Source organism: Garra rufa, chromosome 12, assembly GCF_049309525.1.
Source record: "Garra rufa chromosome 12, GarRuf1.0, whole genome shotgun sequence".
Classification (NCBI taxonomy): Eukaryota; Metazoa; Chordata; class Actinopteri; order Cypriniformes; family Cyprinidae; genus Garra; species Garra rufa.
In genome coordinates, this window is record NC_133372.1 from 45,232,823 (window position 1) to 45,292,910 (window position 60,088).

General features: G+C 32.0%; 2 protein-coding genes across 2 annotated transcripts; one reads left to right on the top strand and one right to left on the bottom strand.

Annotated features, from left to right (window-relative positions):
• Window positions 1–893: 893 nt before the first annotated feature.
• On the top strand, window positions 894–40,081 carry LOC141346356 (alpha-1-syntrophin-like). Its single transcript, XM_073851207.1, has 8 exons — window positions 894–1,230; window positions 11,456–11,641; window positions 32,213–32,396; window positions 32,805–32,994; window positions 33,122–33,243; window positions 34,756–34,952; window positions 35,809–35,996; window positions 39,623–40,081. The coding sequence occupies exons 1-8, from the start codon at window positions 945–947 to the stop codon at window positions 39,713–39,715; spliced, it is 1,446 nt and encodes a 481-aa protein (XP_073707308.1). The 5' UTR covers window positions 894–944; the 3' UTR covers window positions 39,716–40,081.
• Window positions 7,188–10,058, bottom strand: LOC141346733 (uncharacterized). Its single transcript, XM_073851674.1, has one exon. The coding sequence runs from the start codon at window positions 10,056–10,058 to the stop codon at window positions 7,188–7,190; it is 2,871 nt and encodes a 956-aa protein (XP_073707775.1).
• Window positions 40,082–60,088: the final 20,007 nt, after the last annotated feature.

The window sequence follows — 60,088 nt, forward strand, 5'->3', positions numbered from 1 at the left end:
AAAAAAACAAACAAATTCCTAATTTCAGCTTTTCTTCAAAAAACAAACTGAGAATCATTCCTGGGCACAATTTGTATTTAAAAAAAATAAAACAATATATATATATATTGTATTGTTTTTTTTTTTTTAATAATTGATATTTGACTAAAACATTACTTTTTGAGTTTTTAGATCATGAAAAACATTGTCAAGTGTGTTCAAACTTTTGACTGGTAGTGTATATGAATAAATAAATATATATATTGTGGAGTTTAAAATTAAAAATAAAATAAAAAAATGTTTTAGTTCATTAAAAAAAAGACAGAAATGTTGGCATAAGGTGTGAAATAATTTTATTATTATTTCTTTGTAAAAACAGTCTGTGGCATACATGCATGGAGCCATTTTGTTGTCATGTGATGTCTTGCATACCCATGTGACCCCCCTAGACCCTCATAACCTTATCAAGCCTTTTTCATTATTAATAAAGTATTTTGATCTTTTTATATCCACAACTCAAAAGTTCATGACGATGAGTGATGTATTCAAGATGCAGGGAAAGTTTATATATATATATTTTTTTTACTTAATGTAACCATTAATGTTACATTTTAATGTATTATTGAAAGTTATTATTACTATTATTATTAAACTGGTATTCGATTAACATTTTTGTCAAGTTTATTTGAATATTTTTATTTTATTTTTTTTCTTTTGTTTCTTTTCTGCCCTTTTCTATGTGATGAAGCTGCAATATTGTAACAAGCATGACAATAAAACTACTTTGAATCTAAAAACTAAAGCTGAATTGAGAAAGAGAGATAGAGAGAGGCAAGGAGAGAGAGAGAGAGAGAGAGAGAGAGGTAGAGGGGTTTGGTTTTGGTTAGTAGGAGGGTGTAAGTTGAGTTCGGGACTGCAGCCCGTCCGCTCCGCTCCTCCGCTGGTATTCCAGGAATGTGTTGATCATGGCGGCCGCTGTGAAGCCCGTGAAGAGCGGACTGCTGGAGCTCCGCGTTACCGTTCACCACTGGATCCGCGTGCTCGCCACTCTCAGCGAGGACTCGTTTATTGTGAGCCCCGGAGAAACCGCCGATGAGTCCGCGAACAGCTGCTCGCCCGCGCCCGGAGGGGCTGTTAACGGGGATCCGGCGAACCTCAGCGCCTCCCCGGTACCGGACACCATCACGAACGTCAAACGAACCGTCCGAGTCACCAAACAAGAAGTTGGAGGACTCGGAATAAGTATTAAAGGTACGAAAACTCTTAAATATCGGTTATTAAAGTGTTCTTTGTTTACTAAAACTTATTCTTCGTGAAACAGTTACTTTGAGGAATCTATCTATCTATCTATCTATCTATCTATCTATCTATCTATCTATCTATCTATCTATCTATCTATCTATCTATCTATCTATCTATCTATCTATCTATCTATCTATTTGTGCTTCTTGTACTATGGTCATAGCATAGTATTCTTTTAAATTCTCATGGTGAAGTTGTGATATCAGATACTGAAAATAATACCATGGTTTTAAATGGGTTTTCCAAGAAAACTATGGTGCAATGTCCAAAATGTCTAAAACCCATGCAACTATGGTACTTTTTTTTTTGCCCATTCATACCATCAGATACTGAAAATAATACTATGGTTTTAAATGGGTTTTCAAAGAAAACTATGATGCAATGTCCAAAATGTCTAAAACCCATTGAACTATGGTACTTTTTAGTATTTTTTGCCCATTCATACCGTCAAATACTGAAAATAATACTATGGTTTTAAATGAGTTTTCCAAGCAAACTATGGTAAAATGTCCAAAATGTCTAAAACCCATTGAACTATGGTGCTTTTTGGTATTTTTTGCAATCGCATACCATCCGATATTGAAAATAATACCATGCTTTTAAATTGGTTTTCCAGGAAAACTATGGTGCAATGTCCAAAATGTCTAAAACCCATGCAACTATGGTACTTTTTGGTATTTTTGCCCATTCATAGATCAGATACTGAAAATAATACCATGGTTTTAAATAAGTTTTCCAAGAAAACTATGGTAAAATGTCCAAAATGTCTAAAACCCATTGAACTATGGTGCTTTTTGCTATTTTTTGCAATCTCATACCATCCGATAATGAAAATAATACCATGCTTTTAAATTGGTTTTCCAGGAAAACTATGGTGTAATGTCCAAAATGTCTAAAACCCATGGAACTATGGTACTTTTTGGTATTTTTTGCCCATTCACACCATCAGATACTGAAAATAATTCCATGGTTTTAAGTTGGTTTTCCAAGAAAATTATTGTGCAATGTCCAAAATGTCTAAAACCCATGGAACTGGTACTTTTTGCAATCTCATACCATCAGCGTACCATGAAAATACTATAGTAGCCTACATTTATTTCAGTACCATGGTATTATCATCTGACACTTTACTTTACTATGGCATCTTTGGGGTTTCTAATTTTATTTAGTATCTCAAAACTTTGACAGCTGTCAAAATAAGTGACATATCAGTGTAGACCTTGGAGAAACATCTCAGCATTTGACCAGATCAGTTATGATGTTTTATTAATAATGACTTGCATGGATGTGGCTCGTCATTGGGTTGCTATTAAGATTTACAGTTCGTGAATCGTGCAGTATGTGTGTGTTCTTGGGGGGGAGGAGGGCGTTTGCACCCTAATGTCGACAGCTGACCAGGGAATTACCCATCATGCTCTGCCTGTCACTGGCTTCAGATGAAAGCTGTGGAACGAGAGCAGAGGAGAGTATGGTGCTGTTTATTTTAGGGAGCCAGAGAGGGACGACCTTGCCTTGAGTACGAAGTGCAGTTGTATGTCTATATTTACTGTGGTACAGGTCTTTGGGCCTGAACACTTTTGGAAACACCTCAAAAACACACATGCAAACTTAGCAGCAACTCTTTTTTAAAATAAGAACTTTTTGCTTGGGTTTGTATGGTATTAATATGTCACAAGCCAGAAATTATATGACTAGAATTTGGTTACCATTTTGGATGTTGGATATGTCCAGGTTAATTTATGTATTGGTCTCAAACTGTAACTGATTTTATTGGAGACATTGCATTCTCAGCATTGCCACAAGGGGCACTTTGGCCTAAATGATCAGGTTTTCAATTTTAAAATTTGAGGACATCCACAACAAAGGAAAATCTCCAAATTAAGTAAGACATAATTCAACATCCAATAGCGTAAGCAAAATTCTATTTTAATATTTAATTTCTGGCTAGTAACTTTTACTGGCTTCCTGTATAAAAGCTTGACAGTTTAAAACAGGGTTATTATAGTTAATAAAAAAAAGCTGAAATAAAATTAACATTAACTTAAAGTAAACAAAAATTAAATTAAAACACAATTTTTTCAGCTAACAAAAAACACAACAAAATAACTTTAAAAGTGGAAAATGTAAAAATAAAAATTTATTCAAAATACTAATAAAAAATATAAAACTTCCTGCATAAAAGCTTGACAGTTTAACACAGGGTTATTTTAGTTAATAATAATAATAATACAAAAGCTGAAATAAAATTAACGTCAACTTAAATAAAGTAAAAAAAAAAAAAATAATTCAATTTTAAATTATTCAATTATTTTATTTAGTTAACAAAAATACAACAAAATAACTTCTAAAAGTGGAAAATGTAAAAATAAAAATTAATTCAAAATATAAAACTTCCTGCATAAAAGCTTGACAGTTTAACACAGGGTTATTATAGTTAATAATAAAAAAGCTCAAATAAAATTAACGTTAACTTATATAAAGTATAAAAAAATACTTTTTCAGCTAACAAAAAACACAACAAAATAACTTTAAAAGTGAAAAATGTAAAAATAAATTAAAAATACTAATCAAAAATATAAAACTATTGTTTCATTCATACTAAAATAACATTGGTTTAATTAACAATTGAAAAAAAAATACATATATATATATTGATAAACTTTTATTTTTAATTTAATTTAATTATGTTTGCATAGTGTGTACTGTGTGTATTAATTTATTATTTATATTATTATTTTATATTATTTATAAATACACACACATACATGTATATATTAAGGGAAATATGTTAATTTATATGTTAAATATTTATATATAATATAAATTGTATACAAGTGTTTACATACTAATGTTTTAATATATTATTAATATATAATTGTTTTGCAGCTCTATTATGTATAGAATAGGACAATATTTGGCTGAGACACAACTATTTGAAATCTTGAATCAGAGGGTGCAAAAAAATCTAAATATTGAGAAAATCACCACCTTTTCTAAATGTAGTCCATAGCAATGCATATTACGTGCAAATTCAGTTTTGATATATTTACAGTAAGAAATATATATAAAATTCTTAATGGAACATGATTTTAACTTAATATCCTAATGATTTTTGGCATAAAAGAAAAATAGTTCATTTTGACCCATGCAATGTATTTTTGTCTATAGCTACAAATATACCCGTGCTACTTAAGGTTTTGTGGTCCAGGGTAACTTGTATAACCTGAATCTTTTTTTTTTTTTCATATTGCATTTTAAATCACAACTTTTATTATGAACAATCATGTTTTTCCTCTGAATCATGCCGCCCTTCTTTTAACAAAATGCTGAGAGATGTACACAGAGATCCAAAAGTCTAAGACACACATTTTGGTTCAACATTACACTGCAATTCTTATGCTGCTAAAATAATTTGTAAATAAAACAGAAGCATTTCCTCTAGTGGACTCAGACCTTTGAACGCTGTATTTGCAGAAGAATGATGCAATCAGCGGAAGGTCGTTGCATTTTAGCATTAGTGTGTTTGTGCAGGACGTCCTGGCAGGGACTGCAGAGGGAAATGATTGATAACTTGCTGGAGCTCAAGTGGAGAGCCCACAGATTGCCAACAGTATCTGGCAGGAGCCAAGAGCCCAGCCGCATGCACGTTGCATCTGTCTTCAAAGGTCAAAAGGTCACCACAGTTGGGTTATTTACATAAGAACTCATCCTGATGATGATGGTGAGGAAGAAGCTGCTGGTGAACATGACCACACAGTCTGCGAGCGTCTTTAGAGCGATATAAAACCTGGAACCACCCATAAATGTTTTATGGTTTATGCTCAGGGTGGTCATTTCTCATGCCCTTGAATTTCTAGATATGTGTTTAAAGCCTAAGATCCTTTGAGACCAGGGATAGCAGCTGCCTGATTCTCCTTGGAAATTTCATTCAGATGCTCGTCTCCTCCAAGAGAACGCCACTGACCGAACCATCATTCACCAAGGAAGATATATGTGTGTCGGTCTGTAATATTTGGAGCACACCCCAGCTCAAGGATGAAGGCGATGAAATTTGGATTGGTTTTACAGCGTTGCCCGTAAATCACATCAAAGAGCACATCAGTAGGCAAGATTTAGAGCTGGTTTTTGATGCAGATGGTGTGCATTTAGCAATGCACACTCATTATTTTTCAAGTTTAGTTTTAAGAGTTTTTGTATGTGATGATTTGTGTGAATGAAATTGTTTTAACCACACAATATTGAAAAATTACTGAAAATGCAGTATTTTGTTTTTCTGGAACATAAAAAAATACAGAAATTGTCACCAGATGTCTTGAAGAGCTATATTTGGGAATAATTAATCAATCTAGAACAATTGGGTTTGGTTTTGTTGCAGAGAGTATATGCACAGAAGATGAAAATAAGTTGAAAAAGTTGACAAATTACTTTCTACTCTAATGACTTTTTGCTGTGAACCGTCCTTTTAGAACAACTTGGGAAAATGTAATATAGAAATAAAATGTCTGTTTTCTGTTTTGTTTAATATTTTTATTTTATAGCAGAAAAATAAACTGACAATAAATAATAAATTATAATAAATCATGTATTGATATAAATTAAATTGTGCAGCAAACCTTCTTTAATTTGCTTTTTTTTATTTCTTTTTTTTGCAATGATTTAGTTGTGGAGTGCATCTACATAGAAAATTAAAATAATATGGGACATTTGGGGGAAAAAAACTTGTTGAAAAGTTGAAAAATGACTTTCTGCTGTAATTACTTTTTGCTGTGAACTGTCCTTTTAGAACAATTTGGGAAGATCTGATTTTTTTTTTCATTTTGTTTAATATTTTTATTTTATAGCAGAAAATTAAATTGACAAAAAAAATTAATTATAATAAATAATATATTGATATCAATAAAATTGTGTACCTCTATAAAAAAAGCACAGCAAACCTTGAGAATTTACGTTTTTATTTCTTAAAATGGCATTTAATTTTTTTTTTTTATTGCAATGATTTAGTTGTGGAGTGCATCTGCATAGAAAATAAAAATAATATGGGAAATTTGGGAGAAAAACTATGAATATAATTTTAAATAAAATAATTTTAAAAAGCTGAAAACTTGCTTTTTACTCTGACAACTTTTTTGTGTGAACCATCCTTTTTAGAACAATTGGGTAAAATATAATATTTTATTTCTGTTTTCTGTTTTGTTATATTTAAATGTATGTATGTTTTTTTTTTATAGCAGAAAAAAGTAAATTTATAATAATATAGTTATATAAATAAAATTGTGCAGCTCTATTAAAAAAGCACAGCAAATCTGGAGCTTTTTAAATTGCATTTTAAATTTCTTTTTTTTATAATTATTGCAGTGATTTTGCTGTGGAGTGCATCTGCATAGAACATAAAAATAATATGGGAAATTTGGTTAAAAAAAAAATTAAATATACATCCATAAACAGTAACCAAGAACTTTTAGCTTCTTTCTGCTTCCTAGATTTCATAGGCCACATTTCAACTCTTTTCACTATAAAATAATATTATTAAAAACCAAGTGCATATGTTTATTTAAATAAATCACAGTCTTCACAATTTTCGCTATTTTTGCATTTTAAATTTTTTTTTTTTTTTTATTGCAATGATTTTGCTGTGGAGTGAAACTGCATGGGTAATAAAAATAAAATGGGAAATGTGGGGGAAAAAAACTTAGAAAACAATGTCACATACAACCATTGACAGTAACTAAAAACTCCTTACTTAAACCAGAAGTGCATCTATTTATTTAAATAAATCACAGTCTTTGTAGTTTAATTATTGCATTAAGCCATATCACAATATGGGTTTCGATATACTGTACAACCACAAATTTGACACTTAATTTGGCAATTTGAATCCTAATAATACAATCAGGCTAAGTTGATGTTTAGAAATGATCATCTTTGTCTTTTCCAGAAAGAATCGGTCTGTCCTCCATGTTCTCTTTAGTCTCGATGGCCATTTTAAGTTTCTGCCAGAATGCTCGAGTATCTTCTCCAGGTTTGGGGCGCTGTAAAAACGTCCGTTTCTTCACCAGCTTCCGCATTCGGTAATACGGCGAAAGTTGGTGCACAGGAATATCCTCGAGAAAAACTAAAACCAAAACGTCTTTCTGTTCATCAAAAAGTCTAAAGCTGGCCACCTGGATCTCATGCGAACACCAGACGCTCTTCAGGTAGTTGTGTGTGATTAGACAGACGGTTTTGCGGCTGTTGTATATTGCGTCCACAATGTTGTCAATAATGGTCTTTCCTGGCTGGAAGTCTCGATGATGAAGGCACAATCTCAAACCATGTTGATCCTCGAGTTTGGGCACAAGTTCCTCTAGTACCCATGGCTCCTCTTGAACATTGTAGGAAATGAAAGCATCGTATTGGAAATCCGGATGTTTTGCGGTTTGCTTCCTCTTTTTGTCATTGAGGAAAGCTAGAAAGAGGTAGTATGCATAGACCAACTGCCATTTTAGAAAGTGGTAGATAAATGAAATGACTAGAGTGAGAATGACAATGGAGGAGCTGTAGATAAAGCAGATGAAGTCGTAATTCACGTTGCAGGATTCAGTGTTGAAGGCCGCCAGGCTCTTTCCGCTTAAAGAGAGGGGATAGCGACATTCGTACCTGTTCAGGTAAAGCACCTGCGTCTCATTGTTTTTGACAGCCCAGTCGATGAACCAAGCATTACTGCAGTCGCAAGTGAAGCTGTTGTTTTGCAAGTCAAGCACTTTGAGTTGAGGAAGTGATTGGATGACGGTTTTGTTTATAAATTGAAGGTCATTGGTACTGGCTCGTAGGATCGTCAAACTGGAGAGATTTGCGTCCACTAAGAAGTCCAAGGACTTAAGGTGAGTCCGACCCAATGTAATCTTATTAAGGCCTGATATTGGCTGGAAAAGCCTGGGTGTCAAAGCATTCCTGATCGCAAGATTATTACTTGTCAAATCCATGTAAGTAAGATTGGGAGTGTGACTAAATGTGTCCACATGTAAATTCTCTATATTAAGATTCCCAGCATAAAAAACTCGCAAGTTTTTGAGACCTTTCAAGAAGTTTGAAGGTATGTAGTTTAGGCCTCGCCGTTGACTATTAATCTTCAAAACTCTTAGTTCAGTTAGCAGGATGAATGGTTGGCGTTGTAGCTCATGTTCACTCTCGTACGAGATGTAATTGCAACTCAGATCTAAACTCTGTAGCTTAGGCGTACCCGCGAACACAGCATGGTTTCCTAGAGTTCTTTCTGTGATTTTGTTCGATGCAAGATGCAAATCTGCTAAATGCATCAGTCCTGCAAAAGCATATGGATAGATATTTAATATTTGGTTATCTGAGAGATGCAAGGTCCGAAGGCAATCCAAAGCTTTAAAAGAGTCATTTTGGATGGCACTCAACTTATTGTTACTCAAATCCAGGTGTTGTAAGTTTTGAGGGCCGTGTGTAAAGGTACCACTGACTGTTAACATATGATTGCTACTCAAAATCAGCTCTTCGAGATTTCCTAAATCCTTAAATACACACGCCTTGACTGTCACAATTTGGTTCTTGTGCAAATAGAGATGTCGTAACTGCGTCAGGTTGGCAAAATCAGAGCAGTCAATCTTTTCAATGCTGTTGAGATGAAGGTCGAGGACTTGTAAGTTGGGGAGAACCTGAAGAGTGTCATTCAGTTGGGTCAGACGGTTCTTTTGTATTCGTAACTCCGTCAAGTTGGCTAGATGTTTAAATGACGAGTTATACATTCTCAATACTCCGTTGTTTCTTAGGTGCAACTGATTCAAATGTGCGCATGGTCTAAACATGCGATCAGTGAGTACAGAAAGTTGGTTATCTTCCAAGTGGAGACCCGTCAGACTAGGAAAACATGCCTTCTGCAAAAGCATCTCCGCCTTGAACTCTTTCAGACCATCCAGTGCCATCCAGGTCACAGATGGGAAACTCTGCATTATATAACCCAGTTGTTTCTCTTCAATGACATTCCTACTGAAGTTGAGAATTTTAACTGTGTTCAGGAACGCCTTGTCTAGAATAAACCAGTCGGAAGAATCACTCTGGAAACTGGATGACAAATCCAAGTCCTCAAGAGCAGGAAAGATGTTTTCCGTCATCCGAAACACCATCAAGGGATTCATCGACAGATCCAACTTTTTCAAACCAAATAATGGGGATGGGATGTCGCTTGAGTTGAAAACTTTGAATCCGTTCTTTCCCAAGTAAAGTTCCTCCAGATGTGGCACTTGAAGAAGAGCATGGAGTTTGGAAATGTGCTTTAACTTGTTATTGGTAAGGTTTACAAGCCTCAAATTCGAAAGTGCCGCAAACGTCTGGTTTTCAATCGTCTCTAGGTAATTGGAGTCGAGTCTTAACTGAGAGAGACTTACAAGACCGTCAAGCAGTTTTGTGCTCACAGTTTTGATTTTATTGTGGGATAGGTTGAACTCTTCCAGGTTTGGTAGGTCACTCAATGCGTTGGGGTGTATTTCAGTTATATTGTTGTGAGATATGTTTAAAATGATCAGATTTGAAAGTCTATTGAAATCCCCTTCAACGATCCGATGGATGTAATTGTAGGAAATATCTAGATTGACGGTGTTGTGTGGTAACGGCGAAGGTATTTTTCTGTAGCTCATCCTGTTGCACAGTACCTTCAGAAGGCCAGTGTATTCGAAAGGGAAATAAATCGTGCAGTTACTGAAAGAAAACCCATCGGTCAGGGTTATGAGGACACAACAGTTCAAAACGTAAAAAAACGCAGAACTTTGCCTCATCTTGATGATTCCACCCTTTATTTGCAGTGTGAAATCTGTAAATAACAGAATCTGCACTGATTTCAAAAGGAGGTAATGAGGCGTGCACAAGAACTTAAAATAGCAATAGACGAAAACTTCCTTTTTTTCTCAGTCTTGATTGGTTTTCACAAACAGCACCTTGATCTTCCCCTGAAAGACACATTTTTTTGGTTTGAAAAGTTATTGTTTAACATTTTGGTATGTCCACTTGTGCAGTGACCTCTAATTTGCAAAAGTACTGAAGGATTGTGAAATTACTGATTATATATATATTATAAAGGGTTTCTGCTGGTCTTAAACTCTTAATTCATTTGTCTATAAACTAAGGTCATAAAAAGGTCCTAGTCAGAGTCTTAAATTCATAAAGTCATGGTATTACATGTTGCATGCATTGCTAAAAATGAACATCATCTTCTGTATATTTATTCTGTTTTCTAATACTAATGCAAAATATTAGTCTCTTGTTTTCTAAAAAATCAAAATGCATTTACTTGAGATTCAAAATGAAGATGTCTTGTTTTCTGAGAAATGATGCAACACAATATGTTCCCTAAATTTTCTTTACGTTGTCTTAAAAAGGTTTTAAAGTCCTAACTTCCATAATCCTTTTCTAGTATCTCTACAGTAACTGATATATTTCTTTTTGTGCAATTACACTCTTAAAAATAAAGGTGCTTTAAAAGGTTCGTCACAGCGATGCCACAGAAGAACCATTCAGTCAAAGGTTCTTTATAGAACCATCTCTTTCTTACCTTTTAATAATCTGAATGATCTGAAGAACCTTCTTTCGCCACAAAGAACATTTTGTGAAACAGAAAGGTTCTTTAGATGTTAAAGGTTCTTTATGGAACCATTTAGACAAAAAAGATTCTTCTATAGCAACGTGAAGCACCTTTATTTTTATGATTGTAGATTGGCATACCAGCACTTAAGAGTGTTTTGCCACTAGTTACCAGTATTACAAATATAAGAAAGATATCCGTACCTTCTTTGTCTGTATTTCTCAGTAGCAACATGCAAACCCAGTATTTCAGAGATCTGTCACAGGACTAAAAGAAGAAGCTATTTGAGTACTTCCCTGCGTTTTTACGCTGAACATTGAAGGATGTGACATCACTGCGGTACTATCTGTTTATTTAATCTTATGTCAGCACATGATTGGAAAAGACTGGTTAGCCAGCAGAGGCGTTCTGACTGTGTTAAGAGTAAAAACATGGAAGCCAAGTGTATTAACAATAAAAAAAGTATTACCAAGTATATCTTTTGAATTGCACATCACATATTTTTCATTATATGATGGTTAGTTTTAACATTTCCCCTTGTGTTTTCAGTTAGTTTAGCATGCATTCAACAGTTTTTTACCATATGTGTTACAGGGGGTAAGGAGAATAAGATGCCCATCCTGATCTCAAAGATCTTCAAGGGACTGGCAGCGGACCAGACGGAGGCTCTTTACGTGGGCGATGCGATTTTGTCCGTGAACGGGTACGACCTCAGAGAGGCCACTCATGACGAGGCTGTTCAAGCCCTGAAGAAAACCGGCAAAGAGGTCATTCTGGAAGGTAAGATGGAGCGGATCATTTGGCTTCAAGGAATAGTTCAGCCAAAATGTATGTATTTTTTATGTTTTTGGTCCTTGGAACACAAAAGGTGTTTTTTTTATGTTAATATCCTGATTATTCTTTTACGAGTGAATGAAAACTTGGGCTGTCAAGCTCCGAAATGACAAACATCATGCATATTTCTCTTCTGAAGTCATACAGTACATCAGTGTGAGGAACAAACCCAAGTTTAACTCATTATGTACTGGAAATCATGAAGGATCAAACCTTCTGTAACTCACTTGAACGTCTGAATCATGAACAAATGGAGTCTAATTGTTAACTTAACTCATTTAAAAATAACATTCCGTTACTTGATACAAAATAACATTCACTGACATAAAATAAAATGTATAAAAAGATCTGATTTCAGCTACAGTAGTTGACAAGGTGACATTTTGTCATTTCTTGAACTACTAAAATAACTAAAAATAAACTAAAAATTATTAATACAATTAAGAATATTAAATAATATTTAAACTTTTTGTTAATTGATGTGTAAACTGAAATAAAAAAATATATAAAAATAAACTGATCTAATTACAGCTACAGTATTTCTTATTTTTTGTTTAGTTCAACTTGAAGTACTGAACTAATAATAATAAGTAAAAACTACTGTACATAGACCTGTTTAGTCGTAACTCTTTTTATTGATATTTTTCATTCAGAGAGTAAATCAAATGAGATTAAACAAAATATTCCTTTCTCTCTGGATTAATTACAAATAAAGTAAAAATAATAGTAACAAAACTAAACAAATAGATCAGAAGAAAAAGAAGATAAGTCATAAATATCTGCTCCAAAACTCACAAATAATATTTAGAACAATAATATTTAACCATAGTACATATGTACATACAGTATAATACCAATATAGACATTACAGCAACTTGAAACATTGGTAAAATGAAGAATAAATAAATAATAAATACATTTTAAACAGACATTGTCACTTGGAAAATAAATAAAATACAATTTCTTTACAATTTTACTGTGAAAGCAGTCAAGATCAGATACAGAGGGAGGGTTACTAATTAATGAATTATACATTAAGAAAAGTAGTTATTTTTTAAAGTACAAAAGCAAAGGTTGCCAAATTGTGTTAAATTGTTCTGTTCTGTTCTGCCAAGCATTGTAAATCTCTTATAAAGACCTGTTAAATAATTTTTTTTTTAAATAATTCTAGCACACACTAGAATTTGAGATTTTTTGCCCAAAATCTCAAACAGAACTATCATGACCTCTAATAACTTGGAATATGGAGTCATATTAACCACTTATATGATACCTTATGGTCTTTTTTGTTATTTTGTAGTTTGTGAGGCCCCATTCATTTACTTTCATTGTATTGAAAAATGCAATCATGACATTTTTCCTTTTTTTTTTTAAGTTACATAGTTTTGGAACTTGAGAATGACTAAATTAATTTTCTGTTTGCCAACGCTGTATAGATTAAAGCATTCAAACGGCAAACCGTCAAACCTTTTACAGCATTAAAGCTGGCATTGACCAACCTTTCTTTTTTTAGTTTGCACGCTGTTTCCAATCTCTCTTCCTCTTAGTACAGGGGTCAGCAACACTTTTGACATGAAGTGTTCAAATGGGAAACCATGAGACCTTAATAACTGCGTGCACAAGTGTTTGGAACTAAAATTGAGCATGAGTATATCAGCGAATGATAATTACATTAATGCACATCTTTAAAAGGCTTGATGGAGTCCATAATGGAAGGCGGGCTGTATAGTTTTTACGAGCCTGCACGTGTGTGTGAGATACCCATAATGCCATATCAGCATTTTAGCCCCTTTAAGAAGGCTCTTAAGCGCCAAAGATGCAGGAGTGAACGGTGTTTGCATGTAATGCTGCTCTCAGGTCCTCTGGGATGGTCTTATGAGTTCAGAATTGGTAATTGCGATGAAATGGACGTCTGGATGTTTTGGCAATTTCATATTTATTTCTTTTTTTATGCTACAAACACAGAAAGCTTTTTCTTAGCACTACAGCAAGAACATGAAGAGCAAATGATGCACATTAGGGTGTGTACTGCAAAAATAATTTTCTTAATATTTTTGTCTTGTTTTTCAGAAAAAAATATGTACACATTTTATATTGTTTTTGTTTAAACCTCAGATAATTTGGTTAGATTTATAAAAGAAGTAAAACAAGAAATCAATTAAGCAATAAGGTTAGAAAAATATTTATAATTGATAATTATGTTTACGTGAACAATCGTGACCCTGGACCACAAAACTAAACAAACGAAAATACATTGTATGAGTCAAAATGATTGATTTGTCTTTTATGCCAAAAATCATTAGGATATTAAGTAAAAATCATGTTCCGTGAAGATACTGGAAATATATCAAAACTTAATTTTTGATTAGCAATATGCATTGCTAAGGACTTCATTTAGACAACTTTAAAGGTGATCTTCTCAATATTTAGATTTTTTTTTGCACACAGATTTTCAAATAGTTACATCTCGGCCAAATATTGTCCTAACAAACTATGCATCAATGAAAAGCATATTTATTCAGCTTTCAGATTCTGTATAAATCTCAATTTCAAGAAAATGAACCTTATGACTGGTTTTGTGGTCTGGGGGTCACAATTTACAAGTGTGCATTTATTTATTTTTTTATCCAAAATAGGATACTAATGCATTATTAAAATCAGAAGCTAAGTTTCCAAGGCAGCATTTCTCATTTTTTAATTTTTTAAATAACTAAATAAATTAAATTAATATATAACATTATATATATATATATTTTTTTTTTTATTACTTAAACATGAACTCAAATTAAAGTGCAAAAATAAATAAATGTTACATCTAGATGAGCTAAATAAGTAGAGTTTTTGTAGTTTTTTAGCTGTTTTTTATTGTACAGTCACCATTCACAAATACATCTTATTTTGTTCAATGAAAATTAGCTTTCACGATTATACTTTGAACAAAGATATGAATTCTGACGTGACTTATAGGTGGTATACTAGGTGAATATTAAAGAGGATATTAAAAAATGATATCACACATCTACAACACTTCTCTGATAGAATTTTCCTCTGTAATTCTTACTCTGCATGCATGAGAGACTCACAACGGGAATGATTGGAAGCATGAAAACTCCTGTCATCCGCTGCAGCTTTTCCCACCATGCTTGAGCGCGAAAGGCTTGATTTTTCAGAGGCTCATCCCACACACACGAGCAGCTCAGAATCTTGCAGTCGTTTCTATCTCAGGGATTTACTCTCTTCCACTTAGTGAGTTTCTCTGATCCAGTAATTGAGTGTGTTTGTGTTCTCCCTCGACTTCTGCCTCCCTCTACCAAAAAGAAGTATACCTCTAGTTTATTTTTTTAAGTATACTGTAAGGTTCGGGTATTTATTTTAAGTAAACTTTACGTAGTAAGCAGTGATGCACGGGTTGATCCAAAATGAGCGGGTGCCTGCGGTTACCCGCGGTTACGAGTCATCCAAAAATATTTTTAATGATATTCGGGTCGCGGTCGGTCGGGTCGTTTGAAATAAAGATGCCAATTAAACCTTTGTAATTTATATAGTGCTAGACACAATTTTCTATGAAATACATAGACCAACACTTTATTGTCTGAATAATATTTACCTTTTCTGAATGTTGAGCGTTATTAACTGTTTAATAAATGCTGACGAGGGGCAAAATGCCACGTTGAACTGAGCAATGCCCTTGTACCATTTTAATAGGCTACTTTTAAACGCATATAGCTCAGTAATGTCAGCTTTATGTATTTTCTGAGAGGGGGTGGGATTTTTGTTGAGTCTTTCTTTTTGGAATTATTAGACACATTTCACTATGTCTTTTCAAATGCCTAGGTTTGTTTAATTATTTATTAATTAATTATAAAACGGTTAGTTCCATTCCTCAATTCTGATTGGTCAGCAGCTGTGTGGTATTCATGATACGGCACTGCTATGACCGCTTCACTCAACGGTTTTGTGTATCATTGAACCTCCTTAGCAACCACCCTTAGCAGCGTAAACACAGCTGCAGCACTTAGGGACTACTTTTTACAGCGGAAGGCAGTTAATGATTTTACTTTATGAAAACGTACAACTTAATATATATAAATTTAATATATATTTTTGATTTTAATATTTTTATTGTGTGGTAACCGTTTTATAAAAGCAATAAGGTACTTGAGGCCGTGCTGTATCATGAATAAATCACGGCCTCTCGTACCTTATTGCTTAATTATAATATATTTTTAAACGTTTATTCAAGCAGTAATATATAAATTATCTCATGTATATGCTTGTTTAAAACGGGGGATTAAAAACGAATTTCCAAGTAAAACCGGTATTTTTTCTTTACATTTCCAGAGAGCGAAATGAACGAAATTAAACATTACTTAATAAATTCAAGGCACTATAATTTCCTTATTCATTTGATACAACTATTATAGCTATACAAAGCTATTACAATTATATATATATATATATATATATATATATAATATTATTTTGTCATATTCGTGATTCCTGAATTTATATATGAAAACTGCATTCGTTATGTTTGTATAAGAAAATTCGTTAACCTAGCCTATTAAGTTGATTTAATATTCTTGATAATTTTTAGAAGAAGTTAAAAGTTAAGAACAAAGGAATTAGCTTGTAGTCTATATATATTTAGGGCTAGAGGGCTAATCTTTTTTCTTAACTTTCATTACACTGTAGATCGAAATAAAATAATTCTTGATCATATTTAACATCGGAGAATCACTGACATAATTTAGAGTACTTCGAAAACGAAACTATTTAAATCTGTATAAAGGAAAGACAAAATAAATCACAACAAGAACAATCTGTATTTTCCTTGTAATCAAGAACATTTCTTTTGACAAAATACCTAATTAATGCCGAATGATGTTTCAGTCACAAATATTAAACATGCGGGTCAGGAAGCGGGTCGGGTACAATTTATTTATTTATTTATTTATTTATTTTTTTAAGTATACTACTATGTCCCTATTTAGGTACTATTTTTGTTGTATGAATATCTGAACATACAAAACATCAAAAGAAAGAACAGGTATCTCCTTGTAAACCAAAAAACACTTGAATTTTTATAAACACTTGAATGTGGGTAAGTTTCATAAATAAAAAATAAACAGATAAATAAACAACATTTTGAACAAAAAGCTAAAGTCAGTCATTATTACCTCTTTATGGGTCGACATTTTATTCCACAATGTTACACAGTTTTCCGTATCTATGGTTTTGGTGCTGTTTAATGTCTGACGATTGTGTTCGATTTCATGTGGAAGCATCTGTTGTTTCGGTTTCTTCTTCACTTGTGTTTTGGAAATTCTCTACAGAACAGGTCTAATAGCTCCCCTAGCATATAACAATGAGCAGAGCACAAATATATTTAGACGTTTTCTAAAAAGTATAAGTCAAGTATACGTAAATGTCATTTTAAGTATATTTCTGAGAAGTATTTAATGCACATTTTTGAGAAGTACGTAAAAAGTAGACTGAAAGTATGCTTTCCTATTAGAAGAAATATACTAATAGCACACTTGAATAAACTTCTTTTTCAAAAGAATCCTTCTGTTTTCCTCTTATTACATCTGTTTCACCACTGACGCATTCAGTCCTGTTTGATTCATTTTGTACTGGATCACATTATGGATGTGGTTTACTGGTACTGTTGTGTTTATTTCTCTGCCACCTTTTGTCTCACACATATCTGTCTTTCTGCCTTTCGTGGGTGGATTTTTTTCCCTGTGACATTTGAATCAAATCATGCATGTAGGTTTGTGACCTTCAGCTGCTCTAGATTTATTGACTATAAAATTCATCATTCATGGGAGAATATGTGCGGTTGAGTTCTAGTCTAGCTGAGGAGGATCTTTTCTGTGCAGAATCAGTGTGAAACTCTCACATAAACGCGTCATTCAGCCTGATTTAAAGACGAAAGTAAACAGAATCCTTCTGATTCCACATGTTAACAGCATGTCCAAACCAGACGTGACACGACATGTTTCCAGTGTCAAGCCATGTTTCTGTTCTTCACTAAAGGAGTAAATGCAGCATGGCATGACAATTGACACAACAGACAATTGTTTTATCATGTCAAACATGTTTTTGTTTTAAGATTAAGAAATTAATGCATCAAATAGATCAAGTAAAGACATTTATAAAATAAAATGCATCACAGTTACCACAAAAATGTTGGGCAGCACAACTGTTTTTAACATGGAAAATAATCTGAAATCTTTCTTAAGCAGCAAATCAGCATATTAGAATGATATACATAATATTCCTTTCTAATATGCTGCTGCTCAAAAGTTTGGGATCAGTAAGTTTTTTTTTAAAGTAAAAAAAAAAAGTCTCATATGGTCATCAAAGTTCCATTTATTTGATTAAAAATACAGAAAAAAGGGTAATTTTATTCAATATTATTGCAATTCAAAATAACAGCTTTTTAAATGTAATATACTTTAAAATATAATTTATTTCTGTGATGCAAAGCTGAATTTTCATCAGCCATTACTCCAGTCTTCAGTGTCACATGATCCTTTAGAAATCATTCTAATATACTGATTTCTTTCTTTTATCATCAATGTTGAAAACAACTGTGGTGCTTAATTTTTTTGGAACCTGTGATGCCTTTTTCACGATTCTTTGATGACTAAAAAGGTAAAAAGAAAAATCAAGAAAATCAAAATTAAAAATCCTTTTTTATCAATTTAGCACAACCTTGCTGAATAAAAGTATTGATTTCTTTCAAAGAGAGAACGAAAGAAAAAAATGACTCAGCCCAAACTTTGAACGAGGTGTTTATTGTTACAAAAGTTTTCTGTTTTAAATAAATGCTGTTTTTTAACGTTTTATTTCTTAAAGAATCCTGAAAAATGATCACAGCCAGGCTTAAAAAAATATAACTACTACTAATATAACTACTAATATAACAACTGTTTCCAACACTGATAATAAATCAGCATATTAGAATGATTTCTATAGGATCATGAATACTGGAGTAATGATGCTGAAAAAAACTCAACTTTGCATCACAGGAATAAATTATATTTTAAAGTATATTAAAATAGAAAACCACTATTTTAGATTGCATTAACATTTCACAATATTATAGTGTTTTTCTGTATTTTTAATCAAATAAACACTGCCTTGATGAGCAGAAAAGCCTCCTTTAAAAAGCATTTAAAATCTTACTGATCCCAAACTTTTGAGCAGCAGTGTTAGTATGAGATACAAAACACATCATGCAATAATAAACTCTTTTACACTAGTATGTTCAGTCCAATTGAAGTCCATTATTTTACATTTTAATGCTATTTAAAGTGTGAAGTCAAGTACATTGCATTGTGAGAAACAGTACGCTGTGATCATGCACTAAACATTTTGGCGAATGCACATCATCCAAGTATTCCATGCACGCCTAATATTCACAAACTGTATACAGTATACTGCAAAAATAGTATGAGTAGCATGCTATTCTGAACATATCGCTTGTCAAATGCTGCTCTCCAGAGACGCAAACTGAATGCATGACTTCATTCCAGGTCAGATCTTCATATTGAATATTTGCACTTAACTAAATTAAAATCATAAGCGCCTCCAGCTGTTTTTCACGGCTTCCAGTCAGGAGGAGAAGTTGTGCCGTATTTCTAGGACGATCAAAGTGTTTCTCTCCAGATTATTCAGTGAGATTAATGAAAAGAAAAGCATGCATTAGCTACTAATATGGAAACACACACAAGTGCACACACTGTTAAGTCATGCTCTTAATTTTGAAATGCAATGACAAAGAGATGTTTTTAAGTGTGCAAACCTTTTTGAAACTGCTGTGCGCCATGCACCAGTTAGGTCCGGTGGTTTCAAGAACATTTTTGTGTAGGCGATGAGCGACATTCTGGGCACAGCGTGCTTCGGGAGTCACGGCGTAGCCAATCGGACAGATTCCGGACGCTCCCACGGCAACCGGAGGGCAGGGGCTCGACTGTAGGGGTCTGTTGTGTTTGACGTGGCTCCGGGTTCTTGTGTTTGCCCAGTCAGGCAGCAAGAACAACCGCATGCCTCCGTGTCGCTCGACCCGGGCCTCAGCACCTGGAAACCACCGACCGAAGTCAAAAATCTCTATCTAGTCTCTTAAAGGATGCCCGCTTTGTGTCCCAAAGGGCAGGAATGTTCACGTTTAGATAGAGCAGCGACAGCGCAGACAGATTTATATCTTGTTTTTCTTTTTCCCAGAAACACTTTAAGCGAGTATGTGAATGCAGACGCGAATGTTTGGATAATGCATCGCAAGAATGCGACGGGGGCGATAGGGTTTCCTTCAAATGTCTGTGTCATTATACTAGATGTTTTCATTCAGGTAACTGAATTAACTAACTCAGAAACAAGTGGAACACATTGCTTTCTCATTCAGATATCAGGTATTGAAGCTTGTTTCCACCACGGGATAAAAAAGTTAAAAAGATAATCACAATTCTGACTCACAATTCCAACATTTTTTTCACGTAATTGTGAGTTTATATCTGGCAATTCTAAGTTTATATTGAGTTTCGCAATTGTTAGTTTAAATCTTGTGTATGAGTTATGTCTTCCAATTCTGACATTTTTAAGAGTTTACATCTTGCAATTTAGTTTTTTTTTTTTTTTTTTAATTTTTATTTAGATTATATCTGTCAGTTCTGAGTTTGTTTCACAATTTTTTGTTTTAATGTTATTTATGAGTTTACGTCTTGCAATTCTGACATTTTTCCCGGAATACTGAGTTTACATCTTGCAATTTTGACGTTTTCCTCAAAAGTGAGAGTTTATATATTTAAATTCTGAGTTTATATTATGCAATTCTAAGTTTTAATCTTGTACAATTCTACATTTTTCTCAGAATTCTGAGTTTACATCTTGCAATTTAGTTTTTTTTTTTTTTTTTTTTTACATTTTTATTTAGATTATATCTGTCAGTTCTGAGTTTGTTTCACAATTTTTTGTTTTAATGTTATTTATGAGTTTACGTCTTGCAGTTCTGACATTTTTCTCGGAATTCTGAGTTTACATCTTGCAATTTTGACGTTTTCCTCAGAAGTGAGAGTTTATATATTTAAATTCTGAGTTTATATTATGCAATTCTACGTTTTAATCGTGTACAATTCTACATTTTTCTCAGAATTCTGAGTTTACATCTTGCAATTTAGTTTTTTTTCCCTCAGCAATACATTTTTTTTTAATTTAGTTTATATCTGGCATTTCTGATAATTTATCTCATACTTGCAAGTTTATATTTGTCAGTTCTGAGTTTGTTTCGCAATTGTTAGTTTAAATCTTGTTTATGAGTTATGTCTTGCAATTCTGACATTTTTCTTGGAATTCTGAGTGTACATCTTGCAATTTATTATTTTTTCCTCAGGAATCTGAGCTTATATCTTTTAAGTCCAAGTTTATATTGCAATTCTGAGTTTATATCTGGCGATTCAAAATTTTGTTCTAATACTTGCAAGTTTATATCTGTCAGTCTTACATAATGCAGCGAGTTTGTGTGGCTAGAAGTGTTTGCATTCACAAAGTAAAGCAGAGACCTCTTTATTTCACAGTGGAGTTGAATCTAGTATTGGACTGGATTCTAGCATTTGGTTTGGGTTAAACCAAATCATTCAAAGATGAGCTGTATTTTTCCGCCTGTTACTCGTCAGAACAATCATGACCTCCTCCCTGTTTCCTTCCTTGGCTTTTCTTTTTCCTACCGTTTCCACACTGAAAACCAATAACAGACTGCTCCTATTTCAATCAACTGAGCTAAATATGGCCATCATTGCTCTTAAATCTTTTTAACATTTTCTCCTAGATAGCAGTGAGACTAAATGGATAACAAATGAAGACTTTCATTTAAAACCTATCAGATTTTTTTTTTTTTAGAGTTTCAGAAGAGATCTCAACAGTGTCTCAAACTGTGCTTCAAATTTGCCAAGATTACAACATCTGCAAGTTTCATCAAACGATCCGAACTGTATGGCAAGCCGTTTTAGCCTAAAATATAATATGCGTTACTTGTCGTAATTGCATTTTTACTAGTAACAATGCCAATTAGAGAGCTCTATAATTCAATTCCTACTAGTAACAAAAAAATTAATTTTTACTAGTCATATGTCTCCAATAACTTCCATTCATTTTTAATTACAGAGCTCTACAATTGAATTCTTACTAGTAACAACTACAATTAGAGAGCTCTCTAATTAAATTTTTACTAGTAACAATTTCAATTAAAGAGCTCTCTAATTTATTATAGTAAAAATGCAATTACAGAGCTCTATAATTAAAGATATGTTTAATTGCAGTGCTCTGTAATTGAATTAAAGAGCTCTTTAATTCAGTTCTTACTAGTAACAATTAAATTAAAGAGCTCTCTAATCGGAATTCTCACTAGTAAAAACTGAATGAGAGAGCTCTTTAATTGGAATTATTATTAGTAAAAATTGATTTAGAAAGCTCTCTAATTGTAATTCTTACTAGTAATGATTCAATTGTAGAGCTCTGTAATTAAAAAATGAATGGAAGTCAATGGAGACATATGACTAAAATAAATTTGTAGAGCTCTCTAATTGGAATTGTTACTAGTACGAATTGAATTAGAGAGCTCTGTAATTGAATTGTTTTTAGTAATAGTTGAATTAGAGAGCTCTCCAACTGGCATTGTTACTAGTAGGAATTGAATTATAGAGCTCTCTAATTGAATTGTTACTAATAAAAATGCAATTACAGTGAGTAACGCTTAGTATATTTTAGGCTAATACAGCTTGCCATACATATCTTTAATGTGTTTTTTTTTTTTACTAAAAATTGAATTATAGAGCTCTGTAATTGGAATTGTTACTAGTAATAATTGAATTAGAGAGCTCTCTAGCTGTAATTGTAACTAGTTAAAACTGATTTAGAGAGCTCTCTAATTGGCATTGTTACTAGTAAAAATGCAATTATGACGAGTAACGCATAGTATATTTAAGGCTAAAACGGCTTGCCATATAACTGCTCTCTGTGTTCATTGTATAGCTTTATACTCTTACTGGATGACAAGTTTGTGTTTCATTAAGATAATTTAAGAGAAACATCTCTGACAAAGTTGAAATCCAATGAAAAATCCACAAAGATCTCCATTAAGTCTCCTGAGCTGTGAAAGAGCAACCTCTGCTCTTTACCGTTTCCTCACAAAAATGCACATCGCATGGCAATTTTAATTCCACAAAGGCCATTTAGCATCAGTCCCCAAGGGCTTTTGTGCGACAAAATCCTTCCGTCTATAAATAGCCTCAGAATCCTCTAATCTAAACCTCTGACGAGAGTCTTTTGTTGATGTGATTAATGTTTGGTAGGAGATGCGAGACCACTGAAGACTTGAATTATGAGAAAGCAACAGCAGAAGGACAGTGCTGTGAAGCACAACCGTGATTGGAAATGACAAGGAGAAGAAGATGAGACAGTTTCATAGTGTGTGATGATGAGTGTGTGTTTGTGACACATGCTGAAGGTTGTGGGGTTAAAGGTGACAGCCATTACCAAGTATACTTCAAGTTTATTTTATTAAGTATACTTAAATAAAGTTCAAGTATATTTTTAAGTATACTTTATGTAGCAAGTATACAAATATCAGTGTACTAGTAGTATACATTTAAGTGTACTATTTCAATAAATTAAGTATAACAGTAGTAAACTTTGAGTACACAACTAGTTTACATCTGTGTTTTCAGTTTGTACTGCAATACTGAAAGTGAACTTATAGGTATACTCATAGTTTACTAATTAAATACTTTTTTAGTACACTTTGAACTATAGTCTCAGTAAACTACTATTTTAGTAGATTTATACTGCAGGTATACTCTAAGTTTTCTTTAAGTGAACTTTACATCATACTTTAAGTATACTACTATGTCCCTATTTAGGTATTATCTTTGTTATATGAATATACTGTAGAAAAAATCAAAAGAAAGAACAGGGTATCTGTTTGTAAACAAAAACATTTTATTCTAGCTTCATGCATTCTTTTATTATAAACACTTGAATGTGGGTAAGTTTCATGAATGCAAAATAAATAAACAAACAACATTTTGAATGAAAAGCTAAAAAAAAAAAAAAAAAAGACAATTCCATCTTCATGGGTCAACATTTTATTCCATAACGTTACAGAGTTTTCCGTATCTATGGTTTTGATGCTGTTTTATGTCTGGCGATTGTGTTCGATTACTTGTGAAACAGTCTGTTGTTTCAGTTTCTTCTTCAGTTGTGTTTGGGAAATTCTCTACAGAAGAGGTGTAATAGCACCCCTAGTGTATAACAATGAAAACACGGATTCTCAGAGCACAAGTATAGCTCAAATATATTTAGACTTTTTCTAAGTATAAGTCAAGTATACTTAAATGTCATTTTCAGTATATTTCTGAGTCAGTATATAATGCACATTTCTGAGAAGTACATAGGAAAGTATACTTTCAGTCTGCCTTTTATTTTAGTTTAAAAGAAGTATACTAATAGCACACTTGAATAGACTTCTTTTTCGTAAGTGAGGTGTCGCTTCACATCAGTGTTTTGGAATTGTTGAATATGCATGAAAAACAAAGACATTGTATTGTTTGCATATGATTAAATAGATGCAAGAGCGAAGGCCAATTACAATTGTGACCCTGGACCACAAAACCAGTCATAAGGTTAAATTTTACAAAACTGAGATGTATACATCACATGAAAGCTCAATAAATAAGCTTTCTATTGATATATGGTTTGCTAGGATAGGACAATATTTGGCCGAGATACAACTATTTGAAAATCTGGAATCTGAGGATGCAAAAAAATCAAAATACTGAGAAAATCACCTTTAAAGTTGTCCAAATTAAGTTCTTAACAATGCATATTACTAATCAAAAATTACATTTTAATATATTTATAGTAGGAATTTTACAAAAAATCTTCATGGAACATGATCTTTACTTAATTTCCTAATGATTTTTGGCATAAAAGAAAAATCAATAATTTTGACCCATACAATGTATTTTTGGCTATTGCTACAAATATACCCCAGCGACTTAAGACTGGTTTTGTGGTCCAGGGTCACAATTCAGCATGCATATACTGGGATGTCATCAATGCTGTTGTTATCTTGCAATTATGGCTTTTTTCCCCAGATGTAAGAGTTTATATCTGTCAATTCTGAGTTTATATCTCACAATTCTGAGTTTAAATCTTGCAATTTTGGCTTTTTTCTTCAGAAATAAGAATTTATATCTGCCAATTCTGAGTTCAAATCTTGCAATTATGACTTCAGAAAACAAAAATCGAAAATTGAGGATAAATGCTGCAAATTGAGAGGATAAAAGTCAAAATTTTGCGATAAAAAGTCACATTTGCCTTTTTTTGGACTTATATTTTAGTGAAGTATCAATGTTCTTTTTCGCTATATTTTAATGATTGGAGACGTTCAAACTTTAATCTTGAATTTCTTAGAACATAAAAAGTTTATATAACCAAAGGTAGCCTAACTGAGACTGAACTTATTTCAAGTTTCAATGGACTTGGCACATTAAGCAGAAAATCAACCTGCAAATTACATTTTGTTAATGTAGTTTTTGTTAAGATGAGATTGGAGGATGCATTTCGAAGGAAAGTCGACATTATATGCTCTTGGCAACTCATTTTACTGCTGGCATTCAGTGTTTTTCCAAGTAAAATGACATTTAAAAGAGAAGAAAATTAAAGAAGTAGCTGTTGGACTTGATTTGATCCATTAGGAACAGAATGGACCATGCAAAGTGAGCGTCACATATTACAGTTTGGGCTTTTTTCCACAGATGTGAGAGTTTATATCTGAGTATTCCGTGTTTAAATATTGGACAATTCTACGTTTTTCTCAGACTTCTCAGTTTACATCTTGCAATTTTGTCTTTTTTTCTTCAGAAATAAGAATTTATATCTGCCAATTCTGTGTTAAAATCTTGCAATTATGACTAAGAAGAAAACAAAAATAAGAATTGTGATAAAAACAAAAAATTATGAGGTCAAAATTGTGAGATAAAAAGTCACAATTACCTTTTTTATACTCAGGAGGCTTATGATTTAGCGAAGTAGCAATGTTCTTTTTTTCCTGTATTTTAATGATTGGAGATTTTTATACTTTAATCTTAAATTTCTTAGACGTTTCAAAAAGGTAGACTAACTGAGACTGAACTTACTTAAAGAAATTTAACCTGCAAATTGCATTTTGTTAATGTAGTTTTTGTTAAGAAGAGATTGGAGGATGCATTTTGAAGGAAAGTCGACATTATATGCTGTTTAAAACCCATTTTATTGCTGAAATTCAATGTTTTTCCAAGTGAAATGACATTTAAAAGAGAAGACATTTAATCGTGCAATTATGAATTCAGAAGAAAACAAAAATCAAAATTGTGATAAAAGCTGAAAATTGTGAGGATAAAAGTCAAAATTGTGAGATAAAAAGTCACAATTACCCTTTTTCATACTCAGGAGGCTTATGTTTTAGTGATGTATCAATGTAATTTTTTTTTAATGTATTTTAATGATTGGAGATTTTCTAGCCTAACTGAAACTGAACTTATTTAAAGTCTGAATGGACTTGGTACATTAAGCAGGAAATTAACCTGCAAATTGCATTTTGTTAATGTAGTTTTTGTTAAGATGAGATTGGAGGATGCATTTTGAAGGAAAGTCGACATTATATGCTGTTGCAACCCATTTTACTCCTGAAATGCAATGTTTTTTTCAAGTGAAATGACATTTTAAAAGAGAAGAAAATTAAAGAAGTAGCTTTTGGACTTTATTTGATCCATTAGGAACAGAATGGACCATGCAAAGTGAGCATTACATAATTAAATAAATGTTTATACTAGCATTTAAAAGTGGCCAGTAAGATTTGGCTTTTAAAGAAATTAATATTTTAATTTAGCAAGGAGGACGCATTAAATTGATCAAAAGTGACAGTAAAGACATGTATAGTTCTTTAGAATATTTTTAATCTTCAAAGGATCCTGAACAAAATCAAATGTAACATTTTCCATAATCAGCAATATTTCTTGAGCAGCAAATGCGCATGTTAGAACGATTTCTGAAGGATCTTGTGACACATCTTGTGAAAATTCAGGTTTGCCCAAAGAAATAAATTGCATTTTAACAAATATTCACACGAGAAGTTATTTTAAACTGTAATGATAATTCACAATTTACTTTTTCACAAAAGTATTTTTATCGAACAAAAGCAGCTTTAGTGAGCAGAAGAGACTTCTTTAACAATAAAAGTTACAAGTTACAGTCACAATAAATACAGGAACATGTATTAAGAAAGTAAGTAGAGTCAGCTTCATTTCTCGTGGAGTTTACGTCATCTTTAAAAAGCGCTTGAGGCTGATTCTGCTGAGTGTGTGTGTGTTTGTGTGGTCAGCAGGTGAAGGACTGAGGAATTCAGACACAACATGTGTGAAAACAGACTGTGTGTGAGATGCTGCATTCGCTACTGTAAATGTATTTATAGAGTGAGAGAAAGACGGCTGTGTTTGTCCACTGCTGCTGTATGTGCTGACTAGATGAAGTGTGTTAGTGAACGGCTGACCGCTGAGACAAGATCTATTCTGAGCCAAGGAAGCCCCTCTTTGCCTGTATCACTCGCCCAGACAGAGACAGACAGAGAAAGAGAGATAGAGAGAGAGAGACAGAGACAGACAGAAAAAGAGAGAGAGAGAGAGGGGTGTGTTTCACACCAGCCTCTACAGTGAAACTCGATCTTCCCTCCATAGTGGCGTCTTCTATTTATAACCATCATGAATGTGTGTGTGTGTGTGTGTGTGTGTGTGTGTGTGTATTAGAGACAGAGACTACTATGTGTGTTCATGCCGAAGGGTTTGTCGTGTTTGGTGTCTGGTGTTTGTGTGTGTATGGTTTATTAGCAGTGTTAAAGAACTACATTTTTCAGTAGCCTGATAATTTGTGCAGCTTTACATTTGAGTTGATGGAATGGAATAATCAAACACACTTTTTTTAAATTCAATCTTGTGAATTATTTCTTTCGGAATGTATCATTGAATTTTTTTTTTTTTTTTTTTTTTCAGTTTAATGCATGCATTTATTATTTATTCTTTTTTTTTTAATTATTTATTTCGGAATGTATCACTGCATTTCAGTTTAATGTATGAATTTATTTATTTTGAATTTATGTTCAGGTTTCATACTTTCTAAGTGAGATTTTTGTTGTTGAATGGTTCTGTTTTTGTTTTTTTTATACTATATTTTGTACTTGGTTTAATTAAAGAATTCAGTTGTTAATTTAATTATTCATTCAATCATATATACAATTATTTATTTAGTTAGTTTAACTAAAGTACTTTTTTATTCATATAAAATAAATATTTAGCAAAACATTTTTGAATCCAAAACTGATATAAAATTAAAGCCTTATGTCTAAATAAGTTATTTTTGATTTCATGATTTCTGAAGAATCATGTGACACTGAAGAGTAATGATGCTGAAAATGTAGGTTTAAATTGCATTTTAACATATATATTCACATGGGAGACAGTTATTTTAAACTGTAATAATATTTCACAATTTTACATTTTTTCAGTATTGTTCATCAATTAAAAGCAGCTTTGGTGAGCAGAAGAGACTTCTTTCAAAAACATTTAAAATCTAGTCTAAGATAGAACTGTTACATTTTGATCAAGGATTGATTTGGTGTTTTTTTCTTTGTAAATTTATCTTTCTTTTTCTTTTAAACCCCTTAAGTGTCACCTCCCATTTTTGAACAAAGTAGTGAAAGTGCACTATCCAAACTTAAATTATTATTAAATTCATGAACGCTTTGGAATACAGAAATAAGGTTGGACTCTTTTTTTTTTTAAGACGACAAACTGCAGATTACTGCAGAAGTACAAAAATTTCAAAATTTTAAAGTATTAAAAAGTTATAGAACTATAAATTTACTTTAACAAAAATGCACTGTACAATTTTTGTTTATTTTATATAAAATATATATTTAGCTAAATATTTCTGAATCCAAAACTGATATAAAATAAATCATTATGTCTAAATAAGTTATGTTGAACAGTATAGAATATCCGTGAAATAATGCATATGACATTTTTTATTTTTGCATTTACAATATTTAAAATATTTAAACATTTAAAAATAATAATTTGGCTAATTTGTATTTTTTAATACATTTTATTTTATATTTTTTTGCATTTGTATTTGAAATCAAAAATTGTTTAAAACAATTTTTTATTATTTTTATTTTATATTGTTTGTATTCTTTATGAATATTTTTGATGCATTTTTCTGTCACAAATGTCTAAATTTCTCCGTCAATATTACTTCTATAGAAAGTCAAGATTATAAAAAATATTGAGCCTTCATATGATATATAATTTATGATTATTACAGAAAAACTGAAGAGGTGCTTCCTTCAACAGCTTCACAGTAGTTAAACATGATGTAGTTGTACAGCTGTTATTTTGACCTCTAAATTTTATAAACTAAAGTGTTTTGAACTTTGACTTGTATTAAACATTACATTTCATCTCCAAATTTATTAAATGACTAACCTTAGCTTCTTATTTTCAACTTGTTTTCAATTTTCACGTCAGAAGGCTGTAGTTGAAAAAAATGAGGGAAAATTGGACATTTATGTATTTATTTACTTATTTTTTGCTTTAACAATGTGAATATGTAGCCATTTTAAAATCCATCCTCAAACCTCATGTGTATGTGAGCATTCATTTATGACGGTTTCCTACTTATTTCTGGAAGCGTGCACGCACGCATATATCATGCATTGTCCTTTTAGTACATGTAAAGTCAGTAGAAATAAAGCATCAGAATCTGCCAGCGGTTTGTGCAAACAGACTTTACTCCAGCACTGAATGCGCTGAGCAATACTTTCCTAATGGAAACGTTTTTATTTTTGGTTGCATACAACATCTTCCTCTTTCATCCAAAGCTGCTTTTTTGGTAATTTGTACTCTCCTTTTATAGCCGTTCAACTTAAATCAGCAGGATTTTTCAGAGTTTAGTGGGTTATGCCCACAAATTGAGTCTAAGGCTCAGGGTTCTTACACCTTTTCCAAAGTAAAATTCAAGCACTTTCAAGGTGCATTTTCAAGATTTTCCAGCACTGTGGTAAATTACATATTCACATACATGAGTTCTTAATTTTAAATCAGATGTTATTTTGCTATTAAAAAACAACTGTCTGGATTGCATATAACATTGTCCCATATAAATAGTCAACATTCAGTACACAAATTATATAATTTAAAATATATAATTAATATAATTTACTGAGTATCTGTAGTATTTTAAAAAATAAAATTTAAAGGCTTTTTAAGACCTGCACAAATAAAAGTAATACTGTGTGAGTGGAGTAGGTGTAACAGTTGAGGTCTGGAGACTGACGTGTGGATCCAAGTGATTGTGACAGTAGGGCAATGTCTACGGTAACATTAATGACTGGTATAAAATGACTGTAAAAAAATTTGATAAACTAAAATTCTAAAACTTGAAAACTTTCTAAAACTTGAAGGATTTTCACAAATACATTTCACATTTCAGCCTAAAAGTACTGAAAGGTAGTCAAAAAGACACTATAAAATTAATAATAAAATTTAACTGGCCCAAATGAAAAAAAGACCATTTTTTTAAACATTGAAAATATTTTTGATTGACATTTAGAATCCTATCTGATTTTCTATTCACAAATATCAAGGTATTTTTTTTCCCACTATTTACAGTATATCTGCTAATTTTTTTAATATCAATTTAAGGTAATTTATGACCCTTTTTAAGAGCACAAGTAAAATGAACACCGTAGTGGGGTTGAACAATGTACAGTAACATATTAAGCCATAAAATGACAAGATTTATAATTTAGATTTTCACAAAAACAAAACATATTATACAATGGCATTTCAGCCTTTATATTTTTAAAATGGTATAATTTATTATATTTATTTAAAACATAAATATTGCTGTCTTAATTGTTTAGATTTTTAGAAAGCACATAACTTCTTTTACATTTACAACTCTAATGTGTTTGCTGCATAAAAACATGGGTCAATATTTGTAATAATCTTACTAAACAGCTGAATATTCGCAAATTCATTCCCTGTCACGAGGGGGCGCTGTAGGAGCGCTGAAATATTACGGTTTCCTCAGTAACGGCTGTATACAAAGCACTGAAAGCAGCATTAACGCTGTTTTATCAGGCATGAAATGAAAATGCCAATGACACGTTTCTGTGGACAGTCGAGTTTGTAAGGACCCGCACGAGCCCTCTACTTTAAGATAGTCCGGTGAAACATTTTGGTAGCCCGACTGGAAAACACAATAGCCCCGGGACATCGGGCTGGCAATTTTGCGATCCCAAAATTCTCGTTTTAAACATAATTCTTATTTGTCGTTTCCAACCATCGAGGACTGATGCAACACCCACCTGATAACTGGCATGTTTTATCTACCGCTCTGTTCCATCAGAGGGCGCGCATCAAGAAAGACCGGCACAGCCTCACGTGCACACTCGAGCGGAGCTGTTTTTTTTTTTCTTTTCTTTCTTTTACATATTATAAGCATGACAAAAAATAACTATTTAGTATAAAAGCAAATTAATATGAAACCGATGCAACTGCATATTCAAGCACTTTCAAGCACTTCATCCAAAATCCAAGCATTTTTCAAACCTTGAAAACACTACATTAAAATTCAAGCATTTTCAAGGAATTCAAGCACCCGTACGAACCCTGAAGGCTGTGTTCAAAATAGCTTACTACTCATACTATTTTTCCATATGCATGCTGTGAACAGAATAATGCATATTATGACATTTTTATTTTTGCATTCACAATATTGTATTTTATTTATATATTTGTATTAAAAATATATTAAAAAACTATTTTGCTTCTTTATTTATAATGTTTGATATATTTTTAGTGTTTTTATTTGAAATAAAAAATGTTACAAATATAAAATCAAATATATGCATTTACAATATTTTATTTTATTTATATATTTGTATTAAAAATATCCAAAAACTATTTTTCTTATGTATAATTTTTTTATATACTGTTTGTATTTTCATTAGAAATAAAAAATGTGACAAATATTTAAAAAAATTATATTTTTATTATTTGTATTTTTTATAAATTGTTTTTATATTGTTTATTTTTTTAATAAACAATATAATTAAACAAGTTTAAAAATACAAAAATCTATATTTTTATTATTTGTATTTTTTACAAATTGTTTTTTTTATATTCCGAAATGTTTGTTGTTGCGTGATGCATGAAACTTTTTTTACATACTATTTTTACAAAATATCATGCAGTCATCAGTTTTTGTGTGTAGTATGTAGTAAACAAAATGCAAGTGTTCCATTCTTTATCAGGACAGTAGTAAAGAGACCTGTGCTTAGCTATATTTCAACATGACAGGAACACTTTAAACTAGCAGTAAGAATAATGCCAATCTCTGTCTTTTTTCTCTCTGTAGTGAAATATATTAAAGAGATGTCAGCGTTTTTTAAGGGCGGATCGACGGCGGGACCCCCGGTGTTCGATTCCCCTCCAGCCACCCCACAAAAACAGACAGACCCCGCGCTTAAAGAGACCCAGACCATCCCTCTCCGAATGTGCCAAGTGACACGCAAACAGTGTGCGCCAGACACAGAGGACAGGTACAGACACACACCTGTAGAGTTTACACAGTGTTTTATAATATAATATAATATAATATAATATTGGCCATTATTATTTATATTAGCCATAACAACTTTGTGTGTGTGTGTGTGTGTGTTTATACATATATATAAGATTTCTCTTTTTGGCCATTTTTAAGTTTAGCCATAACAAAAATGATTGTAAATGACATGTCTCTGACTCAATATTCTGATTAGATGAAGCATCTATCAACACATTCTACACTAATGCATCATAAAACAGCCTACAGTTTGACTAATGAACTTCATTATCTGGCAGAAGAGTTATTCATAATGATTATTATCTTAATATGCTCAAAAAGGCATTATGCCACGAGAGGTCATGTTGAGACTTGATTTGTAAAGTCTGCTCTTCTGTCTCTGTAGGTATTTTGAGGTGGTGTCATCAGACAGGAAGAAGTCTGTGTTTCTGCGGGCTAAAGATCACGCCATGGCTCAGGCCTGGTATAACAGCATCCAGACCGGAAGTGCAGCATTACTGAGCAGCGCCAAAGCTGAGCTGAAAGCCCTGCAGCCGAGTCTGGACATCACACACATCGGCTGGATCATCGAGCAGGTGAGAAACACACACCATGAGATGACATGAGATGAGATGAGATGAGATGAGATGAGATGAGATGAGATGAGATGAGATGAGATGAGATGTTGCAGCAGAGCCTGATGATTGTGTTTGTGTGTGGCAGGGCTCAGAGCGGCCGATCCTAGCGGTGTTGACGGACAGAGATTTGCTGCTGTATGGATCCCTGCCCGACAGTAAAGAGACACTCAACAGCCCAGACAAGAGCTATCCTTTAATTACCACCAGGTACAAACACACACACACACATATATATCAGACACTCAAACAGTGCATACTAGAGCATTAAGATGAGAGGACATGCATTACATGCATTTACCACATTAAAACAGTGAGGCTGGCACAATGCACAACAGTTAACTATAGTAATTTGTTGATAAGATATGATAAAAAATTAATTTTATTTTATTGCAATAGCCCACATTTTTTTTGTATTTTTTTGCAATAGCCCATATTTTATTTTATTTTATTTCATTTCATTTCAATAGCCCAAAATAATTTATTTTAATTTATTTTTTATTTTTTTATTTCAATAGCCAAAAATACACTGTGTGGCTCACAATGATCGATTTTTCTTTTATGCCGAAAATCATTAGGATGTTAAGTAAAAATCATGTTCCATGAAGAATATATCTTATGACTGGTTATATTATATTATATTATATTATATTATATTATATTATATTATATTATATTATATTATATGGGAAAGTCATGGAAACAAAACAAAAATATCTATAAATATTTAACTTTTTCTTGGTATGCTCAATTTTGTATTGATTTTGGTGCTTGGTGAAATAATAAAAAATTGAAAACAAGTAAACATTTATTCATTCATTCATTTTTGGAAGAAACAATATTATATGTGACCCTGGACCACAAAACCAGTCATAAGGTTAAATTTTACAAAACTGAGATGTATACAGCATATGAAAGCTCAATAAATAAGCTTTCTACTGATGTATGGTTTGTTAGGATAGGACAATATTTGGCTGAGATACATCTATTTGAAAATCTGGAATCTGAGGATGCAAAAAAATCAAAATACTGAGAAAATCAGCTTTAAAGTTCTCCAAATTAAGTTCTTAACAATGCATATTACTAATCAAAAATTACATTTTAATATATTTATAGTAGGAATTTTACAAAAAATTTTCATGGAACATGATCTTTACTTAATTTCCTAATGATTTTTGGCATAAAAGAAAAATCTGTAATTTTGACCCATACCATGTATTTTTGGCTATTGCTACAAATATACCCCAGCGACTTAAGACTGGTTTTGTGGTCCAGGGTCACATATGCTAAATTGTCCAAGAATAAGTATGTATACATTTTATAGTTTTATTTATACTTTTATTTTTATACTTTATTTTTTATACACATATACACATATTCTGAGACTATTGATAATTTATCTCTATTTATTCATTCATGCATTCTTTTTAGAATAAAAACTGTTGTATTCTTATTAAAAATATTCCAATAAGGTGTGTATATATGTATATATTTACATATACATGCATTTTTAAACTATTTAGCAGACTACAATACAATGATTTGGTATGTCATTGTTACTGTGGGTTTGTTGTTGTTTTGCTTTGTCATTGACAATAATAATCCGAATGCACAATTCTGACTCATGCTGTAATTCATTAAAGTAAACTGTTCAATTTGTAAAGCAGATTTGTAAGTAGTTGAGTTGTGTGTATACTAATATCTGCTGTTTGTCTGGGTCAGGCTGGTACACTCTGGACCGGGTAAGAGTTCATCAGTCCATGACTCGGAGCTGACGTTCGGCCTGCGTTTGGGCACTAAACAGGGCGTGGAGACGCATCTGTTCAGAGTAGACACGGCTAAAGACCTGTCCACCTGGACGCACCTGCTGGTGGAGGGCTGCCACAGCGCCGCTGAGCTCGTGCAGGAGGTCACAACAGGTGAACAAACTTCACAAACCTTCACGATCTCTCAAAGCATAAAATAAATGAGTATATGTTAGTAGATGAACCAGTGGGCAGAGATTGCATGTGCTTGTATTGCCCTCTGTTGGGTCAATAATGTGCTGCACTCCAGTATTGGAGCATAGTATGTGCACTGTGCTTCATTTATTTGTTTATTTGTTTTTGCATGGATGTTTTCTTAGCCTGCTAAAAGTACAAAGGGGTAGTGATTTTAGTAATATTGCTATGTGTTTTTGTCATTTTTATTATATTATTTACATAAGTATAAATCTATGATAAAAAGAATATGTGACCCTGGACCACAAAACCAGTCTTAAGTCGCTGGGGTATATTTGTAGCAATAGCCAAAAATACATTGCATGGGTCAAAATTATTGATTTCTCTTTTATGCCAAAAATCATTAGGCAATTAAGTAAAGATCATGTTCCATGAAGATTTTTTTGTAAAATTCCTACTATAAATATATCAAAATGTAATTTTTGATTAGTGATATGCATTGTTAAGAACTTAATTTGGACAACTTTAAAGGTGATTTTCTCAGTATTTAGATTTTTTTGCACCCTCAGATTCCAGATATTCAAATAGATGTATCTCGGGCCAAATATTGTCCTATCCTAACAAACCATATATCAATAGAAAGCTTGTTTATTGAGCTTCCATATTATATATACATCTCAGTTTTGTAAAATTTAACCTTATGACTGGTTTTGTGGTCCAGGGTCACATATGATAAAAGCAATGCCCTAATGTCATGGAAAACCTTTTAAAAAGGGAATTACATGTACAGAAAAGAAAATAAGTTTAGTTAACGATGATTTTGTATTTTCTGCAGCATGCAGCTGGAACGGGAAGTCGTGTATGTTGAGCGTTCACATAGACAAAGGCTTCTCGTTGTTCACGGAGGAGGCCGGCGTCAGGAAGAACGTCCTTCTCCAGCAGCCCTTCGAGCGTCTGCGCATGTCCTCAGACGACGGCATCCGCATGATTTTCCTGGACTTCGGAGGCCCAGAAGCTGAGATCGTGAGAGACATTTTTATGCTTTCATTTCTTTCACTTTAACTCCGATTTGTGCTGAATTTAAGAAGCTGTTAGCTCTTTGCTAGAAGAAGTTATTGCTTAGTTTTTTCTGTTCACTATGCTTGAATTTGTAATGAGCACTCTGACTTAACCAGCTGGAAACATGCTTGAGATTTCCTCTGAAATTCTAGAGAAGACACATGTGAGATTACTGGAGTCTTTTTTTCTCGGGAGAAACAGAGAAGTTGCGATCTACAGCAAACAGTCTCAGTTTTTTTTTAAATCTGCTTTTAATTTCAGCACCACCTGAGAGAAACAGAGAAACAACTGAGATATTAAAGATCTCATGTATTTTTTTCTCTCAATGCTGTCCCAATTCTGTTCTTTCTCCTGGTTTTTATTTGTTTTCTCAAAATGTGCAATAGAACACACTTTAAAACAATGTAACATTATTGTGCAAACATTTGTAATTTTCTTAGTCTGTCAAGAATAAAAATAAGTTTTTGTTTTATATTTGAGAAATCGACCTGACTTTACCGAAATTAATGTAAACATTCAATATTTTTGTTTAATAATTTGAACTGTTATACATTTTATTATATTTTTCAGTTGATCGTTTAATTGTAGTTTAATTTTTATTAATTTTGTTATGTGCTTTAGTCATTATTATTATTATTTAAATAACAAGTAAGTTTTTTAATGTAATATTTATTTTTTATTGAAAAATTAAACATTTGAGATTTTTGATGCATAGTTTATACTGTTACAAATTTTATTTTTTGTTTAAATTTTTTAAAGTAAATTTAATGTTTTATATATGTTTTCTTTTTTTTTTTTTTAGATTTGTTTCATGTAATATTTCTTTATTAATTGAACAATTAAACATTTGAGATTTTTGATGCATAGTTTATACTGTTACAAATTTTGTTTTTTGTTTAAAATTTTTTAAGTAAATTTAATGTTTTATATATTTTTTTCTTTTCTTTTTTTAGATTTGTTTCATGTAATATTTCTTTATTAATTGAACAATTAAACATTTGAGATTTTTGATGCATAGTTTATACTGTTACAAATTTTATTTTTTGTTTAAATTTTTTAAAGTAAATTTAATGTTTTATATATTTTTTTTCTTTTTTTTAGATTTGTTTCATGTAATATTTCTTTATTAATTGAACAATTAAACATTTGAGATTTTGGATGCATAGTTTATACTGTTACAAATTTTATTTTTTGTTTAAATTTTTAAAAGTAAATTTAATGTTTTATATATTTTTTTTCTTTTTTTTTAGATTTGTTTCATGTAATATTTCTTTATTAATTGAACAATTAAACATTTGAGATTTTGGATGCATAGTTTATACTGTTACAAATTTTATTTTTTGTTTAAATTTTTAAAAGTAAATTTAATGTTTTATATATTTTTTTTCTTTTTTTTTAGATTTGTTTCATGTAATATTTCTTTATTAATTGAACAATTAAACATTTGAGATTTTGGATGCATAGTTTATACTGTTACAAATTTTATTTTTTGTTTAAATTTTTTTAAGTAAATTTAATGTTTTATATATTTTTTTCTTTTTTTTTTTTAGATTTGTTTCATGTAATATTTCTTTATTAATTGAACAATTAAACATTTGAGATTTTGGATGCATAGTTTATACTGTTACAAATTTTATTTTTTGTTTAAATTTTCTAAAGTAAATTTAATGTTTTATATATTTTTTTTTCTTTTTTTTTTTAGATTTGTTTCATGTAATATTTCTTTATTAATTGAACAATTAAACATTTGAGATTTTGGATGCATAGTTTATACTGTTACAAATTTTGTTTTTTGTTTAAAATTTTTAAAGTAAATTTAATGTTTTATATATATATATATTTTTTTTAGATTTGTTTCATGTAATATTTCTTTATTAATTGAACAATTAAACATTTGAGATTTTTGATGCATAGTTTATACTGTTACAAATTTTATTTTTTGTTTAAATTTTTTAAAGTAAATTTAATGTTTTATATATTTTTTTTCTTTTTTTTTTAGATTTGTTTCATGTAATATTTCTTTATTAATTGAACAATTAAACATTTGAGATTTTGGATGCATAGTTTATACTGTTACAAATTTTATTTTTTGTTTAAATTTTTTAAAGTAAATTTAATGTTTTATATATTTTTTTTCTTTTTTTTTTTAGATTTGTTTCATGTAATATTTCTTTATTAATTGAACAATTAAACATTTGAGATTTTTGATGCATAGTTTATACTGTTACAAATTTTATTTTTTGTTTAAATTTTTTAAAGTAAATTTAATGTTTTATATATTTTTTTTCTTTTTTTTTTAGATTTGTTTCATGTAATATTTCTTTATTAATTGAACAATTAAACATTTGAGATTTTGGATGCATAGTTTATACTGTTACAAATTTTATTTTTTGTTTAAATTTTTTAAAGTAAATTTAATGTTTTATATATTTTTTTTCTTTTTTTTTTTAGATTTGTTTCATGTAATATTTCTTTATTAATTGAACAATTAAACATTTGAGATTTTTGATGCATAGTTTATACTGTTACAAATTTTATTTTTTGTTTAAATTTTTTAAAGTAAATTTAATGTTTTATATATTTTTTTTCTTTTTTTTTTTAGATTTGTTTCATGTAATATTTCTTTATTAATTGAACAATTAAACATTTGAGATTTTGGATGCATAGTTTATACTGTTACAAATTTTATTTTTTGTTTAAATTTTTTAAAGTAAATTTAATGTTTTATATATTTTTTTTCTTTTTTTTTTTAGATTTGTTTCATGTAATATTTCTTTATTAATTGAACAATTAAACATTTGAGATTTTGGATGCATAGTTTATACTGTTACAAATTTTATTTTTTGTTTAAATTTTTTAAAGTAAATTTAATGTTTTATATATTTTTTTTCTTTTTTTTTTTTAGATTTGTTTCATGTAATATTTCTTTATTAATTGAACAATTAAACATTTGAGATTTTGGATGCATAGTTTATACTGTTACCAGTTTTAATTTTTTATTCATTTTGTTATGTGTATTTTTTTTGTTAAATAATTATTTATTTTTGAATTTTTAGTTTGTTTTTATTAATTTTTAGTTAGTTATTTTAGTCCTTCAAACTCAAATTTATTTATCATTATTTCCTTTTTTCAGGAAAAACATATTTAATTTAATTTATTTATTTATTTTAATTTACCCAAATAAAATAATTTTTCACTGATGCTGATTTTAGAAGAAACAATATTATACGCTAAATTGTCCAATAATGGGTATATATACATTTTATATTTTAATTTATACTTTATTTTTAATACACATACACACATTCTGAGACTATTTCTCATTTATCTCTAATTATTCATTCATGCATTCTTTTTACAAGTAAATGTTGTTTGCTACTGTAAATATTTCAATAATGTGTGTGTATATATTTTATTTTATTTTTATTTTAGCTTTAAATTAACCAAAATAAAATCATTTTAATATTCTTAGGGTTAGTCTGAGAAGTTAAAGACTTCAACAAATAGCCTATTTGGTTTTCAGTGCCGTTAAAGTGAAACATTTGAAATATTGATGAGAACTCATGTGTTTTTTTTTGTTTTTTTTTCAGCAACTGGACCTTCACTCCTGCCCTAAAACCATCGTCTTCATCATTCACTCTTTCCTGTCGGCCAAGGTCAAGCGACTAGGGCTATTGGCATGACGACAAACGCCATGGCGACAGAATTGACCGGTGGACCACTGGACATCAAGCCAAATCTTCCATCACAGACTGTCACGGGTCAGTGTTCAGATGCGGACGGCCAAACCTACAGCCATTCAGTGACGATTTTAAGCTGTTTTCCTCATAGCGCTGACCTTTTATTCTTCATTATTTTATTGGTTTGTATCTCAGCTAAACTTTACGAATGTTTGAAAAATAATCACATAATCATATGTTATGAGGGCAGCGACACAAACGAAAGATATTAAACTCTGTTCCAGAACCTACGTAGGCAGTTGTCTATTAAGGGAGCATCTGATTTGAGACGCTCATGTTTGCAATAATAAGCCTAAAAATATACATAAAATAAAAAGAAGATAAATATATTTAAAGAAAATAAAGAAATAAATTTACTTTTAATTATTATAGTCAAATCGTGAGACTTTTCAGTGTGGAAATAATTATTTATAATCTTTTATCTTCATCTTAAATACTTTTTTCACCCCCCAAAGCTTTAACGCAAAGCATACATGTTATTCTGTATTAAAATTTTCCCGACAGCCTTCCTATGATGCCTTAAAAGTGCTGTCTAAGAAGGCAGCTCGCTAGGTTTTGGAACAGAGACTGTGAAAAACAGCTGCTCTAATCACGAAAAGGGCTTTAACGTTTGGCAGCTGAGAGAGTTTGAGAAATAACATCTCAAATCTCACCTTTCTATGGTGAGAAATAATGGTTCTTTCTAATTTGACTATCTTCTGACTATCTTATAGATATAACCTTTTAAGACACACCGTCTTCCAGAATATCTATGCATCATCCGTGAAGAGAGAGAATCAACCAGCTGAACCCTTTCAAAAAAAGACACCGCAGTATTTATGATTACAATATTCATTGTATACTATATGGCATATGGTTTTGTAAGGGAAGTGTGGTTAGATCTCTCTCTTTTTCTTTTACAAGTCAAAACTACAAATAAAACTCAACTGGGAGTTATAATTCAGATTTAGATTTGCATAAGCCTTCACTAAAAGTGAACTGTGTTATACTGACCTCTAATGGGCGTAATGAGCATTACTAGCAATATGAGCTGATCTTTGGCTGTGTTTACAATGATATATTAACATACTGCATACTAGATTTACTAGTTTTGATGTTAACATGTTGCTAAATGATGCAATTATAAGGCTTAAAATAAAATAAAATTGTCTGTTGTAATTAAAATAAACAACAATAAAACGACAATAAATTACATAAAAATGTAATTAGTTATGAAACTTAAACACTAAAAAGTTTTTTTTTTTTTAAGTTTCATAACTAATTACATTTTTATGTAATTTATTGTCGTTTTATTGTTGTTTATTTTAATTACAACAGACAATTTAATTTTATTTTAAGCCTTATTATTGCATCATTTAGCAACATGTTAGCAACAATAAACTTGTTTATTTCAGCATCTTCTTATCCCAGAAGTTATTGTGAATTTTTAATGCAAGCATGTACAAAAATCTCAAGGGCATTGTGGGATTGAGTATTTAGTGCAGGGTGCTCTGGTTGAGAGAAAAAAAAAAAATATTAAACACTAAAAAGTTTTTTTTTTTTAATAATTTCTCTCAACCAGAGCACCCTGCACTAAATACTCAATCCCACAATGTAATGCCCTTAACCTTCCATTTGCAGTAGGACAAATGCACCAGAAATAATACCATTGTGATTTTGAATCATCATTTGTTCAGATGCCTAAAGAGTGACATTTTATACATGCTTGCATAAAAAAAATTCATCATAACTCCTGGAATAAGGAGATGCTGCGTGCTGAAATAAACATGTTTATTGTTGCTAAATGATGCAATAATAAGGCTAAAAATAAAACCAAAAAATTGTCCATTGTAATTACAATAAACTGATGATAAATTATGTTGAAAATAAATAAATAAAATTAATTAAAATTAAAGTATAAAATTAAATTGAATTAGTTATGAAAGTCTAAAACAATTTACTTTTCAGGGTTTCATTTTTTATTTTGGTTTTTTTTATGCATCTGCACCAAATACTCAATCCCATAATGCAATGCCCTTGACCTTCCATTTGCAGTATGACACATGCACCGCAAACAATACCATTTGCGAATTTGAATCCTCAAATTTTGTTCAGATGCCTAAAAAGTGACATTTTTATTCATGCTTGCATTAAAAATTCATAATAACTCTTTGGATAAGGAGATGAGCATGAAATAAAGATGTTTGTTGTTGCTAACATGTTGCTAAATGATGCAATAATAAGGCTAAAAATAAAATAAAATAAAATCGTGATAAATCGTGATAAACTGATAATAATAAAATAAAATAAAATAAAATAAAATCGTCCATTGTAATTAAAATAAAACTATAATAAATTATGTTAAAAATAAATAAATAATAATGTAAAATCAAAAATATTAAAATATTAAATTAATTTAAATAGTTATAAAACTTAAAAAGTCTATATATATATATATATATATATCATTTTTAAATCATCAATTGTTCAGATGCCTAAAAAGTGACATTTTATACATTTGATTTTATACATTAAAAATCCATAATAATGCAGATGCTGCGTGCTGAAATAAACATGTTTCTGTTTATTGCTGCTAACATGTTTCAAATATAAGGCTAAAAATAAAACAAAAAAAATTGTCCATTGTAATTACAATAAACTGATAATAAATTATGTTGAAAATAAATAAATAAAATTAATTAAAATTTGAATATAAAATTAAATTAGTTATGAAAGTAAAAAAAAAAAAATACTTTTCAGGGTTTAATTTTTTATAAATTTTTTATGCATCTGCACCAAATACTCAATCCCACAATGCAATGCCCTTTACCTTCCATTTGCAGTAAGACAAATGCACTGGAAATAATACCATTGTGATTTTAAAACATCATTTGTTTAGATGCCTAAAAAGTAACATTTTTATACATGCTTGCATTAAAAATTCATAATAACTTATACCTGCTGAAATAAACATGTTTATTGTTGCTAACGTTGCTATATGAAGCAATAATAATTGCAAAAACATTTTAATAAAAAAAAATTTAAAAAAATAAAATGACAATAAATTACATTGAAAATAAATAAATAAATAAAAAGTAATATAAAATTTAATTAGTTATGAAATAAAATAAAAAAACACTTTCAGGTTCATTTTTTATTTAATTATTTTTTTTAAAGGCATCTGCACTGAATACTCAATCCCACAATGCAATGCCCTTGACCTTCCATTAGCAGTAAGCCAAATGCACCGGAAATATTATAATTAGTGATTTTGAATCATCATTTGTTTAGATGTCTAAAAGTGACATGTTTATTGTTGTACAGTGCATACTATGTTTAACAGCAGACAGTATGCAGTATGCTGGTATTGCATTGTAAACACAGCCTCTTTTATGCAATATCATCTTGTCTTGTTATTTTTGACCTCCTCTAACTGATTTATGTGAGTAATTATGGACCCTCAGCTGTATTCCTCACAGAATTCTTTCTGTTTTCACATTTTTAATGTGCCGTTTGAGTTCTTCTGCTCTGACTACATGGTGACGGCGATATGCAAGTGTTTTCTGCTCAGAGACGGACCTTTACAGGTGGAAAATCTCCTTCATGTGGCCTTTTTTAAACTCTACTAAATTTTAATATATTATAATTCAAACTAAACTATATTCAAACTATGTTAGCTATCGGATGGAAAATCATATTATATCCTTATTTAAACAAAAGAGTGCCTTTTAGGGTTGTTTGTATATAAAATTGCAATAAATATAACTGTTGACTTGAGTTTTATTGGGTCATTTCCTGGGGAGGAGAGGCTGGGGAAACGCTTTCACTCATATTTGGTCGAAAACAAGACTGAAAAGCCCAATAAAACACACACAAACACAGTCCAGAAGCCGGATTCTGAGGTAACATTCATGAGTCACGTAGGTTTTTAAGAGAAATAAAACAGACAAATCAGCCAGTCGTAGAGACGACTCTTGTTATTGTTTTCTCGCTGTGAGACAAAGCTTTATTTTTCTACTGCTATTAGCGCATGAACATAATGAGGCCGAACACACACAGCAGACTGAACTATAAGTAGAACCAGGAAACATATTAAAACATAAGAAAACATAAAACAGGAAAAAAATGTAGGAAAAAAATTCTAAATATTCAGAGAGTGTAAATAAGAAAACCAGAGCAATAATTTAATTTAATTTAATTTAATTTAATTTAATTTAATTTAATTTAATTTAATTTAACAATTATTGTATAAAATATCAAATCATTATTTTTAAAGGGAGAATTCAAAAACTATTTTCACAGAAAACATAAAACCTTTTAAGGAAATTTTCAAAAAAAATCAGAGTGTAAATAAGGAAACAGCAATTTGTTAATTTAATTATTTCATTTATTTCATTTGAAAAATATCAAAGCATTATTTTTAAAGGGAGAATTCTCAAATATATTTTGGAAGAAAAAAAACGATAAAAAACTGAATTTTTCAGAGCACATAACCAGGAAACAAAGCCATTTTAATTTAATTTGAAGAAGTTACTGTCTAAAAAAACACTATTTTAAAGAAGATAATTAAAAAAATGAATTTCTTAGAAAATACATAAACCACTTACATTTTGTAATATTCAGAGAATGAAAATAATATTATTTAAATTGAAAAGTTTATTGTCTCAAATATCAAATCATATTTTTAAAGTTAGAATTTATTTATTTATTTTAAATGTAGAATTCAAAAATAATTTTCTCAAAAAATATTTTAATTAACCTTTATTTTTAAAAGGGAGGATGTCACGGGGTTAAACAGAAAGTACAGAACAAGAACAGATTCAACATTTTCTCTGAAAATTCAGAAAGCATTTTAGAAAAAAAAAAGCTTATTTCAAAGGAATAATTATATTTTAATTTTAATAAAATGATGCTATTATTATTATTCAAAAAATATATATTTTAGCTAGTTTTAGGCAGAATTAGATTTTTTCTTCTGAAATTTAAATGGGATATTTTATTATTATTATTTATCAAAAACGTATGCAAAAAAGTTAATGTTAATGAAAAATAATTTAAAATGAATAATTTATTCAAAGAAGAGTCACGTTTATCATGTAATGTAAGTTCAATAATCGCTGTTATGAGTCACTTCAAAGCAAAGCAAAACGAAAACTCGTCCAAATGTATTTAGTGTTCAGTAATGCATTAAAGGACATAAACATGAGACATTTATTCATTTTCCATATTGACTCCATGCAGGTTAACTCAGATCTGACTCCGTGCCTGTTGTTAACTTCTGAAAATAAGACCTTTTTCCAGATAATACAAAAAAAAAATAGTTATATTTCAGAGTGGTAAAGTGAATGAAATGAATAGTGCTGGTCATGTGTGGATGTTCTGGGACAATATTGATGGAAAAGAACTCAGTGTTATCAGAGCAATTAATCAAGCTTCACACAAAACCAACCAACATACTTTTCCCGTAAACACACCTTTACCCGGCAACCGTCGCCATGGCAACAGAGATTGGCAGCAGGCCTCTGTGTTCATCAGTTAGATGGAAAAAATTGCCATTGAGCTCTTTGCATGAGCGAGAGAGAGAGAGAGAGAGAGAGAGAGAGAGAGAGAGAGAGAGAGAGAGAGAGAGAGAGAGAGAGAGAGAGAGAATTGAGAGAGAGTGCAGTGAATATTATTTTGATTAGATAAAAAACTGAAAGGCACTCAGGAGGAAAAGAGAAAATTGGTGCCGGCGCTGCATTAAGAAAAACTGATGAATCAAACGAATCACTGATTCACACTGAACGATGCTTCTGTTCTGTTTATTTTTGTTACACAAGATGCTCATATGTTTTTAAATGAATGCAAATGCGGAATTTTTCAATCAATGAAAATTTATAAATGGTATACTGATCAATTCTGTGCAGAGATTTGTTTACGAGATGTATACGAGATATATATATTGCTGAATTAATTCACTTTGAAGGTGAACTTTAGTTCAATTTAAATTGAACTTAAAAAGTTTATTGATCGAAAAATCAAAGCATTATTAAAAAAATAAATAAAAAATATAGAAAATACACAAAGCATTTACGGAATAAATCGACAATGAAAAAGGCACACTAAATAATACAGTGACAATTTTGAAAAGTGATTTCAATTAGTTTAACACAAATCTTTAAAAGAGAAAATTACGGCGTAAAGTGGTTGAACAGAGAGTACTAATTCAATATTTTGTCAGAAAATATTTGAATAAATATATATTTTTTAATTATTCTTATTTAATTCTATTTGTAAGGAAATAAAATGTAACTAAAATATAGCTTGTATATTTTCTTCAAATTGAAAAAAATATTTAGCCAATAGAATATTTTAGTAATTGAAAAATGCACTTTAAAGCAAACAAAAATCATAAAATTAGAGCAAAATATTGTAATTGAAACGAGGAAAAAATTGTAAAATACCTTTCATGAAAATATCTGTAAAATTATTGTTTTTGCACTTTGTTTCATTAAGATATTTTACAGTTATTTTATATTTTTTGTTCGGTAATTTTATGTTTTTTACAATTGTCTTTTTTTTCTTTTTCTTTTTTTTTTACAGAGAATAAACAATTAAATATTATTTTTTATTTTATTACTATTATATAAATTACAGTTCAATTAATTTGATTTTTGAAATTAAAAAGTATCTAAAATATTGTATATACATTATATATAGTATATACAGAATATAAAAAGTAAAATATAAAAACTTTTAATAAATACAACATTTAAATGAAACATTATTAATAATAATGTATTGCTATTATACAAATTATTAAATTTTTGCTGTTATTGTTTTAATAATAACATTAAATTGACAACCTGAACAACCTTTTGAAGTTAAGTTTGAAAATATGAATTAAAAATAAAATTACATTTACGTAGCTTTTTTTTTACAGTGAATAAACAATTAAATATTTTTTTAAATTTTATTATATACATTATTGTTCAATTAATTAGATTATTAAAAATAAAAAATAAAAACATTTAATAAATATAACATTTGAATGATTAAACGAATTAACAATTAAATGAAACATTATTAATAATAATGCATTGTTATTATACAAATGATTTAATTTTTGTTATTATTGTTTTAATAATACCATTAAATTGACAACCTGATAGGCACACTTTTTATAGTTAAGTTTGAAAAAATAAATTAAAGATTATATTATGTTATCAGTATAATTTATATGGATTACTGTAATGGTGCAGTTATTCATTTTGATTGTAAAAAGCATAGTGTGCATTCAGCTGAACAACATGATGATTAGATGATGCTGATCTGTCCCTGTTCATCTTTTATTCTTCATAATTCTATCTCCTGACAGAACAGATGGTTTTGCTGTTCAATCTGTAACAGGTGGGTTCACTAGTTCTGTCATTTATCCGCAGCTCATTATCAGTCATTCTGGGCTCATTTCAGGCTCATTCAGGATAATTATCCTTTATACATTTATTCATTTGGCAGATGCTTTTATCTAAAGTGATTCATATTGCGTTTAGGTGCACATGTATGCCATTCATTGAGATGAACCCCATGACCTTGATGGTGAATCAGTATTTTATGTTGAAAAGCTAATGTATATCATTCCTATGCATTTTTATTTTTATTCTTTCTGGTTAAGCTAATTAAACTAGTTAGGAGTTCAGTAAAATTGTTCAGTTTTGGATTTTAATGGAAGTGGCTAGATTTTGTTTCGTTTCTTTATTAAGTTAATTTAGAAATATGTTTGGAACATTTTATGTTTGTTAAATTCAAGCTTTTTTTTTTTTCTTCTAAAGTACGACCAAGTGGCCACACTGTAAAAAAATAAAATAAAAAATAAAAATAAAATGTTGAATTAACTTAAAATAATTTGTTACCTGTCTGCCTTAATTTTAAGTTCAGTCAACTCAAAAAAGTTTAGTCAACTTAAAATGTTAAGTTGTACTAAGTGACAACGTAGATATTTGAGTTGATTCAACTTAAAATTTTAAGGCAGCTAGGTGACTTTTTTGTTAAGTCAACTCAAATATCTAAGTTGTCACTTTCACTATTAGTAATAATATTTCATTTTTATTCTTGTTTAATTACTAATATACTCTATTTGCTAAATATAATATTTTATATTTTAAAATACTATATTTTAGTTAGATTTTATTTCTTTACAAATAGAATACATTTAATAGTTTATTTATTTGTAATACATTATAATAATAATATTTCACTTTTTTGTTTAATTACTAATATATTCTATTTGCTAAATATTATATTTAATATTTTAAAACACTATATTTTGTTAAAATTAATTTATTTTATAGATATAATTAATTTAATAATTTATTTATTAGTAATAAATTATCAATAATAATTTCATTTTTATTCTTGTTGAATTACTAATATATGCTGTTTGATAAATATTATATTTAATATTTTAATATACTATATTTTAGTTTGATTTTTATTTCTTTACTAATAGAATACATGTAATAGTTTATTTATTAGTAATACATAATAATAATATTTCACTTTTTTGTTTAATTACTAATATATTCTATTTGCTAAATATTATATTTAATATTTTAAAACACTATATTTTGTTAAAATTAATTTATTTTATAGATATAATTAATTTAATAATTTATTTATTAGTAATAAATTATCAATAATAATTTCATTTTTATTCTTGTTGAATTACTAATATATGCTGTTTGCTAAATATTATATTTAATATTTTAATACACTATATTTTAGTTTGATTTTTATTTCTTTACAAACAGAATTAATTTAATTGTTTATTTGTTAGTAATAAATTGATAATATTTCATTTTTATTCTTGTTAATCTACTAATATATGCTGTTTGCTAAATATTATATTTAATATTTTAAAATACTATATTTTAATTAGATTTTATTTATTTACAAATAAAATTAATTTAATTGTTTATTTATTAGTACTAAATTATTAATAGTAAAGTTTCATTTTTAACTGAGTTATTTTTAATTTCTAAAATATTATGTTTAATAATGCATGCATGAAAACTGTATTTTAGATATTTTTAGGTTAAATGTTTTTTTTTATTTATTAAAGAAATAGAATGATTTATTATTTTATTTTATTTTATTTTATTTTATTTTATTTTATTTTATTTTATTTTTTTTTTTTTTATTTTTTTTTATTTTATTTTATTTTATTTTTTTTTATTTTATTTTATTTTATTAATGACTCTTCGCTCTTAGACTGTTTTCCCCATCGTGCATCAGCAGGAGGCGCTGTGTCTCTGTGTTTGCTGTGCTGCTGGTTTGTGGGGGGTGGAGAGCAGCAGAGCTCAGATTGAAGAGGTGACCTAATTCAACTCAGGACATCCCACAATGCTCGCTCATGTACAAACACACACACACACACACACACACACACACAATGAGAATGAGGAGGGAAGGAAAGAGCGAGAGCGGCTTTAACACACAAGATGAAAAGCCGTGGCATTGTCCGACCCTCCCAGAGCTCCATTATGATCCACAATCACTCACAATCACAACCTCAAAGTCACAGCCAATAAACCTCACTCATTTATTAAAGGAATACTTTAGACATAAAAAGAAAGAAAATGACTCATTATTCAGTCACATTATTTCATTCTTTTGAACCCGTATGACTTTTTTGTTTAACAGAATTGCTTTTTTACCTTACAGAAAAAGCATAGAGTGTTAAATAATGCAAAAAAACCACTAAAGTCCGCATGAGTCATGCAATATGTCAGAATATTTAGCTTTGTGTCATATTTTTTAATTCTAATCAAGTAATTCCTCGGCTGTTGTTTTCAATGTTTGTTTTCATTCAGAGATTCAGAAATGGCTTTCCAAGACAATTAGCGCTGGTTTTACATTAGTACTGCCATTAGTTATCACATCATGTGAGCCGTCCAGATTTATATTATAATATTTATATATTTTAGTATCACATGTCATATGGACTAGTGATGTGATAAAGTACAAAGTTGTTTACTTTCAGTGTTTTTTGTTAAACTATTAATATAATTTTTGTTAGTTAAAATAAACATAAAATAAAATATAAATATGAGATCCTAAACAAAATAGAGTACATTGGCACCTAAGTGAAATAAAATTTAAATAGTGATATAACATATTTAACTTTATATATATATATATATATATATATATATTAAATTAAAAAAAATTATAATTATAATTACATAAAAATAAAAACATTTATATATATATATATATATAATAATAATAATAATAAATATGAAAATAAAGCTAAATAGAAATATTAACAAAATTGAACAAAAATCCTTTTTAATATTAAATCTTCAACAAAAATTAGAAAAATCTGGCAACTAACTCAAAACAAGTTTTAAGTACTGAAATTACTGAAACTAAAACAGAAAAAAACATAACTAAATAAAATACAAATGAAATAAATGAAATAAAAATAATTAATTAAAACTAAATAGGAATTAGAAAAAAATAAAAATTATAAAAGCAAATCACAAAAATTATTAAAATGTAAAATTAAAAATATTTTTTAAAAATATAATATTTGACAAAATACTAAAATATAAATATACATAAATGTAATTATAATAAAATAAAAAATAAAATAAAATAAAAATAAATACATTATATATATAAATAAATAAATATATAAATAATAATACATATGAAAATAAAGCTAAACGTATATGAGCAAAAACTAACAAAAATCCTTTTGAATATTAGATCTTCAACAAAAATGAGAAATGCTGGTAACTAACTCAAATAAAAAAGTTTTTACTACTACAATTACTAAAACAAAAAAGTAATGTATTAATAAATAAATGCAAGTTAAATAAGAATAAAATAATAAATTAAAACTAAATAAAAATATTAAAAAGTAATAAAAGAAAACTATAAAAGCTAAAAAAAACCTAAAATTTAAAATGTAAATTATATTTAAAAAATGAGAAAATACTATATATATATATATATATATATATATATGAATAAATAAATACATAAATAATGATACATTTATAAATTAATAATAAGACATATGAAAACATTTAGCTAAATAGAAACATTAACAAAAATCTTCAACAAAAATTTGAAATGCTGGCAACTAACTCAAATAAAAAGTAAAAAAAAAAAAAAGTACTACAATTACTAAAAAAATTTATATAAATAAATAAATGCAAATTAAATAAATTAAATTAGAATAAAACAATAAATTAAAACTAAATAAAAATATTAAAAAGGAATAAAAAACTATAAAAGCAAATCTAAATACTAAAAATGTGAAATATATACATAAAATCTAATATCTGAAAAAATACATTAACAGTGTATAAATAATACTACAAAAAAGTATTGAATTATTTATAATATGAAAATATGCAGCTTGGACATTCAAAACATCTCCTTTGACAGAATAAAGACCGCCAAAGCGGTTCAAAACACCATGAGAGTAAATAAATGATGGCAGAAGCTTGATCATTGGTTGAATTATTCCTTTAAAGCTGGTTAGTCAGTAACATCCACTCTTTCTTGTAAAAAAGACGGCAAACAGTTTTAACAGGAGCCGTTTCCCGTTCTCTCCTCCACCCCTCCGCGTTTGCCGCAGGCTGGAATTATGGGTAGTCATTTCATGCTAAGACATGGTTTGACTCTCTTTTTTTTCCTCCTCTCTTTTTTATGATTGTTATTATGACTCTCTGTACTAAAGAGGCAGGTTAGGGTTATTAAATATGCCAGGACCAATTGTATTTTTGCTCAAGTAAGCTTCCTGGAAATATTCCATCTTAGCTGCTTTTATTCGGGCAAATGTAGTTATGAATTTTAAAGTAGGCTGTTATAAGTGGAGGGAGAGAGAGGCTGTGAACGGAATTCTGAGTAACGCAGAAACAGAAAGATTGGAATTTCTTGTTTCAGAGGCCGAGAGAGAGAGAGATTGAGTGAGAGAGAGAGAGAAAGAGAGCAGTGAGGTTGTATTAGAGCGGCTGGTTTACATCAAGCTTCCAAAAATACTTCCTTCATCTCCTTCTCTCTGTTTCACCTTCTCTCGTCTCTTTCTCTCTCTCTCTTTCTCTCTCTCTCTCTCCCGCTCTCTCTCTCTCTCTCTCTCTCTCTCTCTCTCTCTCTCTCGTCTTGATGTGAGGAGGTTCATATATAGATTTTCTCTTTAAACTCGGAGTTAGAAACTCAGCTGAACTCTTGAGATGTTTGTCGAGATGATTGTGTTTGTGTGACCGTAATTTGCTTCTACAAGAGTTTTCATGTATGCATCTGTTTGTGTGTTCAGAAAGATGCACAAAAACACAAAACACTTTTAATTGCTGATGTTAAAACCCCATTAAAAACATTAAATGGCTTGATTATGTATTATAATACACTGCTTTAATAATATATTTTTATATTTTCCATTTAAATTTAAATTTTAGTTACATTTTTACTAGTTTTTTTTGAATATACATACAAAAAATAAATAAATAAAAATAAAAAATATAGGCCTATATGATATTATTTTTTTTATATTTTCAATTAAAAATATATATTTTGTTCTATGAAATAAATTGTAACTGAAAAAAATATATATGGAATAAACTATAATAATGCTGCTTTTTTGACATATTTAGACCTATTATATAGAAATAAATGAATTAATAATGAAAAGAAAATAGGCTAGAAAATATATTTACTGAAATATGTTTCCAAATATACTTGCACAAACATTATTATTATTTGAAAATACTTAAATACTTTGCCTTTAATATATTTCAATCCTAGAAAATACATTCACAAAATGGTAAGACTGGAAATGTATTTTCTTGCTAGTGAATTTATTTATAAAAAAATAAAAATATGAATATTATATATATTATATTATAAAAATATTTTTTAATTTTTTTTATATTTTCGATTAAATTTTTTTTGTTCCATGTAATAAAATAAATGTAATATATATATATATAATACTTTGCCTTTAATATATTTCAGTCCAAGAGAATACATTCACAAAAACTTGACACATGAATAAAAATAAATAATGAATAAAGCCTAAATGGCTAAACTTGTAATTAATCAATAATAATATATATATTTTTTTATTTAATTACATTTTTTAAATTATTTTTGTATATGAAGAGTGAAACTAAATATATTTTTTTATTTTTTATTTTTTTATTTTTATATATTTTGGAAAAAGTAAATATGTTTTTAAAAGCAACTAAAAATGCTTAAAATATTTTGCCTTTAATATATTTCAGTCCAAGAAAATAATTTCACAAAAACTTGACACAAGAATAAAAAATAAATAATGAATGAAGCCTAAATGTAGGCTAAACTTGTAATTTAATCTAAAAAAATACATTCACAAAAACGGTAAGATTGGAAATGTATTTTCTTGCCCTTAAAATATATATTTTTTTTAATTATTTTTGTATATAAAGGGTCATTTTTCTTCTTATTTATTTATTTTTTTTTTGTATATTTTGGAAAAGATAAATATGTTTTTAACAGCAACTAAAATACTTAAAATACTTCACTTTTAATATATTTCAATAAAAAAAAATCATAAAAACTTGATACAGATATAAAAATAAATAATAAATTAATCCTATAGGCTGTAAGATTGGAAATGTATTAAAAAATTTATATAAAATATATTTTGGCAAGAATTTATTTATTTATTTATTTATTTATTTATTTATTTATTTATTTATTTATTTATTTATTTATTTTTGCTGTATGGGTGGTGTCTTAAATAATTGTAAAAAAAATAAAATAAAATAAAATGCATTACATTTTAAATGTGTACACTGGAATGAACTAAAAAGTCCAATTTGTCCTGTTTTACGTACTACAATGTAGTACATAGTAAATGTGCACTGAAACATGCAATATAATGTTTTTTGTTACATATGCGATAGCATTTAATACAGATTTCATGCAGTCATCAAAAGCAGCTTTGCTGGTGGAAAAATAGTGAATGAGTTCATATAGAAAAACACACAAGTGCTCCATTCAATACGATACTGCCTTAAAAATTCCCACACTAGATGAGTAAGTGCATAGGGTGGACGTGTTAAAACATACTGTATTTCCGATGCAAAAATGTTTCTTAAAGTTACTATTGTGAGAAAATTTCCAGAGTCACACAGAATAACAGTGTATGTGTGTGTGTTGTGATTTATTTAATCAGGTTTGTTGTTCCTCTGAGTGCTGTTTCTGTAACACTCACACCTGAATTAAAGAAAACGCAAATGAGCCGTGTGACAGAAAGAAACATTCCCTCATTTATCGAATTATCACATTGTTTGAAACAGCTCAATAAAAAGCAGCACACAGGATTTTTTTCCTTTAAGGACCTTAATTAAATTAGATCAGGATTTTCATTTATTTCTCTCTCTCTGTGTATGTGTGTGTGTTAATAAGACATTTAGACTCCGATGAGCTCTCAGGTTCTCTTACAAGAGGGAACGAGTACTGCGTAAGAAGTATCTTACGCTAGGGGAAAATCCTTTTCTGCGAGATATTGAAGCCAAAAATTATCCTTAATTTTGAAATAATGTAAAGCGCGTTGCAGCAGCATACAGACATAGGCGAAACAGCTTGCGCGCCTATTGGCTGCTCTGCGGCAACTGCAGCAGCCTATTAGAGCGAGGCCTGACGCGACGCCAGATCCAATGGGGGCATTTCGCGCCCTTTGCGTCGCTTCGCGCCCTTTTCGTAGCTTCCCGCCTAAAAGGGCGTGGTCTAGACCTATAAATATCGCTCATAGGCAGCTATTATCTGATTTTTCATCCTTCAAGCGAAGCACACGCATCGCTGGAGCCGGATAAGAAGCCGCCGTTTGACTGCAAGCATCTCAGCGGGACGAGCCACTGAAGCTGCTGGCCACGCCGCCTTCCGTGCATTCCTGCTGCGCTTTCCGGCGCCTATATCCTTTATAATCTACAGTGTGTGTCGCCGCTGCGATACACACTGTTTCTCTAAAAAGAGCAAAGCGTCTTTTTAAAGATGCCTTCATACGGCTCGTGCAGATGCCAATGGTGACTCTGAGGACTTGCCTTGCCTTCTTCACTGAGACTGCTCCCCCGCCCGCCGCGGTGTAGCGCCGTAAAAAGCGCCGTGCCCAGCGGGCCCCGGACACTTCCCCCAGCCGACAAAGCTCGCAGGTTCGCCCGCCTGCTTCATCGACCTCGTCAGCCTCTGTTCCGGACGTAAAGCGGCCGCTGTCTGCCACCGCTTCCATCGACGCCGCTGACGAGGGGGGCCATGAAGGAGGAAGAGGTTTCTGATTCTGATTTCCGTTTCCCGCCAAAGCAGGAACGCGCATGCTGCTCAGAAGAGGCGATAGCAGCCCACTTATGTCTGCCCTCCGCTGGACGGCGTGCTAACTCGGCCCTCCCCTCTAAAGCTTGCCGTCAGACGTCAAACCTGCTTCGCCGCGCTTTCGCCGCCGCCTAGCCGCGTCAGCGCTGCGTAACATGGTCTCTCACCGTTGCTGAGAGGCACCCGTGGTTAACGCTTTCTGACGTTTTTCTCGTCTGGCCGCCGCCCCGCCAGACGCGGCCCGCGGCCCAGGATTGAGTTGAAACCTGAGCCTCCGAAATCGTCCTAGCACAACTGGGAAAACGACGGTGTACGAGTCCCGCTGTTGCCGGACCCCCACCAAAGTTATTCGCTCGTCCAGTTCCAGGAAATGTGACTGTTCCAGTGTTTTCTGCAGCCAACAAACCGGCTCCGTCGCCCGTTTGCCTGCACACAAAAGTCGTTCCCACGGCTACACAGATAAACCCCCAATAAAGTGTATTGTCTGGTGTCCCGGCCACGGCCGATGGTGTTTCATGTGTCGTAAGAATGCCCACTAACCAGTGCTCATCTCTAACGTTACACACAAGCACAGCGCACATAAAATCGACACAGATCGATTGCGCTTCACAACCGGCCACGGCCGATGGTGTTTCACGTGTAAGAATGCCCACTGCAGTGCTCATCTCTACACACAAGCACAGCGCACTTAAAATCGACACAGATCGATTGCGCTTCACAACCGGCCACGGCCGATGGTGTTTCACGTGTAAGAATGCCCACTGCAGTGCTCATCTCTACACACAAGCACAGCGCACTTAAAATCGACACAGATCGATTGCGCTTCACAACCGGCCACGGCCGATGGTGTTTCACGTGTAAGAATGCCCACTAGCAGTGCTCATCTCTACACACAAGCACAGCGCACATAAAATCGACTCAGATCGATTGCGCTTCACACGTGGTAACTATGCCCGCTTCACAGTGGCCACAGACACCACATTATGCACGTCAAACGGTTTCTGTGAAAACGAAACCAAAAGTGCATTCGCTCTACGCAGGCGAACGTTGTTTGGAGTGTGTTAAATGTGCCCGCTGCCCCACAGCCACATCCACACACAGACATAATAGTTCCCGCTATCAGCGTGCCCCATGCCTCAAATATCACGAGCACGTTTTGCATGAAATCAGCGTGCATTCGCTCCATGCAAGCGAACGATGTTTGGAGTGTGTTAAATGTGACTGTTCCAGTGTTTGCTGCAGCCAACAAGCCGGTTCTGTCGCCCGCTTGCCTGCACACAAAGGTTGTTTTCACGGCTACCCAGATAAACCCCCAATAGAGTGTATTTTCTGGAGTCCCGGCCACGGCCGATGGTGTTTCACGTGTAGTCAAAAATGCCCACTCCTCCAGTGCTCATTTCTACACACAAGCACAACCTGTCATACAGACCCTGCGAACATAAAATCGGCTCAGATCGATTGCGCTTCACAGTGCCCACAGACATCACATTATGCACGTCAAAAGGTTTCTGTACAAACGAAACTAACGTGTATGCAGGCGAACGGTGTTTGCAGTGTGTTAAATGTGCCTGTTGCGACACAACCACATACACACACAGACATAATAGTTCCCGCTATCAGCGTGCCCCACGCCCCGAATGTCACGAGCACGTCTCTGGTGCCACAGCATACCGAAACCACTCCGTTAATGAAAGAACGGAGCGCGCTTCGTATTCAGCCTCTAGCTATTCATGCAAACGCATTGGAAAAGCTTCCAGGGGTCTCGAAATGGGTGCTGGACATTATAAAAGGAGGCTATTCGCTACAGTTTCACCGACGTCCGCGCCGCTATACAGCGCGCGTCGAGACCACAATGCAGACAGAAGCAGCACACCTGCTTCGAGCCGAAGTGGCGAAACTATTGAGCAAAGGGGTCATAGAGCCCCTTTCTCAAGCTCAAAGCGAAGGGAGGCTGTACAGCAGATATTTCCTGGTACCGAAAAAAGACGGGGGTCACAGACCCATATTAGATCTAAGGCAACTGAACAAAGCGTTGGTGAAGCGTCGGTTCAGGATGCTCACGACCAGAAAAATCCTCGCGCAAGTTCGCCAAGGAGACTGGTTCGTGTCAATGGATCTGAAAGACGCGTATTTTCAAATACAGATAGCGTCACGTCACAGGCGATCTTTGAGACTCGCCTTCGAGGGCCAGGCATATCAGTACACAGTCCTGCCGTTCGGTTTGTCCCAGGCACCCCGTACATTACGAAGTGCATGGACTCAGCGCTCGTTCCTCTCAGACTGAAAGGCGTGCGCATACTGAACTATTTGGACGATTGGCTGATTCTAGCGCAGTCTCGCTCAGTGCTTGTACAGCATACGACCATGTTACTCGATCACCTCGAGAATTTGGGTCTCAGAGTCAATTGGGCGAAGAGCTCACTATCCCCCAGTCAGAAAACTTCCTTCCCGGGCACAGAATTGGACTCGCTGTCAATGATAGCGCGGCTGTCATCACAGCGCGCAGCAGACATTCAGCGCACAGCGGGCTCGTTCCGCTGCGGCGCGTCTGTCCCGCTCAAAAAATTTCAGAAAATGCTGGTCTCATGGCCTCAGCGTCATCAGTTCTGCAACTGGGTCTGCTATGTATGCGTCCACTGCAGTTCTGGCTGAAAGCGCGCGTCCCGCGTCAAGCGTGGGCGCCCGGTCGGCTTCGTATCACGGTCAATCAGTAATGTGTCACAGCCCTGAATCCGTGGAGAGCAATCGACTGGTACCAGTTAGGTGTAAGCCTGGGGACTTCCTCGAGAATAAAAGTGGTGTCTACGGACGCGTCCACCTCGGGATGGGGGGCTCTGCTCGAGGGTAGACCGTCTTTTGGCCAGTGGTCAGAACGGGAAAAGCTCCTGCATATCAACTGCCTCGAAATGTTGGCAGTACAGAACGCGCTGATGCGCTTCTGTCCCCAAATAAAAGGAAACCATGTATTAGTCCGCTCGGACAACATGTCAGTGGTTTCCTATATAAATCGCCAGGGCGGTCTCAGGTCCAAAAACCTATACAGACTTGCAGAACGCCGCCTGGTATGGGCTCAGCGCAACCTGCGCTCGCTGAAAGCAGCGCATGTGCCGGGGCTTCTAAACATAGGGCCAGACAGACTGTCCAGGAACAATGTTCCAGCAGGCGAATGGTCTCTACACCCACAGACAGTACAACTACTGTGGAAGAAATTCGGCAGAGCGGAAGTAGACCTGTTTGCGTCTCCGAACAACGCTCACTGTCTGGAATTTTGCTCAAAAAGCAGAGACGCGCTGGCCCACGAATGGCCCCGCCGTCATCTCTATGCTTTTCCCCCCGTCTCTCTCCTACCTCAGGTGATAGAGAGGGTCAGCGAAAAAGGATGTTCAATACTGCTGATAACGCCGTTTTGGGAAAACCAGCCCTGGTTCCCAGCGCTGATGCAGCTGACGAGCACTGTCCCGTGGCCGATACCAGTGAGGAGAGTCCTTCTCTCTCAGGCCAGCGGCTCGATTTGGCATCCTCACCCAGAGCTGTGGTCCCTTCATGTCTGGGCCACCAGCGAATATATGATGAACTCCCTAAAGGAGTATTAAACACGATCACGCAGGCTAGAGCCCCGTCTACGAGACGGCTCTATTCCTCAAAATGGTCAGTGTTTTCGGGCTGGTGCGCAGCTCGCGGCTCGTCACCCACTAACTGTGGTGTGATGGAGGTGCTTTCCTTTCTACAAGAGCTGCTGGACAAGGGCAGAACCCCGTCCACGCTCAAAGTCTATGTGGCGGCCATAACAGCGTTCTCGAGCACAACGCTAGGTCAGTCAATAGGAAGGAACGATTTAGTTATTCGCTTCCTGAGGGGAGCTAGAAGACTAAATCCCCCCAGACCTCCCACAGTCCCCGTATGGGACCTTTCTGTGGTACTAGAGGCCATGAAAGGTGGACCATTCGAGCCTCTGCAGACTATTGATTTGAAATACCTGTCTCTTAAGACCGTGTTTCTGCTGGCTCTCGCTTCAGTGAAGCGCATAGGGGATTTGCACGCACTCTCTGTGAGCGCGACGTGCATGGAATTTGGACCTAATGACTCTAAAGTCATACTCAAACACAAACATGGTTACGTTCCAAAATCACTCAACACACCGTTTAGGGCACAGGTCATCGCGCTGTCAGCCCTACCGGTCAATGATGAGGAAACGGACGCGAGCCTCCTATGCCCAGTCAGGGCATTACGAGCTTACGTGTCTCGCTCGTCTGCTTTTAGACAGACAGAGCAGCTTTTTGTTTCGTTTTACGGGCGTCCCAAGGGACTGGCCGCGTCGAAACAGAGCTTATCCAGATGGATAGTTGATGCTATTGCGTTGGCATATGCTTCCAAGGGCATGCAGTGCCCGCTAGGTGTCAGAGCACATTCCACGAGGGGCGTGGCCTCATCGTGGGCGTGGTCGAGTGGGATTGCCTTGCAAGATATTTGTACGGCGGCGGGCTGGGCCTCTCCGTCTACATTTATAAGGTTTTACAACCTGGAGGTTCCCGCCTTACAGGCCAGATTGCTGTCAGTCTAGATGTTCAGTGTTGTCTGACCTGATGTTATCAGCTCGGAATGCTGCGTCTACTGAGCACAGCTCTAGGGTCGACAGTGAAAGTGATAGCACAAGATGTGTCTGAGCAAACTGTGTGAAGACCCTTATTTTTACGTCAGCTCAGGCCGTAACCCCGCCCTGTATGTACGTTTACTTAGCGTCTGAGTGACGCTGCACTATGTGGAAGAGTGCGGCATTGCCCCTCCCTCTTCCCCGGACTCCCTGTGAGTTCCATAGGTGATTATGAACTGTATGAACCCCGGGCTTTCGCCCTTGGGTCTTTGGTGTCAGATCTCACGATGCACGGCGTTTTACACTGGGTCCCCTAGCGTAAGATACTTCTTACGCAGTACTCGTTCCCTCTTGTAAGAGAACGTACTCGGTTACTAACGTAACCTCGGTTCTCTCTAGAGAGG

What these genes read in the sequence shown, in the direction of transcription:
- LOC141346733 (XM_073851674.1), bottom strand. Translation starts at nt 10,058, where the DNA reads ATGAGGCAAAGTTCTGCGTTTTTTTACGTTTTGAACTGTTGTGTCCTC.
- LOC141346356 (XM_073851207.1), top strand. Translation starts at nt 945, where the DNA reads ATGGCGGCCGCTGTGAAGCCCGTGAAGAGCGGACTGCTGGAGCTCCGC. An exon ending in GCGCCAGACACAGAGGACAG is followed by an intron (nt 32,397 to 32,804) that starts GTACAGACACAC and finishes CTGTCTCTGTAG; the next exon opens with GTATTTTGAGGTGGTGTCAT. An exon ending in TATCCTTTAATTACCACCAG is followed by an intron (nt 33,244 to 34,755) that starts GTACAAACACAC and finishes TGTCTGGGTCAG; the next exon opens with GCTGGTACACTCTGGACCGG.